The sequence below is a fragment of the Dasypus novemcinctus genome, chromosome 13 (genome assembly GCF_030445035.2).
Source record: "Dasypus novemcinctus isolate mDasNov1 chromosome 13, mDasNov1.1.hap2, whole genome shotgun sequence".
Classification (NCBI taxonomy): Eukaryota; Metazoa; Chordata; class Mammalia; order Cingulata; family Dasypodidae; genus Dasypus; species Dasypus novemcinctus.
This window is the reverse complement of record NC_080685.1, coordinates 40,843,160-40,915,248: the sequence shown is the minus strand read 5'-3', so window position 1 is coordinate 40,915,248 and position 72,089 is coordinate 40,843,160. Positions and strand designations below refer to the sequence as shown.

General features: G+C 36.8%; 1 protein-coding gene across 3 annotated transcripts; it reads right to left on the bottom strand.

Moving 5' to 3' along the window:
- Positions 1-33,971: 33,971 nt before the first annotated feature.
- NUF2 (NUF2 component of NDC80 kinetochore complex) lies at positions 33,972-68,865 on the bottom strand. Of its 3 annotated transcripts, none has more exons than XM_004451630.5 (14): positions 68,678-68,865; positions 65,702-65,844; positions 64,337-64,411; positions 62,669-62,745; positions 61,645-61,706; positions 52,384-52,481; positions 51,144-51,217; positions 49,137-49,233; positions 48,781-48,843; positions 46,168-46,305; positions 44,151-44,291; positions 43,011-43,186; positions 41,951-42,086; positions 33,972-36,332 (listed from the first exon to the last, which is right to left on the bottom strand). In XM_004451630.5, the coding sequence occupies exons 2-14, from the start codon at positions 65,822-65,824 to the stop codon at positions 36,198-36,200; spliced, it is 1,395 nt and encodes a 464-aa protein (XP_004451687.1). In that variant the 5' UTR covers positions 65,825-65,844; positions 68,678-68,865; the 3' UTR covers positions 33,972-36,197. The 3 variants fall into 3 exon arrangements, with proteins under 3 accessions (XP_004451687.1, XP_004451688.1, XP_004451689.1); XM_004451631.5 differs by having other exon boundaries at positions 68,674-68,824; XM_004451632.5 differs by having other exon boundaries at positions 65,702-65,801; positions 68,678-68,765.
- Positions 68,866-72,089: the final 3,224 nt, after the last annotated feature.

Here is a 72,089-nt window from a genome sequence, read left to right as displayed (position 1 = left end):
CCGTTTGAGAAATCCTGTGTGTATGATTCTAAGAAAGTGGACTCCTTCACTGTCAGCATGTTTCCCACAATCCCCCCACCAACCTTGTTTTTGAAACTGTTATTAAATATAATGAGCAGTTGATCCTAACAAAAAGTTCCCACCTTCTCTGTTCACTGACCTAGTTTTGAGTCCAGCATGTTGTTGCTCAGCTTTTAAAAAACTGGTGATTCTCTCTAGAGGGTTTTAAAATACTGTGCCAGGTGCTGTACATTCCTGCAAAGGCACGGCTCAGCATTTCCAGGCTATTTCAACACTCCCTAGGCTGAAGCTAGCAGTTCTGTCAGTCTGTCCCCAAGGTAGCTAGTGGTCCCACTAGGAAAGAAAAGTATCTTGCCTATTTAATTTTTACTTGCTTTAGAAAGCATATACACACAAATTTTAGTAAGTGCCTATGAAAACTCATTTGTTAACCTAGTAACTATTTCATTGTGCAAATATATATGGATATCATCTTCCCTGTTTTGAAGGAGTTATAACTGTACCCACAGAAAGATGCCATGAGGTTTAGAAAGGCTCCCTTTTAATGAATCTGATTGGAACTTTTTCTATTTTGGCCAAGGATTTTGAAAATCTTCCATAAAAAGAAAAGCTATAATCTGGCCTTCAGAAAAATCACACAGTTCAATACTTGACTAAGTTAGGATAAATTTAAAAGCAAGGAAATAACGCAGCATTTGTAAATTGGCACTGTAAAATGAAACACAAGTTGGGTGTATCATTATATCCACTTAATGTCCTCTTAACAAAAGTGCTTTGGATTCTTTTCAAAGAGGCTAATGTATAAGAAAGGCCATAAAAGTTGTATATGGGGTCTTGTCATCAGTAAATAGATTTAGCTTTTTTTCCAGAACTATTTTTCAAGGAACAGTTGGATTGAGAACCACCAATTTTTTTTGAGGAGAGGTAATAGGGACCACCAAAGTTCTTTGGCCAAATTCCTATTATATGGAGTAGGAATTGTAAATGGTGGAACCCATTGATCTTTGTTTTTTTGTTTTATTTTGTTTTAAAGATTTATTTTATTTATCCCCCCCCCCATTGTCTGCTCTGTGCTCTCTGTGTCCAGTCACTGTGTGTTCTTCTGCATCCACTTGCATGATCAGGTGGCACTGGGAATCCGTGTCTCTTTTGTGTTACATCATCTTGCTGCGTCAACTCTCTATATGTGCAGTGCCACTCCTGGGTGGGCTGCAGTTTTTTTCATGTGGGGTGGCTCTCCTTGCAGGGCGCACACCTTGCTTGTGGGGCACCTTTATGTGGGGGAGCCCCTGTGTGGCACAGCACTCCTTGCACACAGCAGCACTGTGTGTGGGCCAGCTTACCACACCAGTGGTATCGAACCCTGGACCCTCCATATGGTAGACAGACACTCTATCTGTTGAGCCACATCTGCTTCCCTGATATTTGTTTTTAGTCATACTTATGGACCATAGACCTGATGTAATTGGCTACCTGATGCTGGGTAAAATTAATTGACAAACTAAAATAATCTAACAAAAAAAAACTAATGTAAACATCATGGTTCTTTTATAACATCTGCTTGCTGGAGAAAGAAGCCTATATACATAACACACCATCAGATGAAAACTTTGCCTCTCAAAATATGGCACCAATGTGAGAGCAAAGAAATCAGTCTAGCAGACTTCCGGGGAAGATGGCAGTATAGGGAGGTCCAGGGCTCAGTCCTTCTACCAAAACAACTATTAAACTGTCTGAAAGAACTATTTTGATTACTCCAGAGGCCAGAAGAACACTGCGCAGCATCCGGGGAAGAGGAGGAGGAAGAGACTGATAAACCACAGTAAAGAACAGTAAATTGCTCTCTCTGTACAGTGGCTACTGGTGCCCTGGCCCCCACTCTCATGGCAGGCTACCTTGGGGTCCAGTCCCTGGCTAGCTTGCTGGTGACAGAAAGGAACTTAAAAATTCTCTTCCGCAAGAGCAGGGGTGGGCATGGTCAATCACTAATCACGGCTTTTGGTTAGCAAGTTTGGATCAACGGAGGCCTGGCTGTGAGGGTAGCCATTGTTTCACTCTGGCCTTCAGACAAAGGGAGGGAAGCAGCCATTATTTCAACCTTCCTCAGACAGGGTCAGAGATGATGGATATTGAAAGATGCAACATTTCCTCCAGACTGTAAGGAACAGTTAGTTGAAGGACTGCATTTGTGGGGCAGGCCAGGAGAAGTTCAGCTTTAGGGAACTGTTAGAGAAGCTTTTGACACCCTTCCTGGTCCCCTCCTCAGTACACTTTGGAGCTACCCTCTGCTTCTTTGTGGGTTCATGACCCTGTTTTGGTTGGGGAAAGACTGACTTGAGAAAATCCCCTCCAGGGTAACCCTTCTCCCAAAATTCGCTCTCCAATAAAAGCTGCTAGAGACAACCAAAGGGGTACAAAGAACTTTATAGGCAGACAGTGTGGGATAAAGACCTGCTGCCCTCAAACACCCATTAAAGGAGGTCTGTCTCCTGGGAAAGAGAGTAGATACCAAACTCCTATAAAGAGGGGAATAAAAATATATATATATATTCATGGATTGGAAGACTCAGAATTGTTAAGATGTCAATACTACCCAAAGCAATTCCTAGATTCAATGCAATCCCAATCAAAATTCTAACAACTTTCTTTGTAGAAATGGAAAAGTCAATCATTAAATTTATAATGAAGGCTAAGGAGCCCCAAATAGCTAAACCCATCTTAAAAAAATAAGAATGACATTTCTCAATCTTAAAACTTATTACAGAGCCTCAGTAATCAAAACTGCATGGAATAGATACAGCCCCAGGTAGAAGTAGATAAACACCATGTAGTGGTGCTCCTGAGGGCTACAGAGACACACAGGTCCTACAGTCATGGCAGGTGGCTCTGGAGTTCAGTGCCTTGCCAGTGGGCCCTAATTTGGAATTTGTGTTCCTGAGTGTGATGGAGTTGGACTCAGATGTGACCTCTCTACACATGCCTCTTCTGTCACTTTTACTGAACCTGTGGTTGGTGCTGGGGTTGATGTATGCTCAGGAGACTTGAATGTCTGGACTGTCCATGTGCCAGCTGGGCCCTGAGCCTCAGCAGAGTTGTAATACCCACTCTCCAGTTCATTGAACTTACCCAGGTCAGCTGACAGGGAGATGAGGATGGTAAACCACCACACCAGGGAGCTGAGAGAGTCTACAGCTCTAAGCTAGAGAATCCCATCCATCAGCCATATGGGATCTAAGCCCCCTCTCAATTTAGAGATGGGGTGGATATTGCCATTCCAGGGTTCTGAAGATGGAGGAATAAAATATGGATTAGAGTGGACTTACTGGTATTCTACTATAGAATTATTGTGATTCTAGCAATGGAAGAAACTGTATCATTGGTATAGAGACAGTGGCCACGGGAGTTGCTGAAGACAGGGAGAGGGAAGAAGAGGTGTGATATGGGGGCATTTTCGGGACTTGGAGTTATCCTGAACGATATTGCAGAGACAGATGCAGGACATTATATATCCTGCCATAACCCACTGAATGGACAGGGATAGAGTGTAAACTACAATGTAAACTATAATCCCTGCTGTGTAGCAGTTTTCCAAAATATACTCATCAAATGCAGTGAATGTACCACACTAATGATAGAAGTTGTTGATGTGAGAGGAGTGGGGTATATAGGAACATCTTTTATTTTTTAATGTTACATTTTGTATGATCTATGTATCTTTAAAAAAAGATAATAATAAAAAAAACAGCTTGGTACTGGTACGAGGACAAACATACAGACCAATGGAATAGAACTGATAGCCCAAATATCAACCCTCACACTTATGGCCAACAGATTTTTGACAAGGTGGCAAAGAACATTTGATTGGGAAAGAATAATCTAAAAAATGGTGCTTCAAAAACTGGATATCCATTTGAGAGAAAAAAAAAAAAAAGGAGGGAGGACACCTACCTCAGAATGGATCAAACTCAAAATGGATCAAAGACCTTAATATAAAAGCTAGAACTATCAAACTCCAGAAGAAAACATAGGGAAGTATCTTCAGTTACTTGTTAGGCAATGGTTTCTTATATTTTTACATCCAAAGCACAAGGAAAAAAAAAAAAAAAGAAAAAAAATAGATAAATGGAACCCTATCAAAATTAAAAGTTTTGTTTCTCAAGGGACTTAACCATGAAAATAAAATGACAACATACACAATGAGAGAACATATTTAGAAACCATGTATCTTGTAAAGGATTGTATCCAGGATATATAAAGAAATCCTCAACTTAGTAAAAAAAAGACAGACAACCCAGTTTAAAAAAATGGGTAAAAGACATGAGCAGACATCTCTCCAAAGAAGATAAACAAATGGTTGAAAGCACATGAAAAGATGCTCAACATCATTAGCCATTAGAAAAATGCAAATGAAAACCATAATGTGATACCATTTCACACCCATCAGAATGGCCGCTATTTAAAAAATAGAAAATAAGTGCTGGAGAGGATGCAGAGAAATAGGAACACTCATTCATTGTTGGTGGCAATGTAAAATGGTGCAGCTCCTGTGGAGGACAATTTGGCAGTTCCTCAGTAAGCTAAATATAGTTCTAACATATGACCTGGCAACTCAACTATCATGAATTGAAAGCAGGGGCTCTAATAGATATTTGCACATGGACGTTCATAGCAGCATTATTCACAATTACTAAAAGACAGAAGTAACCCAAGCATTCATCAACCAATGAATAGATAAATAAAATGGGGCATATATACACAATGGAATATTATTTAGCCATAAAAAGGAATGAAGGTCTCATACATGTGACAAGGTGGATGAAATTAGAAGACATAATGTTGATTGAAATAAGCCAAGCACTAAAGGACAAATAGTGTATGATTTCACTGATTTGATACAACGAGAATAAACAAACTCATATAGTGAGATACTAGAATATAGATTACTAAAGAATGAGAAGTTGAGGCTTAAAATACACAGGATTCCTTTTGGAATGATGGAAGTGTTTTGGTAATGGATGGTGGTGATGATAGCATAACAATTGTGAATGGAATTACCAGCACTAAAAATATATCTGAATATGATTAAAAGGGGAAATGTTAGCTTGTACATATGGTAACAAAATAAAAAATTTTAAAAATTCATGCAACTTCATTACAAAAACAGAAATCCTAAATTAAACCATGGACTTTAATAGTACAATTACAAAAATGTGCTATTATCAATTGTAACAAATGTACTATACCAATGCAAATTATTATTGATGGGCTGGTATATGGGAATCCTGTATTTTGTGCATGATTGTTCTGCAAATCCACAATTTCTCTAATAAAGAAATCAGTTTGACAAATATTTACAGAATGCATATTATGTGCTGGGAACCATGTTAAGTGCCAGAACTATAAGGATATTGTTTCAACCCTAAGATATTTACCATGTATTGGGAACAACAGATGAATTTGTAAAGGGATCATCTCTCTTCAGTGTGGTAACTGATAAGTTAGGACCAAAAAAAATTCTCACAAAAATTGTGATGGACAAAGTAAAATAGCAGAGAGGCAGACTCTGGAAACTGGGTCTCCTGTATATAATCTTGGGCAAGGGAATGAACTTCTCCAGGTCTCAGTTTCCCATCTGTAAAAAGGAGAATAACTTACTCTGAAAAATTTTCATGAGGATTGAGATGTGCTATTGTATGCAAGATGTTTGCCTCTTACTCGCCATTAAATACATAGTAACTATTGGTAGCATACATTATTGATATACATAAGGTATACAAATACAGCAACTAACAAAAAAGAAAAAGAAAATAGACAATGTACTTGAAGAGACTACTCACAAAAAAGTAAATACAAATGGCTAATAAAATACGAACATCAGTCCAACCTCACTTATAAAAAGTAAAAAAAATAGGACAAGATTCATTCTTTGATTAAGTTTACAATTTTTTAAAAAGTAATACTTAACAGTGGTGATATTGTGGTAAGAGATGTCACCTTGACCAGCTCCAGTGATGATGCAGATAGTTGTAATCTTTCTGGAAAATAATTTGTCGGTGTGTATCAAGGAACTTCAGAATTTTCATTCTTACCCTTTGGTTTGCTTCTAGCTTAAAGATGTCCATTATGCTATTTGCTATAATTACATAATTTAAATACAACCTAGATATAGAATATTAGAAAATGGTAAAATTTTATGCTACACATACATAGTACTATTATACATTGTTAAATGTAAAGTTTGGTAAGAATATTTTTAAAAATATGGTAATGGTTAGAATATTAAGGCAAAAGCAGGATAAAAATGTGTGATGATTGGGGAGTGGATGTGGCTCAAGCAATTGGGTACCCACCTCCCAATGAGAGATCCAAGGTTTGGTACCTGGTGCCTCATAAAGAAGACAAGCAGAATGTGAGCAAACAGATGAGGGCACCATCTTGGGGGGGTGGGGGTGGGGAAGAGGGACTAAAAATAAAAATAATTTTTAAAAAGACTTATAATAATCAGAGTGGGTGTAGCTCACTGGTTGAGTGCCTGCCTCACATGTATGAAGTCCAGGGTTCAATCCCTAGTACCTCCTAAAAATACAATACACTACAATACAATAAAATCTCATGATAATTGGTCTGATCTATACTATGTAAAAATATATAGTTATCAGCTATTGCTGCATAATATACCATTCTCAAAATTTAGTGGTCTTAAGCAACATTTATTTGGCTTATAATTCTGTAGACAATTTAGGTTGGACTCAGCTGAGCTGTTCTTCTCATGTAGGTTTATCTCAGCTGGGTTTGATTGGACATCTTTGATTATCTGGCAGGTCAGTTGGGACTGGCTGGTTTAGGATGTTCTCAGCTGGATGATCCATGTATTCTCCACGTGATCTTTTATCCTCCATCAGGCTAGTGTGAGGCTATTCTAATGATGTATCAGGGTTCCAAAAGAGGGAGTGGAAGTGTGCAAGGCTCAGGACTGGCACACCATAACTTCTGCCACATTCTGTTTTCCAAACCAATTCACAAGTTGTCTTAGTTTGCTAAAAGCTGCCAATACAAAAATACCAGAAATGGGTTAGCTTTTACTATGGGAATATGTTATGTTAACAGCTTAGAGTTCTGAGACTGTGAAAATATCCAAATCAAGGCATCATCAGAGATGCTTTCTCACCAAAGCTTAGCCATTGGCGACCCTGGTCTCTTGTCACGTGGCAAGGCATGATGGTGGCCAATCTCTTCCTTCCCCTCCAAGTTCACTCTCTCCCCAAACTCAGCTGTGGGCATTCAGGCCCATGGCAGGGCAGAATGGCGGCTCTGTCAGCCTCTGGAGCTCAACTGTGGGCAGTCGGGCATGGGGCTCATCTCTCCCCTCTCCTCCAAGCCTTTCTCTTCAGCTTCGAACTGCTGCATGGACCTAGCTTCTCATGAACCTCTTTCTATGCCTCTGTGTCCCACTAATTCCAGTCTCCAGCCTCCAGGACCTCCCCTTCTGTCTTTTAGGCTTTTTTTTTTTTTCCTGTGTATGGCTTTTAGTCCTCCATTTACAAAAGACTTCAGTAAGAGGATTAACACCCACCCTGAATGAGGTAAGTCACATCTTAAGTTAATATCCTACTTACAAAGGTCCACACCCATAGGAATGTTTAAGAACATACCTTTCTAGGGTCCATACAGCTCCAAACCATCACACAAGGTCAACCCAGATTCAAAGGAGAGAAATTAGACTTTACTTTTCGATCAAAAAAGCCTCAAAATCACATTACAAATCATTATAATACAGACAGGGCAGAGAATTGGGGCCATTTTTATAGTTAACCTATTAAACAATGTACATAGAAAAAGTTTAGAAGGTATTAAAACAAAATATTAACATTGTATTTCTGAAAAGTAGAACTACTAGTGATTTTTAGTTTTTTATACTTTGCCACTTTCCAGTTTTCTACAAACAAGCTTTACCTTTTTCAGCAGATAAAAATGAATATTTAAAAATGTATTTCTACTATATACACATCTAGTGATATAGACACATCAAATTGTTGTATAATCACAGAAGAATAGCACTTGGCACATTCTGGGTGGGAGACAAAGAACAGTTCTTACAGTGGGTAATGTGTGAACTGGGTATTGAGAGAAGTATGAGGAGGATTTGGCCAAGTTAAGGAAAACAAGGGCATGGGGTATATGGGAAACCACATGCTGTTTAGTAAAATCAGAGTGCTAAGATAATATCAAGGTAGGGACAACCCAGAGAGAAATGAGAGGATGCAGAATGGGTCACGGAGGAAAATCCAGTACAAATTTGGGGGAAGAATACAGAAAGGAGGTGAAGTGAGGGTAAGATAGGGAGTGGGCTTATATTTTACTGATAGAAAGTAAACTATGAAAGTTTAAACCCAATCCTTAAAAGTCAGAGCCTGATAGTTTTGCAAGGGTATCCTCTTTTAAGGTTAAAAGCATTAAACTATGACTGTGTGAACTCATACTGAAAAGGTGAGTTTGCTTTCAGCTCAGATCAAAATTTCTGGAGAACTGAGGAGCAAAAATAAAAGGCTGACAATCTATTTTCTTAGCAGCACCACTGCTCCCCTCCCCTCTTTTGAAGCACAGAGAATCTGAGCAACTACCTTGCCATGGATGATTTTTAGAGCAGTATTAATCAGCACCTGCTGATTAAACTTTGGGCTATAAAATTGCAGTATAGCTGTCAGTTCTAGTGACTGTAGTCTATGTTATGTGTTTTCCAATGAAGTGCTTAATTAAAATGAATGCTTAGATATTTAAATTCCAAGAACCAATCAATCAGCTGGTTGTTTATGACTTACCACAGAGCTCCTCTTGTTCCAAGTATGTTTTGGTGTGGAGTGTATACTAGGGCCCGTAACCTAAGGGAAGTGAACCTATCCTCCTGAGAACTGAGTTCACAGCCTCAGCAGCACCTGACTTTTACCAAACAAGATAAATGTAACAAAACACAACATACTGCTAAACTAATAAGACACATGGACAATGAAAGATCATGTGTGGAATTCCAATCACCAGCTTCTCAAATGCCTCCTCTTTCCATGGATACTTGTTTTTGTCTTCCTATGAAGCCAAAGAAACGTTAAGGTTATGTTGCCTGTGAAAGCCATTGGCACTCAGTAAGAGCTCAATGAATGTTCATTTACTTCCTTTTGCAAATTTCAGTGGCTTCCTGCAATTAAGGAAAGAGAGAACAACTGAGTAAATGGGTATTTTCTTTTAATGATGGACAAATTTTATTTAGTTTTGTTAGACGTAGCAAATAAAAATACAAGATGCCCAGTTAAATTTGAATTTCAGATAAACTACAAATATAAGTATGGGACATATACTTTAAAAAATGTGGTTTATTTGAAATTCAGAATTAACTGAGCATCCTATCATTTGCAACCCTTACTTTAACACTCTGCTAAAATGGGTAAGGCCTTTCTTCAGAGGCACTGCAGGACTAACACAGTAGAGAACACAGAGGTGAGGTGTCAGAATTGAGCGCAGTTATGCAAGACACAGGCAGAACCCCTGCTACCCAGGGTCCTAGCTGAATTCTCTTTCATCAGAACACCCTGGTATGCTTTGGTTCGGCAAGTCATTTGATGAATTTCATTATCTTCCAAATGCCTCCATGGAATTTTATGCAGCAGACCCAGAGAGGAATGAGCTTGTTTAAGCAAAATTACAAATTACCTAATTCGCTAATTAGAGAGCCAACGTTTTGACTGTTAAAGTCACGATAACAGCTACACAGTTCAAATGTACAACGGAAGCTTAGAAATGAAAATGTTCACTTTATGGAATATGATTAATTTAAGAAGAACTCCCTATACATCAAATTTGAGTGCCCATAAAATAGGATTTGGACACACCCTCAATTCCTTCCTCGTTAAGGAATTAAAAAATCATTTAGCCTAGTGTGGTCAAAAGAAAAAAAAATCTCTGTTCAAGTGACATCCAGATCTCTCTTCCTTTGGTTCTAATGTTGGAGATTCTACCAGGTAATCCACTCTGTTCTGGTCCCTTGCTGGTCTCTCTGGGATTGATGCTTCAACATATCAAGGCCCTTATTACTATATGAATATTTTTCTCAGTATCTGTCTGCACTTGCTCAATATTTGTTCTCAGCTTTAAGACCTGACTGCTTTCCAAGGGTACCCCTACGGATGTTTACTTCTTCCAGCGCACTCTGCCAAATGTGTGCTAATTACTTGCCACCCTAGGAATAGCTTCTCTATTTGTCTGCTTGGTGCTGCGGCTCAGCTCTCTAATCAGAGCTGCCTGTGCAATCACCATTCTGTCCCACTGGATTGTCAACATGTTGGGTGACAGGAGAGCGTTTATCCCCTCTCTTGGGAAGAAGCGCTATTTTCTGTTCAGGGTCTCATCTGAAAATAAATTCCCCACAGAGCAAAAAAAATGATTTTACTCATTCATCCATTCTTCCACAAATTATTACTGAGCACCTACTGAGGATGTGTAGGCCCTCTACTAGGCTCTGGAGGTCTAGCTGAACAAACAAATATGGCCCCTGTAGTCTAGTATAGAAAGCAGTTATGCAATAATTTCAATAAAGAGTGCTAAATGTTTTTGATAGGAAAAGTGTAAGATTTTAAGGGAGGATGCCATAGGGAGGCTTAACCTAGGTTAAGAAAGACTTCCTGCAGGAAGTGATATTTAAGCTCACTAGGAATTTACACGCTTAAAGAATGTGAAGGGTGGGTGGGAATAGGGTGAGACAGCATGTGCAAAGGCCCCTGAAGAGCGAGAGTATTATGTTCATGGAAATTAGCAGAACATAAAGTAGGCTTCAGGAGGCCTACTATATATGGCAGGCACTATTCTGGGACCTAGGGTACAACACTGAGGAACATGACAGACTATCACTGCCCTTGGGGAGCTTAAATCCTAGTGGCAGAAAACAGACAGCAAACAAGGAAACACTAATAAGGTAATTTCAGGTACTAAGTTCATTGAAGAAAAAAATAAGGTAATGAGGTAGAGATCGAGCAGGTTGGGGTAGGGCTGCTTCAGCCAAGGAGGTCAGGGAGCATTTCTTAGAAGATGATGTGACATTTTCACTAAAGCCTGCATGTTGAGAGGAAGCATCCATGTTAAGGTTTATGGAGTGCAAGAATATCACGAGACAAAGAAGATCTTCAAGAGCCTTGAAAGCCACGTTTAGGAGTTCAGGTGTATCCTAAGAGCAATGGGAAAACAATAGGGGCTTTTAAGCAGAAAAGTAACATTTTTAAAATAGTAAGTATTACTTTGGTTATGCTCTAGAATCTGGACTGGAGAGGGGCAAGATAGAATTGGCAAGTTGGTCTAAGGGATGGGGGAAAATTTATTGGATCCATGAAGCATTTAGAAAAAAAAATTGGTTGACTTGTTGATTGAGTTGTGGGAGTTGAGAGGAGAAAAAGAGGGGAGACTTTTTCTTTTCTTTTCTGTCTTATGCAACTGGGTGGTTGGTGGTACCATTTGCTATTAAGGGGAGATGAACGTGATGGGTCTTCTTTTGAATGTGCTGGTTTGAGTACTCTGTGGTAAATCCAGAAGGAGGTATGAATTCCAGATGGATCTGGAACTCAGAAGAAAAGTCTGGAGTGAACATGTGTAATTGGGAGTTAGCGGAAGAGCAGATAATCAAAGCCTAGGGAGAGTGTGGGGAGCATGAAAAGATGGCCTTGGACAGAGCCCTGAGGAATGCCAGACTGCAGCCGCTTGGCAGTATCATGGTTTTCCTTTGCTCAGTGTTACACACACTAGACATCCTTTAAACATATCTCCTGACAGTTGTTTCAAGACCTGCCACATTGCATGATTACTGTCATTCTGTAAAATTTTATTAAATAACTAATATGTAAAAGGCCCTGTTAGATATCATATAAGGCATTAAAAGTAACTTTTAGGAAGTAGATGTGGCTCAACTGATAAAGTGTCTGCCTACCATATAGGAGGTCCAGGGTTTGGTACCTAGGGCCTCCTGGCCCGTGTGGTGAGCTGGCCCACGCACAGTACTGCCATGCGCAACGAGTGCCATGCCATACAGGGGTGACCCCATGTAGGGGTGCCCCGTGTGCAAGGAGTCCACCCTTCAAAGAAAGCCGTCCCATGCAAAAAAAGCACAGCCTACCCAGGAGTGGTGCCACACACATGGAGAGCTGATGCAGCAAGATGATGCAACAAAAAGAGACACAGATTCCTGTGCTGCCTGACAAGAATGCAAGTGGACACAGAAGAACACACAGTGAATGGACACAGAGAGCAGACAACTGGAGGGAAGGGGAGAGAAATAAATAAAAATAAATCTTTAAAAAAAATAAAAAAAATAAAAGTATAAAAGTAACTGTTGATAAAGATTATAAATAGGATGTCAAGGGTGTGCCTGGGATGCCAAGGAGGGCAAGGATGGTTTTGCTTATTTTTTCTTTCTCTATTGGTTAATAATAATAATAAGCAGTACTTGAGTATCTATGTGCCAGGCACCGTGCAAGACTTAGGGAATCAAATAGTGAATGAGCATCTATTCCTGACAATAAGACACCACCACAGACAGTGGTGGAGCTATCCATATAAGGAAATAATAAAACACTATCATACACAGAGAGATAGGTGAAGGTTATTTTGAGGATGCAAAAGAGAGTACAATCAGTTTTGGCATGGGATGGGCCGTAGTGGTAATGGTCAGGAATACCCTGGAGAGAAGATGATGAACTTGATCCGAGGGCATAGGCCAATTTCCTCTGGGCCACTGACAGGTGGTAAGAAATAACGCACTAATATTGTCAGCTCTAAACCCTGTTTTAGTTTCCCGTGCAATAGTTTGACTTAAATAATGGGAATTTGGGTGTCCGGGGGACCCCTCTGCTGGAGGAAGCAGTGCAGGTCGAGAGCCACATCACCCGCTCTCTCCACTGCCGCCGCTCCCCTTCCTGACCCCTCTGGCCCAGCCCACCCCAGCCTGGTCCGCCCGGGCTCAGCGGCCGCTGGGCTGCAGTTCCCGATGAAAATCATATGACACCAATTATTTGGGTGACATCTATATGACAGATCTTCAGGAATTAAGACATAAAAGCTAATGCATTTGAGAAAGCGGTGAAGTCTGGGAGGAGGGGAAAGAAGCAACTGCTTTCTCCATCTGGAGCTCGGCTGGATGCTACGATGTCCGCAGACGTGAATAGCCAGGGATCTGACAGCAGTGAAGAGGATTATGACCCAAATTGTGAGGAGGAAGAGAAAGAAGAAGACGAGGACCCTGGGGCATAGAGGACTATTATATGGGAGTAGCCAGTGTTGTGGAGCAGCAGGGGGCTGATGCCTTTGATCCTGAGGAGGACCAGTCCACTTGCTTGACCTACAAGGAATCAGAGGGTGCCCTCAACGAGCACGTGACCAGCTTAGCCTCTGTGCTAAAGGTGAGCAGTATTGCCAGTTCCAAGTGCAATTCCCCCGGTGAAATCGAAGGATGAGCTGCTACTGACCAATGACTCCTCCACACTGACTAAATGGCCCTGTAGATAGAAACCAAATTAAAGTATATGTTGCATTAAAAATAAATAAATAAATAGATAGATAATGGGAATTTATTGGCTCATGTGACTGTGGGGATGGGCAAGTCCAAATTCCACAGGACAAGCCTCAAGATGGGAACTCTGATGAAGGTTTTCTGTGAATTCCCCAGGACAAGTTGGCTGGCTGAAATAGAGATGGAAATTCTTCCTTCTGACTGCTGAAATCATCAGTTTCCCTTTTAAAGCATTCTGTTGATTAGATGATTGAGACTTCTCTCATTGTTGAAGGCAATCTCCTCCGTTGATTGTAGATATAACCAGCCGTAGGCACAATAAGCTTACTAATTATTTAAGTCCATGAAATACCCTCACAGTAACAATCAGGCCACTGTTTACTTGACAAAACAACTTGACACATACCCTGGTCAACTTAGCCCATCACTGTCCCTAAAACCCTTTATGGCTCATCAAATCCTTGTGAGATATTGGGTATTTTGAATATACTTTCAAAAACTGCAATAAATAAAAGCTTTACAGTACTAAGGCAGAATGATTTTACTAAATATTAGCTCACTATGACCTGGTTTATATCAGGTAACTAAGAAGGATCTCACCTCTAAGATAGGAAATCCAGAGACTTCTATAAGGTACTGCTGATCACTTGTCCCTGGCACCTGAACTAAACATGTGGCATTACACTTCTCTGGCCCTAAGCTCCTTCTTCAAGAATCTAGGTTAACGGTGTATGACACCCTTCATATTATGAGGATGTTCAGATGATGTCCAGAATCAGCTTAGCCCTCAGTAGATGACCCAGGATATCCTGAGTATTCTTGTTATACCCAATAATAGACCATTAGATATATCTTCATGAAGTACATGGGACATCCTTAGGATACCTCTTGATTTATCTAATTGATTGACAACATTATCTGTACCATCTATCAATAAAGTTACTGAGTAGAAAATATGATCAAACTAGCATTATTGGTGTGGCAAGTCAGAATCCCCATTTGATTGATATGAGTAAAGAAAACCAGTGAGAAAAACAACATGCAAATGTAGGACACCCATTGCCTCCATTTGGGATTAATTAGCAGAGATTAGCCAGAGTCAGAGGACTCTGATAAGATTGGAACTATTCTGGGATAAAAAAAGTGTTTCTAATCCTAACAATGTAATGTTACTTAGAATTCTTAACCTGTCTGAAGCCATCATTTTATTACTGAATATACCCTTCATATTAATTATGCAATCCAGACTTTCCAAATAAATGTGGACATTTGAAGATTAATCTCAACATTAATTTTGAGTTATTGTTGTTTCATTAACAGCATGCTCAAATCAATGATCTTAGTCACAAAAGATTAAATGTAGAGGAAAATTAAGGACAGCATTGAGCACACTGAAAAGGTTAACAAGGGGCCAGCTAGTCACTCAGGAGTCAAGCAGAGATCTAAGAACAGAAGACTAGAATTGGGGGCAAGATGGCGGCTGAGTGAACATCCCTGTTAGGGTCTTCTGCAGGGAATCGGCTGGGCGGCGTTGGAGACTCTTTGGGACCGGATTGTTTCGGGATTTTTGCTGGTCCGGAGGTGTCTGGACATCGATTTGGAGGGAAGGTAACAGAGAGGATCCGTCTGTGAAATATACACGGAGATCCCAGCTACCTGTAGAGGATTCCCTCCTTGGGTAGGCGGAGACGAGGCATCTAGCCCCGCTCGGTGGGGCTGAGCCAGGTCGGGCCGCAGCGGCGGACGCCGGAGCCAGGCCGGGCTGCGCCGGCGGCAAGCGGAGCCGGGCGGGGTCGAGCCCGGCCAAGCTGGGCCGCGGCGGCGTGCGGAGCTGGGCGGGGCCGGTTCAGGCCGCGGTGGCAGGCGGCGGACGCCGGAGCTGGGCCGGGCCGCTGTAGCGAGCGGAGCCAGGTGGAGCCGGGTCAGGCCGCGGCGGCGTACGGAGCCGGGCGGGGCCGGTCCAGGCCGCAGTGGCATAAGGAGCCGGGCAGAGCCGGTCCAGGCCTCCGCGGCGGGCAGCGGCGGGCGGAGCCACGCCTGCGGAGGGGTTTCTGTTCTTTGTTTTTGTTTTTTTAATTTATTTTACTTAATTTTTTTTTTTTTTTTTTTTTTTTTTTTGAGCATCTGCAGTACTGGGGAGTTCGTGGGCCCTGGGCGGCCTATTGGGGGTTTGTGGGAAGGGAGGTGCTTGCAGACCCATTTGGGCAGACAGACGGGGGGTTTTAGGGCAAAGCGGGGGGAAGTTGTTGTTTTAGATAGTGTTGCAATTGTGACACGTGTATACCTGTATCTCTCTTCCCCCTATCCGTTCCCCACCGTTTGCCCATCCTCTTTTTCTTTCTTCCTTTCTTCTTGTCTTTCTTTTTTTCTTTATTATAATTAGTTTTTTTTCGGTTTTCTCTTTCCCTCTTGTCCCTCATCTTCCACTTATTTTATTTTAATTCAAGTATACAATAGGTGCTACAGGGAACACCTCACATTTGCTGGGTTTTCCCATCCTCCACTGCCTCATTTCTGTGTGAACTGATTTAGGCTACCTACACTATCCCCCTTCCCCTGCATCTTGATATCCACTATCATCTACTGTCTCTCCTATATTCCACCCCCCACCTCCCGTTCTTTGATCCACAAAGTGTCTAACTCTTAATTTCTAATACCTTTGTTCTGTTTTCTGTCTGTTATCCACTCTTGAAACTATTACCTTTCTTTTCTTTTTCCCTCTCTCATGAAAACAATAGCTGTGTAGTTCATACCATATTCCTCCCATATTCAGTCATCTACTTCATAAAAGGTACTCTACCTACAGCTATAACTCTATACAATCTACATGAATCTAACCTCCATCCTCCCAGATCTCATATTCTTGCTTTGTTAACATACATCACCAATACTACTTTACACTTTTCCCTTGCTTACACAATTGCCTTTCCCCAACACTAATACTTTCCTCCAAAGTGAACTTAACCAACAACAAGTAACTAGAATAAGAAGAAAAAAGTGACAAAGAGAAGATATAACACCTATGCAAAAATAACAACTAATTAACCTCCAAGAGCAGACAAAGAAGCTAAGGAACTGATTAAATTCGTCAAAATAAAGAGATGACCAGAAAGCAACAAAAATCTACAAACCAAACCAATAATCAGGAAAACATGGCTGAATCCAATCAACAAACCAATAATCACGAAGGGGAGCAAAACTTGGCACAAGCAATGAAAGATCTCAGAACATTTATCACCGACAAATTTGATGCAGTAATGAAAGAGGTTAACAACATGAAGACATCACTTGGAGGGGAAATTGCAGACATACGCAAAAACATAACAGATATGATGGGAATGAACACCACAGTTCAAGAAATCAAAAATACACTTGCAGCAAATATCAGCAGACTAGAAGAGACAGAGCAGAGAATTAGTGATGTGGAAGACAGTACATCAGAAATCAAACAGATAGTAGAAGGGGTCAATAAGAAGATAGAAAAAATCCAATTAGGATTTAGGGACCTGAATGACAATGCAAAACGCTCAAACATACGTATTATAGGCATTCCAGAAGGTGAAGAGAAGGGAAAGGGGTCAGAAGGAGTGTTGCAGGAAATAATGGCTGAAAACTTCCCAAATCTACTGAAAGAGACAGATGTACATATCCAAGAAGCACAGCGCACTCCACAAGTCATAAACCCCAACAGGCCCACCCCAAGACATATACTTGTCAAATTATCCAATGCTCAAGACAAAGAGAAAATCCTAAAAGCAGCAAGAGAAAAGAAAACCATCACATACAAGGGAAGCTCAATTAGATTAAGTGCTGATTTCTCTTCTGAAACCATGGAGGCAAGAAGACAGTGGTATGATATAGTCAAGGTACTAAAGGAAAAAAATTTCCAACCAAGAATACTCTATCCAGCTAAACTAGCATTCAAACATGATGGAGAGTTCAAAATATTCGCAGACAAACAGAAACTGAAAGAGTATACTTACAAGAAACCTCCCCTTCAAGAAATTCTAAAGGGAGTTCTGCAGGAAGAAAGGAAAAAAACAGGAAAGGCAAAGTTGGAGGAGAGTATAAGACCAACAACAACCAAAAAAAAGACAAAAAAAAATATACAAACAAACTATGACAAACACAAATCCAATCAAAATATGGCTAACACAAATAATTCCTTGATAGTAATAACACTGAATGTCAACGGATTAAACTCACCTATCAAAAGATTCAGACTGGGACACTGGATAAGGAAATATGACCCATCCATATGCTGTCTACAAGAGACACATCTTAGACCCAGAGACGCATGGAGATTGAAAGTGAATGGCTGGAAAACAATCATACAAGCTAACAATAACCATATTAATAGCTATATTAATATCAGACAAAATAGACTTTAAATGTGAAACAATTGTGAGAGACAAAGAAGGATACTACATTTTAGTGAAAGGGAAAATCTGTCAAGAAGATCGAACAATCATAAATATTTATGCTCCTAACAAGGGCGCCTCTAAATATGTGAGGCAAACGCTGGAAAATCTAAGTGAAAGAATAGATGCATCTACAATTATAGTGGGGGATTTTAATACACCACTATCAACTCCGGACAGAACATCTCAAAAGAGAATCACCAAAGAAACAAAACATCTGAATAGTATATTAGAGGAGCTTGATCTAATAGACATATATAGATCGCTACACCCAAACACAGCAGGATATACATTTTTCTCAAGTGCACATGGATCATTCTCCAAGATAGATCATATGCTAGGCCACAAAGAAAGGCTGAACGAATTCAGAAAGATTGAAATCATACAAAACATTATCTCTGACCACAGTGGAGTCAAGCTGGAGATTTGCAAGGGACAGAAGCCCAGATTTCACACCACGATTTGGAAATTAAACAGCACACTCTTAGAAAAACAGTGGGTCAAAGTGGAAATCTCAAAAGAAATCAATGACTACCTTGAAACAAATGATAATGATAACACAACATACCAAAATTTATGGGATGCCGCAAAAGCAGTACTGAGAGGGAAGTTTATAGCCATAAATTCATATATCAAAAAAGAAGAAAGAGCAAAAATTGAAGAACTAACTGCACATTTGAAGGAATTAGAAAAACAACAACAAAGTAACCCAACAGGAAGAAGAAGGAAGGAAATAACAAAGATAAGAGCAGAACTAAATGAAATAGAAAATAAGAAAGCACTTGAACAGATAAACAAGACCAAGAGCTGGTTTTTTGAGAAGATTAACAAAATTGACAAACCTTTAGCAACACTAACAAAGAAAAAAAGAGAGAAGATGCAAATACACAAAATAAGAAATGAGAAAGGCGATATCACCACTGACCCCACAGAAATAAAGACTATCATAAGAGGATATTTTGAAAAACTATATTCCAACAAAAATGACAATCTAGAGGAAATGGACAAATTCCTAGAAACACATAAGCAGCCCATATTGACAAAAGAAGAAATTGATGATCTTAACAAACCAATCACAAGCAGAGAGATAGAATCAGTTATTAAAAATCTCCCAACTAAGAAGAGCCCAGGGCCAGATGGCTTCACAGGTGAATTCTACAAAACATTCCGGAAAGAACTGACACCAATCCTGCTGAAACTATTCCAAAACATTGAAACAGAAAGAACATTACCCAACTCCTTCTATGATGCCAACATTACCCTAGTACCGAAGCCAAACAAAGACATCACAAGAAAGGAAAATTACAGACCAATTTCTCTAATGAACCTAGACGCAAAAATACTTAACAAAATACTTGCTAATCGTATTCAACAACACATTAAACGTATTATACACCACGACCAAGTGGGATTCATCCCAGGTATGCAAGGATGGTTCAACATAAGAAAATCAATCAACGTAATACACCATATAAACAGATTGAAGGAAAAAAATCACATGATTATATCTATTGATGCAGAAAAAGCATTTGACAAAATACAGCACCCTTTCTTGATAAAAACACTCCAAAAGATTGGAATACAAGGGAATTTTTTGAACATGATAAAGAGTATATGTGAAAAACCTAAAGCCAATATTGTTTACAATGGAGAAATCCTAGACTCCTTCCCTCTAAACTCAGGAACAAGACAAGGATGCCCACTATCTCCGCTCCTATTTAACATTGTCTTAGAAGTACTTGCTCGAGCACTGAGGCAAGAACCAGAAATAAAAGGCATTCAAATTGGAAAGGAAGAAGTCAAAATTTCATTATTTGCAGATGACATGATCCTATACATAGAAAACCCTGAGAGATCTACAACGAAGATTCTAGAACTCATAAATGAGTTTAGTAAAGTCGCAGGTTATAAGATCAATGCGCAAAAATCAGTAGCATTTCTGTACATCAATAATGAGCAAGATCAGGAGGAAATCAAGAAACAAATACCATTCACAATAGTAAATAAAAAAATCAAATACTTAGGAATAAATTTAACTAAAGAGGTAAAGAACTTATACACTGAGAACTATACAAGATTGTTCAAGGAAATCAAAGAAGACCTAAATAAATGGAAGACTATTCCTTGTTCATGGATAGGAAGACTGAACATTATTAAGATGTCTATCCTACCAAAACTGATCTACACATTCAATGCAATCCCAATAAAAATCAACGCAGCCTTCTTTAAGGAACTAGAAAAACTAACTATGAAATTTATTTGGAAAGGAAAGAGACCCCGAATAGCCAAAGACATACTGAAAAAGAAAAACGAAATTGGAGGAATCACACTACCTGACTTCAAAACATACTATAAAGCTACGGTGGTGAAAACAGCATGGTATTGGCATAAGGAGAGACACATAGACCAATGGAATCAAATTGAAAGCTCTGATATAGAACCTCACATATACAACCACATAATATTCGATAAAGCCACCAAACCCTCTCAACTGGGAGAGAGTGGCCTATTCAACAAATGGTGTCTGGAGAACTGGATAGCCATATGTAGAAGAATGAAAGAGGATTACCATCTCACACCTTATACAAAGATCAACTCAAGATGGATCAAAGACCTAAATATAAGAGCCAAGACCATAAAAACCTTAGAAAGCAGTGTAGGGAAACATCTACAGGACCTTGTAATAGGAAATGGATTTATGAATATCTCACCAAAAGCACGAGCAGCAAAAGAACTAATAGATAAATGGGACTTCCTCAAAATTAAAGCCTTCTGCACCTCAAAGGAGTTTGTCAAGAAAGTAAAAAGGGAGCCCACACAGTGGGAGAAAATATTTGGCAATCATATATCTGATAAGAAACTTATAACTTGCATATATAAAGAACTCCTATATCTTGAAAATAAAAAGATAAACAACCCATTTAAAAAATGGAAAAAAGACTTAAACAGACACTTCTCCGAAGAAGAAATACAAATGGCAAGAAAGCACATGAAAAAATGTTCCAAATCTCTAGCTATCAGGGAAATGCAAATCAAAACTACAATGAGACACCATCTTACACCCATAAGATGGGCAGCTATGAAAAAAACAGAAGAATACAAGTGCTGGAGAGGATGTGAAGGAAGGGGAACACTCATCCACTGCTGGTGGGAATGCAGAAGGATCCAACCATTCTGGAGGACAGTATGGCGGTTTCTCAAAAAACTAGCCATAGATTTGCCATATGACCCAGAAATACCACTGCTGGGTATATACCCAGCAGAACTGAAAACAAGGACACAAACTGATATATGTACACCAATGTTCATAGCAGCATTGTTCACTATTGCCAAAAGTTGGAATCAACCCAAATGCCCATCAACAGATGAGTGGATCAATAAAATGTGGTATATACACACAATGGAATACTACTCGGCTGTAAGAACAAACACACTACAAACACATGTGATAACATGGATGAATCTTGAGAACCTTATGTTGAGTGAAGCAACCCAGACATTGAAGGACAAATACTACATGACCTCAATGATATGAAATAAACAAGCTGCCCTAGATAGCAAGAGACTGAACGATAGGCTTACAGGAAATCGGAGAGTGGAGGAAGGATATGAGCCGATGTCTGCAGGGGTGGAATTTAAGACGAGATGGTGGTAAGTATGAACACAAAGAAGAGATAAAAGGGGGGCAAGGGGTTGCCTTTGGTTGGGGCTTTGCAGGTTTGAGGGTGGGTGGGGAGGGACGGATGGGTAACGTTGCCCAAAAGTGGGGGGAGGGAGGGGTAGCATACGAACACAGGAGAGGGTCAGGTGTTGGTGGAGAGTAAAATGCCGAGAAAATCATATCAAAATATAATAAAGAGGGTTACCGGTTTAGAATGCTCGGAGGGGAGGGTCTGATGCAGGACGGGCTCCTGGGGAATGTCTAAATGCTCATTCTGCCAGAGTGGGTGACACCATGGGGTAGAAACCCAAGTAGTGAGAGTGGGGGTGGACCCACATCCTGGGGAGGACTAATGCCATCAAATAGAGGGAACTGTATCCCTCGAGAGAAAGGGTGGCTCCCAGGGCATTGGGGCAGTTGAGCAAGTTAGGCCCTGAACACTATTCCATCTATCTCTGGAAGTGGCTCCTCAGGAAACGGAGGTTGGCTGTCACTGTGGGCACCAAGGTGGAAGGGAAAGTGGACGTTAAATGTGTGGAACCAAAGTAAATGGGGGGTAAGAGAGGAGTTTCTTGAGAGTACACAAGGATGGATATAAAACATGTAATATTACACCATAACATATAGGAGATGACAGACTGATAATGTAAACCATAATGTAAAACATAGGATAACTAAAAATGTAAAGAACTGTGTATCCTAAAGTATGCACCATAATGTAAGCACAGATGTCACCTTGTTAGAAAGCTAATGTCTCAGACTCTGTACATCACTTTAAGTAAATATGATATGAATAGGGCGTAAGAGTATCACTGTGGAAGGGAAAAAGTTTTCTGGTGGATGTGTGGGAGTGCTGTATATTATATATATACATTGTTGTGGTCTAGGACTCCTGTGAAGAAAAGCTGAATAATTAGGGGGGGAAAAAAAAAAAAAAGAAAAGAAAAAGATAGGATGTGGAATTTTTTCAAGTCAACATTCTTTATCTAAGTTCTTTATCTAACTTTATCCAAGTTCTTTATCTATCCTTTAAACCCATTGCTATATGCCATTCCCTAGTAAGGGACCATGACATTATATTGGGCTTCAAATTTCGGGGAGTTCTGGATCACAGAGTGTTTCAACAATGGCAATGGAGGGATACTGGTATGGGATACCAATGACAGGTGATATATGGCTGACAGGGAGCTGTACAGAACATATGTCCAGGGTGCATGGTAATGTTTGGATATACTCATAGTGGCAACAATTAAAAACCACAGTAGGGGGGGTACTGGGTTCCTGGCCAGTGGTGCTCTGTCGTGGTCCCTAGGGGAGGAGCGACAGTCTCCCAGGTACAGTGGCGGGGACCGGGAGGGAGTGAGGGTTCAACAGTGAGCCCCTGATGCTAATGACTATGCTTCTGAGCTGACAAACCTAAAATAAGAACAAGGCCTAGAGCAACATTGTGCCTGGGAATTTCCTCCTGTCAGCCTTCATGTTACTCAAATGTGGCCAGTCTCGAAGCCAAACTCAGCATGTAAATGCAATGCCTTCCCCCCAGCGTGGGACATGACACCCGGGGATGAGCCCCCCTGGCAACGAGGGACCACTATCAACTACCAACTGATGATGCAACTGGAAAATGACCTTATACGGAAGGTTCAATGCGGATCAGCAGAATATCCATGTCTACATAAAATACCATGACTTTAAAATGCTGTTTGACCTAAAGTAAGGGGGAAATGGAAAGGAGAAATGAGTTTATATGGCTATGAGTTTCTAAAAAAGAGTCTGGAGGCTGGCAGAAGGATTGCCCTCATGCACAACTGAGCAGAGTCAGAGAGACAGATAAAGCAGATACAACCCCCAGATATTGGTTCCTTTGAGGGCTAAAGAGACCCATGGGAGTTATGGTCATGGCCGATGGGGTTAACTACCAGGGCAGATGGCCCCTCTTTGGAAATGGTGTTTATGTGTGATGAATCTGGACTCAGATGGGATCTCCCTTCATAAGACTTTCATGCTAATGTGCTGGAGGTGCAGTTAATGTTGGGGTTTAAGATATATTTAGGGGATTTGAATCTCTGGACTGACAATGTGATAGCCAGATCCTGAGCCTCAACAGACTCCAGCACCTACAATCTGATCTATTGGACTTACCACACTCAGCTAAGATGGAGTTGAAGAAGGACAACCACCACACCATGGAGCCTAGAGTGATTACAACTGAAAATGGGAGGATTGCATCCAGCATCCATGTGGAATCTGAGCCTCCTCTTGACATAGAGGTGCAATGGACACAACCAATCCAATGTCCACATAGAAGAGGTGGCATTGGATTGGGAAAAGTGGACATGGTGGACGATGGGTATGGGGAAAGTCAGGAAGAGATGAGAGGTGGAGGCGTCTTTGGGACATGGAGCTGCCCTGGATGGTGCTTCAGAGGTAATCACCGGACATTGTAAATCCTCACAGGGCCCACTGGATGGAATGGAGGAGAGTATGGGCCATGATGTGAACCATTGTCTATGAGGTGCAGAGGTGCCCAAAGATGTACTTACCAAATCCAATGGATGTGTCATGATGATGGGAATGAGTGTTGTTTGGGGGGGGGAGAGGGGGGGCGGGGGGGTGGGGTTGAATGGGACCTCACATATATATTTTTAATGTAATATTATTACAAAGTCAATTAAAAAAAAAAAAAAAAGAACAGAAGACTGACAGTCGTGGCAGTAGGTGAAATGTCTATATGGTATTTGGAATTGCACAGCTGGACCCTGCTCCAGCAGTACCCACCTAGAAGATGCCCATAGCAGCTATTGCTCCAGGAGAAGACTGAAATCTGCTGACTTTTAAAGCAAAGAAATCTCAGTTCCACCTGTTCTGTCCTATGGAATGAGTTTGGACACACTATCCAAATTAAAGAGTGTATGGATAGTCTTCTTCACTGTCCACCACCTTTGGTAGGAGGGCTTCACTGAGCAGAAGAAATTGTGTAGGGGAGACCTAATTTATCCTGGGTCATGCATAGGCTAATTTTCTCGCCTGGCTTTCTTCTCCATGAGCTCACTTCCATGAGCCACGGAAATGCTGATAAACATGTCCTGGTTACATGTCAATACATGTAAACCTCCAATAGGAAAATCAAACATTTTATATAGCACAAAATGTTTAAAGACATGTTACAATCATGTCCAAGAAATGGGAAGAGAGTCTCTGGCCTCCCTGAGGCTCGGATGGGGGCTGCCCCGGCATAGGGCATGGTTTCTCCTGAGCCTGGACCCACTGAAGGCTGGTGGGGTCCCTCTCATTTCTTTACACATCCCTGTTGCCAAGTGATGACAATGAACTTCAAATATCTGGAGCAAGCAAGGGTAGTTTAGTACATTTTTAAAAATTTAAATTCTTTACCATGAACTGTCACAGCTCTCAGTTCTCTCTGGCATTCAACTGACTGATCAGCAGGCCTATGCTTTATAGTAGGAGACTTTTTGCACTTCTCTTTGATCTGATTTTTCCCCTATTTAATAGACAATTATAGGCTCTTTAAATCCCAAAGTTTCAGAGACAGCAAATAATTACCGGTAGCAATTTTAGAATAAAGCCAATCTAAATGAATTCAGTTAAATTATGCAATACTAAGTAGTGGCGTTTTTTATTTTAAACAAGGACAGCTAACTAAAACCCTAAATAATCGTTATACTGTCTCAAATTTCCTCCTGACAGCTGCCTGTTAAACTTCTGACCTGTTTGTAAAAATCTGCACACCATTTACCAAAGGGATACACACATGATTGCAAACTTCTGTTCTAAGGACATTAAATAAACTATTTCCTTAAGATCATATGGCAGATCTATAATTAATTAAACCCACCATGATATTACAGCAAAATTATTTAGCTTTTCTAAAAAGGTAAATGTAATTTGCCGATCTAGTATTTGGAAGACTGCTTTGCCCAAAATCAATTCCTTTAGTTTCTAGAGAATAGAAACTAGAGGCAATCTCATTTTAATTATATCTCTTTATTGCTAACAAAGGAATGATTTATGCAATTAAATTAACTGGCTAGAAAATTATTCTCAGCTGGGCTGTCCTAATTCTTTGCTTTCTGAATTGCAGGCTCTTACAGTTTCCTATGTAGATTAATTTTTCTGATATGCAAACAATGCCTCTTGTGTTCCTCTTTTCCATTTTTTTTTAATTCAAAAGTCCCCTTTTCTTCTTGCCAGCGACATGAGTAATATTTGTTGAACTGCTGGGCTTTGACTATTTTTTTTTTTTATGTTAAAAAGATGAAAAAGATCTTTTCTTTCCAATCTCATTATTCCAGAACAGAGCAAGGTTTAAGGGCTTCTTATCTCTAGTACTGGAATAGCAGCAAGAACATGGAAAAATTGCAAAAATGTCAAAGGCTGCAAAATTTGAAAGTGGTTACAGAAACCCTGCACATTGTAAATTAGTGAATGCTTTTATGGCCATCTTACCTCATCCTATACTTCTATCCCAGTAGTTCTTAACCAGGGGTCCATGGTTCGTGGAAAGATTTCAGGGGGTCCATGAGCTTGAATTGAAAAAACATCAACTTATCATCTTTATTTTCTCTGTTGAGTGTCATGAAACTATCTGCTGCTACATTCTGAGAAGGGGTCTGTGGTTTTTACTTGACTTGCAAAGGGGTCCACAGAACAAAAAAATGTTAAGAACCCCTGCTCTATCCCTTTGCCTCCTCCACACACCCCACGCTCCTAGATCTTCTCTATCTGCCCCAATTATTAATAGTTCCTACAAAGTGCAACCAGGTAACTAATACACTATAATGCCAGGTATAAGTCAATGTTTATGGAGTAACCTCAAAGAGCAAGACGCTGAATGGAGGTGCTGGGGGAGGAAGAAGTTTGGGAAATTACAGAGGAATTCAAAGATGCTTCCCTATCCTTAAGTAGCTGATGATTCAGTAAGCATTTTTGGGTAGAAATTCTTGTGAAATAAGATCCATTTCTCTCTGGATAAATTAAAGATCATATGATGACTTTGTTTGGAGCCTGATAGCATTATTTGGGACCCAAATTAATTCAGAATACATGTGACGTATTATGGCATTCAGTCTTTTAAGATAGGTGAGGAATTACAAAATAATAGGTTGTTAAATATTGTGGCAGAAAAGAGATGATTTGCACTTTTTTTCTATTAAAGCCTTAAATATGTGATAATAGCATACTTCCCAGTGTATTCACCTTTATCTACTAGACCAGGGGTTGGCAACCTTCCTCTATAAAGGATAATAAGTATTTTTAGATTTTTGGGCCATATGGTCTCTGTTACAACTATTCAACTCTGTGGTTGTAACCTGAAAGTTTTCATAGACAATGCATAAGTAAATGAACATGGCTGTATTCCAATAAAACTTTACTTACAAAAGCAGGTAGTGGGTTGGATGTGTCCCATGGACCATAGTTTTCTAACCCTGCACTATCCCCTACCAACTGCTTTTTTCTTGTCTGAAGGGAAAATACTCTATCCACTCCAAAATCAAAAAGTGTTTACTGGGCTCTCCTAAGTACAAGGCACAGCGCTAGCCCCTTAATCGTCAATGAACTTGTGGCTTCAAGGACCTCCCAATCTAGAGGATTAAAGTAAAAATTATAATTCACTGGGACAATGGAAGTTTTTAAAAAGTACTGCAGGGAGAAAAAGACATTTTCAAAATATATAGCTGACAAAGGATAGTATACAGAATTATTTTTTTAAATACCCTTGAAAGCTATAAGAAAACAAATACTCAAACAGAAAATGACCAAAAAAGAATATGAACAGGTAATTCACCAAAAAGGAAACTTGAATGACCAATAAATATATGAAAAAATGCTTATCCTCACTACAAACAGAAAAATAAAAATGAAAGCCACAGTGAAATATAATTTCACATCCATTGTACTGGCAAACATTAAGAAATCTGTCATTACCAACTAATGATGAAGATATGAAATAACTGAAACACGCAAATGTCACTGGTGGTAATGTAAAATCGTAAAGCTAATTTGAAGACCCCACAATTCTACTCCTTGGTGTATATCACAGAGAAATTTCACCACACAAGTGTAAGAAATATATAAACATATTTACGCAGTGCACAGCATATTCACAATGGGCGGGTGGGGGAGGGAGAAAGTGACCTATAGCCCACAACAGGAGTAGGTAGCTTTGCCATGAAATAGAATACTATAAAAAAGTGAAAATGAGACAAGAAGATCTACATAAATAAATATAAAGATAGTTTAGAAATATAATGCTTATTCAAGAGATATTTATTGAGTGCAACCTGTGTGTCAAATACTCTTCTAGATGCTACGGTAACAGCAGTAAATGAAAAAAATCCTCAGTGTTAAACAATATCCATGGAGTGAAAAAAGTTTCAGAAGAATATATAAAGTAAACCAACCCATTTAAAACATGCAAATGATGTTATATATTGTTAGGGATGATTCATACAGGCAGCAAAAGTATAAAGAAATTCATGGGAATAATAAACTCTAATTTCAGGATAGTGGTTGCTCCTGAGAGCAGTGCAGGGGACTGTAATTGTAGAGATTAGAGAGGGCTTCAATCATATTGTTAATGCTTTATGTTCTAAGTCAGATGATGATACATGAATGTTCACATATGAACATCCATAAAAGCCTTGTATTTTTCCGAAATATAACACCTTACTTTAAGGAAAACAGAAATGCCTTCATGTTCAATCACTATGTTACAACCACATTTTTAAAAATCAGCTAAAGTATCTGCTTGACATTCTGAATATTCTCTTCTGTAACAGAAGGATTCAATGAGACAATGACATTAGGTGCATTACAGGGTTTTTATTAGGTTAAATATAATGGCGATTACTGTAATTTGGTGAAGTATCAATTAAAGCCTAGCCTTCATTTATGTGTGCCAGTGTTTCTGGGTCAGAACCCCATATCAAGTGTTTATAATTCCTTAACAGAAGCTCATTTTTAACAAAAAAAAATTTTTTTTCTAAGGGAAAACAGAAAGTGAGGGAAAATTTTAGATGAGAGAGTTAGAAATAGCTTCACAATGGACACTTACTAGTCTGGAACCCAATTCCTAGCTATCTTCCACTCTTGCAAGAGGACTGATTCCTCACATAATTATCTATTTAAAAGACTTGGAGAGGTTGATGGGAGCAGGAATTCCTTGGAGCTTATTTTACTCAGAAACTAGCTTTAGGAGGAAAGTCAACTATTTTGGCCATGGTCTTTAGTTTTCAAATCATTGGGGCTACTGGAGGATAGGTTGGTCTTGAGTCAAATAAAAATTGCTGTGAACCAAGCATATCCCAGGCAGGGAGGTTAGTGGGAATCCCAGACTTCCACAAAAGAAATGAGAATGGAATAATATTCTGGTTTGTATTTCTTATATGGAGGCCCAATTAAGGAGTCAAACAGTTCCCTGAACTTTTCAGATCTAAATCTCTGAACTTGTACTTGACTTGTAGAGTTCAGGTTATGGGTTCTTAATCCCAAAAACATGGTTAGTTTTTATTAAAATTTGGAGGAAGTTCAGATCCTATTTGGAAGCAACTGGCAATATTGCCTTAATATATGTTGGACAACAGTGAGGAAACTATCTGATTAAAGATAACATAGGTCCAGTTTAAAGAGGGTTTGAATGCCAACTAAGTAGTTCGGACTTTCCATAATTAGCACATTGGGCCATTCTTTTAGGTTTGGGGGCAAGCAAATCAACAAGTTGTCACTTCGAACCTCTTTGAAACAAAGTTCTCTATTGTTTCACAGGGGATAATGCTTGCCCCATATACTGAGTTGTACTTTGATCAGATGAGTCAAGTATAAAGTTCTAAACAAGAAAAAGTTACGCTGTGAGAGATTTATTCAACAATGTGAACAGGACAATCAAAGGAACAATCTTACATGCTGGTTGTAAGGCTATAAACAAGTCTGGACCCCTGAGGCAGGGATTGAGGATTATGGTAATCAGCCCCCAAGATGGCTCCCAAGGATCCCTGCCTCTCAGTGTTCACTCTTGTGTGGTTCCCTCCCACACTGTACCAGGGTTGATCTGTGTGACCAATAGAATATGGTATAAATGATGGCATGTCACTCCCAAGATGAGGTTATTAAAGATACTGTGGTTTCCATCTTGGTTGAGCTTTCTCTCTGCAGTCAATCACTTTGCGGGAAGCCAGCTGCCATGCCAAACAGCCCTGCAGAGAAACCCATCTAGTGAGGAACTGAGGTTTCCTGACAATAGCCAGCCTCTTAACGCCAGTCATTTGAGTGAGCCATCTTAGAAGCAGACCCTCCAGCCCCATTCAAGCTTTTACATGACTTCAGATTGAAGCCCCAGTTTGACTGCAAACTCATGGGAGGTCCTAAGCTGGGACCACCCAGCTAGCCTCCTCCTGGATTCCTTGACTTTCAGGAATTGCGTGAGATCATAAATGCTTTTTTATTTTAAGTTGCTAAGATTTGGGGTAATTTGCTATGCAGCAATGGATAACTAGCAGGGATTTTGGCAAAAAGGGAGACTGAAAAGAACTGGATGGAGAGTCCTCCAAGAGCTGACAATGTCCCCGGGTACTACTTGAGAGCAGGAATTATCTTTTTTCACCTTGTCTTCCTCCTCTAATACACTCAGAACTCTTAATAAATGCCTGTTGAGTTGTTGAATGAAGAAGAGGGGTCCTAATTGTGTGAAATAAAGAAAGTCCAACAATGGGGTATAAAAGCAGGAAGGCAGATAAGAACTACAAATATAATACAAAAATCGTGGGAGAACAACCATCCTAGTTTGGCCAGGATGAGTTTATTAGTGCTAAAACCAGAACAGTGATAGAACTAAAGGAACTTTTCTAAGAAAAAACAGGAAATTAATGATAAAAACTAATGTGTGATAACCTATTATATAATTGATCACCAAATATCTACTTTGTTTCTATTATGTGCTAAGTTCCATAGGTAAAAAAATTAATTATGGGCTCTGGCTTGAAAAACCCTGATTATGTAAGGACAAATGTGGCCTTTCTGATGAAATGTAATTTTGCAGAATTTTTGAAAACAGGTTGTTTCTGTAACTCCCCCCACCCCTGAAAAAATCTAGTCTTCTAAGTGATTTTCAGCATTTCAGTATTTTCTGAGTGCTTCTCCTTTGCCTGGTTGGTGATACACCTGATAGCAATAAATGAATATTTATTGTGTAGTGGGTAGGTCATAATCACGGGTGCAGTATTTTCTTCTGGTCATATTCTATTTCTTTCAAACAGTAAAAACTCACTTAACTCCTGCTGTAGTGATTTCTGTCACCTCTATTTCTTGGGTTCTATTAGTGTAATAGTCACTTACAAAGAGTGCTAAGTGGTTTACATTTCATACTGTAACCTGTGAATTAAGGACTGCAGTAGTCCCAATTAACATATGAGGACATTCTATAGCAGGGATTAACCTTTTTTGTTCCACCGACCCCTTTGCCAGTCAGGTGAAAACCACGGACCCCTTACTAAGGCCACACTATACTGTGTATTATTTAATATATCACACCAGCACCAACATGTCCCCACAAGAATAATGTATTTTTTAATTTCAATTCAAGCTCACAGACCCCTTGTTTAGAAACCCTGTTGTACAGCATGCACCAATTCATACAGATGGTGAATTCTAAGCATAGAATTCAAAGGTCTTTCCAAAACCCACATCTTATCCACTGCACTAAATGCTTCAACACAATAACAGACAACACATGCAGCATGTGCTATGCCAAGCACTTTCCATACATCTCTACCCTGACTTGCTTGGGCAAAGAACTTGGTAAAAGATCAATGATGAGATGCAGGGAAGACTATCCATCTACCTTTGCCATTTCAAAGTGTAGTCTGTGGCCCAGCAGCATCCGTACCACATAGCCTTTTAGAAATGTCTAATCTTATGTCTCACCCAGACCTACTGAATCAGAATCTGCATTTTAACAAGATTACTAGGTGATTGATAGGCACACTAAAGTTTGAGAAGGACTGCTATAGAAAATCTGCGATAAAACCTAAGCAGCTGTGGCTGGATTTCTTTAATGCAGTGGTTTCCTAAATATGACCCCAGCTTATCCTGGGAACTGGACTGAAATGCAAATTTTGAGCCCCACCCCAGGTTTCCTGAGTCATAAATTCTGGATCAGTACTCTTTGACTTCCAGGTGATTCTGATTCACCCTAAGGTTTGAGAACTGGCTCCAGTGTGGAGCAATCCTTAAACCTAAGCTCAACCTGGAAAGGAGTCAGCAGTGACCCCCTGTGGAGCCAAGGAAAGCTCGCACTCTTTCATTTCAATCAGTGTAACTGCTTTTTTCCACGGTTAAGATAGAACCTTCATCTTTATGCTGTGTCCTGAAAATATAAAACTGACTTCTTTCCTTAACACTCTTTTCTTTAGGGTTCTGTGCTCATTTTGGTCAATCAGATTAAGTTCTTTGATTCAGCAAACATTTATTCATTCATTACCTAGGAAGTTTAAAGGATTTCAATAGGGGTGCTACAGAAGATAAAGCTTATCAAATTGGTCCTGGGAGCAACCTACTAATAGTGTTATAACAGTATCAGCTACCACTTGAGTATTTCCTGTGTGCCATAAACTGTGCTAATTATTTTCCAACATCTCACTCAATCCTTATCAGCTTGAGATGTATTTATTCCCATTTTATAAGGAAATAATGTGAGATCTGATTCTAAAGTTTATGCTCTTAATCACACAGCAGCGCTTCTTAAAGTGATCCCAACAGATCATTGTCATTAGAACTACTTAATGAGCTTATGAGTAGATTCCCAGACACCAAGTCAAAATCTCTGGAGGTGTTCAACTTATACTGTGTGACTTAAATCACACTAAAATTTAAGAACTACCGTACTATACTATATATTGCCTCATCATTGTCCTTCAAAGTAGTATGGATTTTACCCTAAAATGGGTTACCATTAATTTTCAAAGCAATGGGGAGAGATAATCAAGTTTGTATTTTAGGGAGATCTTTGTAGTGGCAGTAAAATGGATCAGAGGGTGACTTTACACCTTTTCAGTGAAATGTCACAGAGATATCAGTGCTAGGTGGTGACTTATTCAATATATGGGTATTTCCAATTTTTATCTCAGGAAGATTCAGTTTTGAGAGTTGCACAGAATCTGAGTTAAAAACCCTGAACAAAGTACTAGGAGAATAACTTAGGAAAAATAATCTAAAAAAAGAGCACAGGGTCAAGAATTGGACTTGGAATTAATCATCCTTTTACCAAATTGAAATAATTTTAAGATAACTTCTAGGACCTATTTAGACTTTAAACAAACTTTTTTGCTTTCTTTTTCGAGTTGGTACTCTTCAAAATTTTCAGCTTCAAACCTTAAAATTGATAGCTATTCTAGCACTGGTTATGAAAGTAGTGTTATGCCCCCTGGTGGCATATGACTAGGAAGATGAGAAGCATATTTCAAAGGGAGAGAGCCAACTTAATTGAAATAAGTGGCAGACCCTGAATTTGAAAATGGAATTTCATATAAAATTTTTCTGGTCTTACTAAAAATAGGAAACATCCCGTTAAACTAAAGTCAGATGTATTAACTTCTGACTGCAAAGTGCATATTTCAATTTCCCTTCTTTGTCATAAAATGGATTAGCTCCTTGAAATATGTCAGTTGAACTTGAAATTAAATATTTGCTCTACATATGGCCGAGTAGCTGGACTCAAAAGATAACTAGAGTCTATCTACACAGCATTTCCTTTAGATCAGGCCTCAGCCCATACCACATACACGTGATGCTAGTTCCTTTCTCGGAGTATGAATTTCTCCTAAAATAATAAAATTTAAAAGGCTACATGGCTTAGTCATTTTCAAGCAGGCCCCAGAAAAAAAATTCTAAATTTTATAATTTGTTCTTCAATCAGAACAGCCAATTATAGGTTTTAATATTTAGATTATAGCAAGGACTCTTGAATAAGGCTTTTTTACTTGTTAGGGGGCAAAAATAGATGAGAAAGGTATCAAACTACTAGAACATAGTATATTCTATGTTGTTTGGTATGATATTCAAATAGCAAAAGACAAGGGAAAAGATGAGACAGTCTAGATCATGAGGGGTCTTGAAATCCACAAACACTTACTTTATTCTGTAAGTGAGAGGTCCTAAGACTTGCTCAGTTCATGGAGCCCCTTTAGTGTTTCAGATATTCTTCCAGTGTGCCCTTTGGCCAAAAGAAATACTTAACAGCTCTGTTTATTATGTAGCTAATTCAAAGAACTTAAGCATTTATGTCCTAACAAAGTGTGTTTAAAAAAAAATCACACAAATTGAAAGAATTTTTATTTCATTCTTAACAAACAAATACTAATTAAATGTGTGCCTGTTGGGCACTGTGCAACTTCTCAAATCTTGGAATCAGATTGAACATCACGTCACACATTTCCCATTCCATCGTGTTTTCATGTGAAACTTGCTTTTTATTACAGCAAATATGAAGAACCTAACTTCACAAGGATACACAATTCCTAGGAGTATTGTGTTATCTAACAATGAAATTATGCTAATAGTTTGCAGTGATGATCAACAGATATCAAGTAACTGTTTTCTTTGAAAATTTAAAATATTCCATGGTTCCCCTGTGAGTTCACTATGGCACACTGGCAGCACAGTTTGGAAGTCAAAAAATCTCAGCATACTGGCATAATCTAATTTAAATGTTACATTACTCTAATGCCTTTGTAGAGGTTGGTTAGATTGAGAGATCAGTAAAGAGATTATTTTAAGTATAACAGATGAGAAATGATAAGGATACAGATTCTAACATGGGCAAAGGAGATGTGACTGGGAGGGTTGGGTAGGTGTATTAATCCAGAATTACTGTTAAGTAGATAAATATAAGAAAGTGATGTAGAGTAGCGTAAGAAAGAAAGTGGGATAATTTGATGTGGAGTAGCATTAAGAGAGAAAGTCAATGACTTCTATTGCGGTTTCCCTCATAATCCTGTATTTTATTCATTCACAAAAAACATTATTCTGTAAAGAGTTCATTAGGATTTTCCAGAATGCCAAAAAGTTTAAAAACACTCATTGGCCACTGGATACACAAGTCTAAAATTCAGGAGAAATATGATAAATACAATAAAATGTACACACATGCTATAAAAGTTACATGAATGCTTAATTCACAATTAAAGCCCTGGCGCATATAAAAGTTTTCAAGGAGAGCAGAGCAAAAGCTGAGAGAACACAAACATTAATAGGTGAACAGAAAATGAGGCCCTCAGGAAAAAACATTACAAAGGAACAGAGAATGAAGAGAACCAAGAGAGCAGTGTTACTGAACCCAAAGGAAAAGTATTTGACAGGTAGAATTTAAGGAAAATAAAGACTAAAAAGTGCTCATGGAATTTTGGTAACTAGGGATTTTTTGATGACCCTATAAGTTCAGAGGGCTAGTATGGGTAGAAGTAACAATGCCATGATGGACAGGCAATGAAGTTTTCTAAAAATTTGATTATGAAAAACAGAGGTGTAGCAAGAGGTGGACATAAGGTTAAACCCCAGGGATATTAAAATATTTTTAAATATGAGACACTTGGTCATATTTATACCTGTTACCTAGTTTTATAGGCAGACCTTTCTACTGATTAAAATTTGTGACTATTTAAAAAGAAGTAAAGAAGGCAAACTCAATTTTGTACCCTGATCTATTTCTCTCTGGACACCTAGTTTTTGCCACTCTTCCCATTCTAGGGCTTTTCCTTTCACTGAAAGCCTGGTTTCTACCTACATTATTATTTTATTATCTCTGACAAAGGGAAAAGCCCCTGGATCTCCTATGACTCTGAATCTAAAAGATAATATGTATTGAGTATCTTCCAGTGCCAGGTAGATGCACTATCTAAGTACCCTGTGTTTTAACTCATCTTCCTCCTCACAATGCCAATGGCATCAATGAAGAACTAGACTACCACACTCCAATTTCTCTTTCAAATTATCCAACTGGAAAATGTAGCATAGTAGAACCATTATGGACTTTGGTATCATACAGACCATAGTTCAAATTATGGCTCAGTCCTTTACCTAATCTTTTATAATTTCTTCACCTATAAAATAGTAACAAAAATATCTAACTAGAGTTGCCTGAGTGATAATCAAATGAATCCCAACCACAATGCTTAGCACATAACCTGGGTTCAATACATGTTCGACCTCTGTTATGTCAACAAACAAAGCAGTAATAGCCATGATAATAACAGAAAAGCTATATATTTCAAATGCAACTATTTTTTTGCTTTAGCCCAATACTACTTGTAACAAGGGAGAGAAGGGATATGAATAGCTACACAAACTATTTTAATTATAAGTTAATAAAAGTTTGCATGAAATACATACCTTATAAAACCCCTATCAGAGTATATAAAAACTGATTGAGCCAACATTATTGGGTGATTCTGATACTTTCATTAGCTTTGACTTAACTATCATTTTCTGAACAGAAAATGAAAAGATGGTAAACCATCCACAAAGAGAGATATAATTTTGTTAATCAGGCTGAAATTCTGAACATCTTCTTTTTCAGTTCAGTTGTTTTTTCATCTATCTTAGCGTAACAGTCCTCTGTTGCCTTTTCAATGCCTTCATGGTATTTCTCCAAAGCAGTTTTCAAGCTTAGAAATATTTCCTAGATGGAAAATGGAATAGAATAAGAGAATTATTCTATGCAATAAACTAAATACGAGTTATGTGAATTCCAATAGCTTCATTCATATTTATTAATATTTTAAAAGCTAAATTATTTTACACACACAGACACACCCTACATGCAAAAATACACACACAAAGTGCCTTCTCTGATTAAAAATTCATTCTGCAAGCTATAAAGGCACATCAAAAAAGTGTGCTATTTAGAAAAAACAAAGCAGAGATGTGGTAATGCCTAGGATTCCAAGACATTAACAAGAAATGCTTTAATAATTATCAAGGAAAAATATTTTCTTTGGAGCTTTCAATGATTACCAGGAAAATACCTAGATTATGGTAGATAACTATATCCTCTGCATTTAAATCTGATCGTCATTTAAAAGATAGGTAAACAGAATTAATAAGTAATCTATAGGACTGATAAATAAACTAGTACCTTTTACAGTTGCTTTAATAAATGATCACATAGTTCTACTATCAATGATAGAGACTTTTTATATAAACCCATAGTGGATGTACTAGGAATTAAGAAAAAATGGGAGCAAAACAATTTTAATAGATTGGATAAAATAACAAAAGAAACAGCCTGTATACCTTTTCTTCTATCTCATGCTTATTAATGAAAATTTTATCCCCTTTCTTTACTCATTTTATAAGAAATGTGATACAAGAAACAGGAGTATTCTGCAAAGTTACAGGTGTTGCACCACTGAAATAAAACAGTTCCAAAGGGAGGAACAGTCAATGGACATAATGTTCTCAATTTTAAGTATCTGACCCATTATTTTTTTCTTAAAGGTACGATTTTGGCTACTAACTTACCTTAGTTTAAATTCTAGTGCAAGTACTATCTGATTTTGAATAAATTATAAAGATTACCATTTAAAGTAGTATGAAGCCAGTATTCCACGAAAGAGCAATGTAATTTCCAGCAACTTTGCCACCCAAACAAGTTTGAGAACTATTCCTCTAGATAAAGCAAATATAAATATATGCCTAAGTCTAAGCACTCTCGAAAATCCAAACAGAGAGCTATTAACTCTTAATATAAAAATAAAGAAAAGAGTGTGTTTAGATTTTCAAAATCAAAGTAGGTATCAAATTACTACAACTATGATAGAATATAAAACATTAGGAAAATAAATAAAACATTTTTGAAGGCTTTATTTCTTAAATATGGTATAGAAAATAAAGTGAACTAGTTAGCTTGTGTGAACTCAACTTTTTAAAAAATTAGCACATTCAATAGTTATATATCAATTTAACCTCCCAGTTCTCTAAGAGTATATATTTGTTCTTACTTAAAAAAAAATGGCTGAATAAACTTGGTACAAAGATTACTTACAAGAAACTATTAAAATGAAGTCTGGCTAAAAATAAAGATACACAATCTGCAAATATCTGAACTAACCATTTCAACACCCCAAAGGAATGAATAAACTATTAAAGCACAATTCCAGTGGCACATACACAGAAGCAAAGCAAGCATTTGTAATCCTAAGCCAATCATCACAGTGTGTTTAATGGTAGTAGACCATAACCCTCACAATTGCTATAAATTTTAGAATTTCCAATTGAATTCTATATACAAGTGGAACCTTATAATATTAGTTCACATAATAGTGGCCTTACTGATGTTAAATATTTTTAAACTAAGAGTCTAGTTCCATGCTGTCTAATATGAAAACCACAGAATGCATCTATTTAATTTAAATAAAATTCAAAATTCAGTTCCTCAATTTCACTAGTTATATTTCTAGTGCTCAATAGCCACATGTGCCTCGTGTCTGCTGTATTGGCTGGTACATTATTATATTAATAATTTGCATTATTGTAGAAAGTTCTATTGGGCAGTGTTGGTTTAGGTAACTATCTCACTTTTCAAATTAGGGAAGTTGAAGATATCACAACTTAGCAGATGGACCAGCATACCAAGCTTTGCTCAATAGTTCTATGTCACTCTGAAGAAAGAAATCCAAAGTAGCAAAGGGCTCAATTCTAGTTAGCATTTTACCTTGGTGTGATGGTTAATTTTAGGTATCAACTTGGATGGTTATGGTGTCTAGTTTCTTTGGCTAATCACTAGCCTGGATGTTACTGTGAAGGTATTTCATAGATGGGATTAGCATCTACAGTCAATTGACTTTAAGTAAAGATTCTCCTTAATAGTGTAAGTAGCCTCTTCAAATCAGTTGGTGACCTAAACAACAATGAGAAGGTTCCAGAGATAAGAAAGAACTCTGCCTCAAGACTATATCCTCCACTCCTTCCTGAGTTTCCAGCCTAAGGAATTCTGACTGGAGAACTCAATATCACTCTCACTGGAATTTCCAGCCTCAAGTCTGGCCTCAAAATTTGAACTTGGCCAGCCCCTATAATCATTTCTTAAAATATATCTCTTAACACATACATACAAACACATCTTATTGGTTCTGTTTTTCTGGAGAACCCTGACTAACAAGAAGTTTGGTACTGGGAGACACGTTGATCTAATTTGCAGGTAACAATAAGCAAGGAAAGATGGTTAATGTACATGATAGGATGATAAATTTAAACTGACTTTGAGATATTTTAGACATCTGTGTTAAAACAAATAAAATGAAAACCTAAAAGAAATAATAGTAAAATCCTGGATTAAAAGCTTAAAGAACTAGGTGCATTAAAATGGGGTGAGAAAATTTTAACCAGGCAGACTGTCTCTGAGAAAGATAGGTAGGGATCCTTTAATTGAGGACAAGTTTAATATGAGCCAAGGGCAAGATGCTGTTGCTAAAAATCCTACCCAATATCATGCTTCATTAACAGAAGCATTGTGCTGTAGGGCTGGCCACACCACTATTTCGAAGTTTGTGTTTATAGTGAGTTCAACATTTTAAATGGAATAATGTCAAGGAGGAAATATAGAGTAGACAGTAAACAGGATAGTAATGAATCTGAAGATTAAGCTATATAAAGAATGGCTGGAAAACTGGGGCTAATTAACCTGAATAAGAGAAGGCTGAAAGCATCTATGATCACTCTCTTCAATGTCCAAAGCGTTATTAAGTAAAAAAGGATATAGATTTGTTGGAGAGAGAAGAACTTAGCTCACGACAGCAGAGAAAGGAATATTTTAAACCCAAATAAGAAATAACATTTTAACAAATAAAGCTGTCCTACTATAATGGCTTGTGTGGTAATGAGCTCTATACTTTTGAGAACAATTAAGCAGAACCTATCAGTGGACCTCAAAAGCCATATTAAAAATACAGGTTCATAGTGCCTACTGCTATAGATTCTTATTCAGCTGTGCTAGATGACCTTTTGAATTTAAAAATATGTATGGAAAACATACTATATATAAGGCAGTTTTAGGCATGGTTGGACAGGACATAATAATGTAAAAGACATTATTTCTACTGTCAAGAAACTTAAAATATTAGTGGTGAGACATGCATACACAATACTAACAGTGAAATAAGGTAGGTATAGGCATCTTCTATGACTGATAGACAAAGGGTGTGTACACTAGCAACTGGTTGTTAACTATACTTAGACCCTGTCATGACAAACATTTGTTGATGTGATTTCGTTAAGAAGTAGGATCAAATATCTTCTGAGTTCTTTGTAACCCCCATTCCAGAGATAAACAGTGCCAAAGACTGCTTTTTGGTGAATATCCAGTTTAGGGGCAGGACAAGAAAAGTAGCTAGAATACAGGAAGAAAAGGAAGAATAGAAAAGACCAGAGAGGCAGGATAGTGTATTGGGTTTCTTCTTTCCTTTCTTTTAAATAGACTTGAGATAACTCTTAGTTATATATATATATATATATATATATATATATATATATAGTACTTGCACGTATAAATGTATATATACACATTATATATACTATATATACTAATGATCTAATCTTTCAAGGAAAAGTTTCCTTAACAGGTGAGGGGATTGTCTACTATGGCTCTTTTAGTATTAGAAATCCTTGCAAATTAGGTGTGGATGGTAGAAATGAGTGATAGTTTAAGTGTTGAAATATTTGTTGGGTATCAGGGGTTCAGAAACCTGGATCTAAGGTGTCTATGTAGGGAAGGTAAGAAACAAAAAGAGGCCAAGGGATTTTACATACTATGAGGCCATTACTAGTGACCTCCAGTAGAGCAATTTAGGACAGTCTTGAAGTTATAAGCTAAACTTTAAAAGTTAAGGAGATTCTACTTGAACCTATAGTTAGTACTAGGTTTGATAGGTGTATGCTCAAGAGACTTAGATTTTGGGGCTGTCCATGTGCCACCTGGGCCCTGAATCTCAACAGAGTTGCAACACCTACTCTCCAGTTCACTGGACTCATCCAGGACAACTAACAAGGCGATGGTGATGGACAACAACCATCCCAAGAAACAGAGGGAGTCTGCAACTCCAAGCAAGACAGTCCTATCCATCTGTCCCATGGGATCTAAGCCCCATCTCAGAGGTGGAGTGGTATCACCATCCCAGAATCCTCAGGATTGGAGAATGAACGATGGACTGGAGTAGTCTTACTGGTATTCTACTATAAACTTGTGATTCTAGCAATGGAGGAACTTTTATCATTGATGGGGAGGCAATGGTCACTGGAAGTTCTGAGGGGAGGGAGAGGGAAAAACAGGTGTATTATGGGGGCATTTTCAACACATGGGAATTGTCCTGAATGACACTACAATGACAGGTATAGGCCATTATATATCTTGCCATACCTTACAAAACTGTGGAGAGAGTGTAAACTACAATGTAAACTATAATTCAAGCTTAATGGCAATGCTCCAAAATGTGTTCATCAACTTTAACAAATGTACCACACTAACGAAGGGTGTTGTTAATGTGGGAAAATGTGGAAGGGGTAAGGAGCAGAGTATATGAGAATCCCCTACATTTTTAATGTAATATTTAGGTAATCTAAGTATCTTTTTTAAAAAAATTAATATTTAAAAAAAAGTTAAGGAGAAAATGGAGATGTAATAAATGCATTAGGAATAGATGATTTGTTTGAGACAGTGGCAATTAAGAAAAAAAAAAACAGTACACATTTTATGTTTACTACTGAACTGGCATTTTGAGAGACAAAAATGTAGAAGATGGGATACCCATCCTCATTAAACTTAAGTATGTTTCTGAAACATTAAAATACATACACTCAAAACAAGCAAAGAATAAAGAAATCATTAAAAGTCTCATAGCACACAGGGACAAATCTAAGCTGTTTCAGGTAACAATTCAAACACTTTGAACACTGACGCCAAGAAATACTTTTGGTATCTTTTTATCAGGGAAAAATTGAAATGCAGAAAGTTTATTTAACAAATAAGTTCAGAACCTTTATGGAGCACTTACTCTTACTGTAGGCACAGTGTTCTGCTACATGCTGTCAGAGGGAAAAGATTTAAAAAAGGTGTGGGGGAGATAGACATACAAACTATTTAAGGATAATAGAAAAGGTGCTATAAGTGGAAATAAAAGCAAAGGATCTGTGGGGTCAATTTCTACTCCAGAGAATTGACAAAATCTTAATAATAAGATTCATAATTTACCTTTTAAACTTATGAGATTATCTGAAATTATTTTCTTATGAACACATACTCACTTGGGATTTCAGTTTCTCCCTTTCAGTGGCATCTTTCAGCTGTTGAATTCCAACTTTAATTTTTTGGATTTCTTGATTAATTGTGGTTACTCGTTCATAGACAGCACCTCTTTTTTCTTGCACTTTATTGCAATCTCTAAAAGAGAAGGAGACATTTAAATTATAATTTCTCTTTACCATCTAAAAAGGCAAACATTTAACTCTAATTTTGATTCCAAAGTGATGATGTGTATTTGCTTGAAAAACCTAAAACTCTTCTCAAGCTATTTTAAAAGCAAAGTGTGGTGCTATAATCATTTATGGCATATACTGAAACCTTTCACCCAAAAGTTGTTATGTAAAATGGAGATTACAAGTGTTAACTTGTACACACTGGGAATGAGAAACGGTACAACTTTTCTGGAAGGCAGTTTGGCAACAAATACCAAAATCCTTAGGGTCTCCCCTTTTCTTTATCTGTGTGAGTAAAAGTAAAGGAAATACTCCTAAGATCCCTTATGAACCTTTTAAAGGTTGAAGTAATGGCATTATATAGACATAACTAAGGATCTCATTAAAAAAAAAATTTTAAAAATACAACACTTTTTGTAACTGATGGGAAAACGACCCTACCAATGAAACACCCCACATACTGGCTTAAAAAAAAAAAAGCTTAATGAAGTATTAATTCTTAATAGAAGAATAAGACTTTTTCTCAAAACACAGATGCTCTAATACTATAAACCAGCTAGACTACAAGATGGACCAGTTGATTCATTCTAATGCAATGCTAGATGACTGTCTCTAAAATGCACTGAAATAATAAGTAGTACTAGAGCCCTTTTGAAGAATTATGCAAAGAAGCTGGAATTGTATTATCTGGAAAAGGGGAAAAAAAAACCCTAATAGCTAAAACATCTTTAAATCTGGACAAAGCATTATGTTTTATAATTAACTCATTTATTTCCACCTAAAGGTGGAATGCCTTGTTGAAAACAGAGTTGTTTTGGAATCCTGGGGAAAAATGTATTTGCTTTTCCTAATTACTTTCTAATACATTAGATTGAAAATAATGTCATACTCAATAACTGTGCGTTTATACTGCTTGACATCTTCATGCTTCTTATTTATTTTGAATTGTGTTGTGGCAAGTTTTTCCTTCTTCACAACCATCAGTCTTCTGAATGAATTTTCTTCAGTCTTCAATTTCTTCAGTTCTGACTCATCACTCTCAATTTGGTCCTCTAAGTTCAGGCTCTATGTTTTATGAGAAGTATTTAAAGTCAATGCAACCAATTAGAATTTAAAAACAAAATGAAAGGGTATTTTCTAGGATGAGCTATTAATATAATAAAATACAATTTTAAAATGAAGCCAGGCAGAAGAATCAGACCAAAGAAAGGTGAAAACAGGAAGGCACTGGATGTTGAGAAAGAACATGACTACAGTAATGTTTTTATCATGTTACTCTGTCAGCAAAGATTGGAAAAGAGGGACATATTAGGAAGATCACCTAACAGGCTAGAGTTGAGGGGGTTGATATCTGGACTAAATAAGGTAGCAAGAAGAAAGAGACAAGGGATGGCCCTAAAAACAATTAAAAGCAGTAATCTCAATCTTTTTTCAGTAACTCTGGATGGCAGATAACTTCAGGCACTCTCAGCTTTCAAATACTACTTCCTCTAACAACATAACATTTCTACAACTGCAATGTTAGTGATCCTGGGGACAGTCTGGATTAGGCTGATAAAGTTAAGAAGTAAAAAATGACTGAATTTTTTTTGCCCTGCAGACTAGAATAATGTTGGCATGAGCTCTTGTTCTTCAAGGCTGAGACTATGTCCTAAATTTTAAATCTCTCTATATGGGCTAGGTACACTGTTGGGCACAAAGTTGGGACTTCATATTTACTGATTATAAGATTATTTCCAATTGTTAAAAAAAAGTTTAAAATTCATTATTTTCCAAAATATACATGGCAACAACTGTGCTATGTTAATTTATTATTCATTCATTTAAAGGCTAAAATGAGACTACTGCTATGCTTAAAAAGAAAAGTCCTTTACTGCATTAATACATATACTACATTGCTATATGTATTATGCTATAGAATGATACTGTTTTTCTTCTGGAAAATAGTAACAAAAAGTAAAAGCAAATCCAAGGAACAATAGTAAACTACTACATAATAAAGACATAAATTTTCCACACAATTACAAACCTCCTTTAAGATACTGGTTAGTTTTTCCCTATTATCTGCAAGGTCTTGTATTTTCTTTTGGTATAACTGCACCTCCAACTGACATGAAGGCAGGCAGTCAACCGAGTCTCGATAAATTTCGTACTTTTCCATCACTTCTTGCTTAAAAAGAAAAACAAACAGAAACCACAGTTTGATATTCTCTTTTATGTAACTGCAGTAATGTCAATTTTGTTTCCTCCTAAGTAATTTCTGTACTTAACAGTAAAAGCTTAAGAGAAGGGAAAATTAAGTTTCTAGGTCAGTATGAGGCACTATTACTGACATCTGTCTAAGCAAATATAATCATACCTCTTAATTGTCAAATATCCGTGTACAAAGGAAAACTGCCATAATTTTTCTAAATCACTCATTGAAGTACCTTACCAAGATTATTCGTGATAATATTAAAAGATTTCAAGATTTCATCTTGGTTAATATTCACACTACTCCTGATTACTCCTGGGCAATTTATCACCCATTTATAATCTATCTATTTGTATATTATAATAACTAATATTTATAGCCAATTCTCTTAAAAATATTAATTCCTCTTCTAAAATTACAAAATGAAGATATGTTTACCATTATCACTGTAATACAAAGGTATATACTTAAAATTTAACTTCCCTCCAAACTCCTTCCTTCTCAGTAGTCTACCTCTCCCTCACCATGTATATTAGCCTGTTGGATTTCATTTCCAGTGAAATACCTAATCATATTATTCCCTATATTACAGTTGTCTTTTTTCTCACTAATTTGTAAACACTCTACCTAATCATATTATTCCCTATATTTCAGTTGTCTTTTTCTCACTAATTTGTAAACACTCTTACATCTTTGAGTATCATGGAAATAATGCTTGGACATACGCATTGCAAATATGTTCTAAGAGGTGTCTTTTTTTCAATAGCTTCTAGATTTCCAAACTTGATTTAAAAAATCTCCCAGTTTAAGATTATAAAAATACTCTAAAATTCCCAAAATTGCTAAATTTTTAAATTAAAATTTTTAACCCAAATGGAATTTTATTAAATGCTGCAATGTGCAGGTCCAACTTCCTTTTCTAATAGATGGACCACACTTTTTCCCTGAATACTCAGATCTATTTTCTAAGTTCTCACTTCTGTTCAACTGATTGCTGACTATTCCCTTGTGATAATTCTTAATTATTAGGAATGACTTGGATAACAAATCAGAGATCAACCAAAAACTAGGAGTTTTAAAAAATTAATGACTCATAAATTGTCTACCCACAACCATTTCTACCCTGTCTTGCCTCACTCCATTTCCCACAGTGACCCATAATCTTTTTAAACATGTCATATCCCTATATTTCCTTCTAAAACTAGTCAGTAGTGTATCTCTTAAGATAATAATCAGCAACTTGCATATTCTGCCTGTTGCCTATTTCTCCATCATCACCTCATGCCACCTTCCTCCTATTTATCATGCTTTGTTCCTTGAACATACCTTACTTCCTACCTCACAGAACTCATGAATGCTGTTCCCTCTGCTCAGATGTACTTCCATGTACAATTTAATTGGATAATCTCTATTCATCTATCAGATGTTAACATAATTCTCCATTTCCTTCCCCTCTCAACCTGATTCCCTCTATTCTTAATTAGGCTTCCTCTGTTACATATTCCAAAGCAGTCTATAATTTTGCATAGCACATACTGTAATTTGTAAGTACATAATTGACTGTAAATTTGTTTAATACCTTTCTCCCTTCATGAAAGTAAGCCTCATAAGGACAGAGCATGTAACTGTTTTGATCACCCTGTGCAAAGTCTCAAAAAAATTTATTGCATAATGGATAACTTGAAATATATTGTTTTTCCCCACATCCACTTTAAAGGGTCACAAATTAGAGACAAGGTTGAAAAGTTTAAAAGGAAGAGAGGTATATAAATAATCCAGAAATCAGAAAACTAACATTTGTTTAAATAAGTATTTATTAACAAAAAAGCATTAAAATAAAAAGGAAACTCACCCTGGAATTTTTAAGCTTCTGTACGGTATCTTTCATTTTTTCTTTGTAATTCTTTAGCTTTTCTGGGGAATCTACAATTTTTGCTTTCAAACTCTCTTCTACTTCTTTCAAAGAAACCATTGACAGTTTTAGTTCATTCTGTCGAGAAAACATTTTTATATATTAGATATAACACTAAAATTGTTGATTTACCATTACAGTGATGGAAAAAAAACAAAGAACAAAGAAATCAGGCCCATATTTGCTATAAAGGTGGTAAAATTAAAATCTGACCACATCACTCTCTTGTTTAATTCCTCAAATTTGATTACAGGCCAAAGATTGTGCTCCTTTGCATGATATTCAAAGTCTTTCATTATTTAGTTCTTACTTTCCTTTCCAGTCTAATCTCCCCACAATCTGATAATAGTCTTAAGTATGGACAATTAAAAATGCTCTCTTTGATCACTTATTCTCTTAGAATATTATCATTCCACTCCTGTCTGTATGGCAAATTTCTATCCTTGAAAATCTCTGCTCCCAGTTCTACTCCATTCCTTATATAAACAATATGATTATTATAAATGCAACATTTAGTATTATTGTATATTTAATGTCTTTCCTAATTGACTGAGCAAGTTGGGGCTGGAAACAGTTAACTTTGTTCTCTCAGTACAAGGTAATAACACTGAGAAGTGTTCATGTAGAATCAAAACAAATTCCCTTCTCAGTTTCAAAAGTGAAAGTAACCATTTGGGAAATTCTCTTAAAACTTTACTGCAATTATGTCAAAAGAAAATTCATATGAACCTCCTTCCCAAATAGCTGTTGGTAAATCATGTTTACATCGCACTGGGACACTCTACAACTCTATGTACTGACATGGAAAGATTAAACGAGAAAAGCATTTTATAGATCAATACAAAACACAAGCTCATTTCTATAAAAACAAAACAACAAAATAACTACACATACCATATGAATCTTTATATGTACATGGAATGTCATGGAAAAAGGATTGAAAGGATGTTGCCCCTAAGTGGGGAAGTGGGCTGAGAGAAGAGGGCCTTTCTATTATTTGAGATTTTATAACTGGAATTGTGCCTGTAATTTGTATGGATTTTTTTAACCAACCGCCCGCCCCCCCCGCTCCAAAAGTGTCTTAACTTTTGATAAGCTAACTCAGAGGTCAAAATTGAATGCCTGAAACAATGTATTTATTTTATTCTTGGAATTTATCAAATCACCACACTAACTACTCATGTCCTATAAAACTAGAGATAATTTCCTTGACTTTATCACTTTTCTTTACTTTCATAAAACCCTAAACTTGATATTACAATTAAAAAGTGATTTTGTTTTAACCTAGATTTAAATGGAACAGAAAAAACAGAGTAATAGTATCGAACTATAGTCAATACTACTCTGATCGACACATTTGTCATTTAAAAAGGGTAGCAGGAAATTAAAGAGATACATTATACCAAAGTAAAGTCCAGATGGAGTTACAGCATAAGTGTTAAAATAGGGAAACCATGAAAGTGCAATGAGAAAATATGGGATTAAAAATAAGCTGAGGAATAGGGACAGGCCTTTCTGTACAAAATTTAAAGCCAAAAATCACAAAGGCCATACTTATAAATTTTATTACTTAAAAATGCAAACCTTCTGATGGGAAAAAAAAATTACAAATTTGAAAGACAAATAGATAGCTAATATCCCTAACTTACAAAGTTCCTTATAAAATAAAAAATAAAATAAAATAAGCAAAGTACAAAAACAGGTAGTTTACAAAATAAGAAATACCAATAGCCATTGAATAAGAGAGTCAAAGTCAATGAAATAAAAGAAATGAACATTAAAATGAGGTCCCTTTATTTCTGATAAGAGTGAAAAATATTTTTTTTAAAAGTCAATTTTATCAAGGGTTCAAAGGAAAGGAACACTATCATATTCTACTGGTATAAATGTAAACTGGTATCTTTCTGGAAGTTAATCTGGCAATGTGGGTCAATTTTAATTGTGTATAGCACTGGACTCAAAAAATTCTATATTTAGGAACTTATCCCAAGATGAAAAGCAGCCAGGTACACAAATATATATATGTACATGAGTATCTGTGTAGCAAAAATACATGCATATTTACTTTTGAAAACAAAAAAATTAGTATCAATGCGATTGCCCAACATTAGGGGATTAGAAGGCTCCCAGCATGGTACTTATAATGCCCAACCATAAGCAACAATTAAAATAATGAGGATCTACATCACCATCATAGCTATTCAAAGCATATTGCTTAGTTAAAGAAAAAAAGGAGGTTTGAAAACATATAAACTGTATTATCATATATATAAAATTACATATATATGTGTATTTTCATAGAAAAATGTAATCTATGATATACATTAGGTTACGTGGTGAGATTTCAGGTGATTTTTAGTTTCTTCCTATATTTCTGTGTTTGCATATTTTTAAAATAGTAGTCAAATAATATATTTAAATGGAAAAATTGTTATTTTCATTTTGAGGGAAAAAAGATAAAAGAAATGTACTTGACTATAACAATGTACACATTTAAATTACTCCACACAATAACTACAGACCTTAAGGCCAGTTAAGTGAAAAGATACTTACCAAGCGCTTGGTTTTCTCTGAAATATCTGACTTCTTTTGAGAATTTCCTTCTTGAAGCACTATCTTAGGGAAAAAGTAAGCAACTGATTCATAATGATTCAAAAAACATTTAATCACTCAATGCTTTCTAAGAAAATAAAGGTAAGAAATAAGAGTTAAATGGATTCGAACAGAAATTATCAAACTTATGTTCATAATGCCTATAGGCCAAAAGAAATATCTGATGGTTTCTTTATTAAGTAGTAAGTCCAAATAACTGCATAAGTAGTTTATGTCCTAACAACTTATTAGTCCTTTGAAAACTTACACAGTTTTGAAAAAAAAAAAGTTTAAGGTTTCTAACAATAGATTCTTACTGTTTTTTGACGAAACTCCTGATTCAGTGATTGCTGCAGCTCCTGAATATCATCCGAAAGCTGCTTGAATTCTGCTTGCTCTTCAACTGGAACAGAACTAAACACAGCAAATAGATAAAATATTTCATCTGCTTATAAATATACCCTTTCTGCCTGTGTCTTCCCTTCTCCAGTTTAATGCTAATTACTCCATCTCTGTTCTGGCTCTCATCTCTTTACATCTCTTCCATTCTACTATTAATAGTTCTTCTAATCAGCATTTAAATACGTTCAAGTCTCTTCCATATGCATGTTCTCAACTTTAGTTTTTGCCTATCAGATACAGGAAATTTGGTATAGAATTATTTTAATTTTCCTTTCCCTGATTGCTAGTGAATTTAACGATCTTTTCGTATTTTTAACTATTCATTTGCATTTATTCGTCTATAAATTCTTTGTTTATATCTTTGCCCATTTTTCTACCAAGTTATCTTAACAGGAACTCTTAGCATACTAGGAATATTACATGGGCTTTGTTATTAAAGATATTAATGTTTTGCTGCATATGTTGCAAATATTCTCTCCCAATTTGCCACTTTTCTTTTGACTTCTAATATCTCCCTCCTATCCCCAGTCTTCATCTTACTGCTGCCTATGAAGTCAATTTTTACCAGAGGCATGTTAGAAAAGCTCCTATCAGAAATAGATAAACTCAAATATATCAACAAATTAGAGGGGATAAAAAAGAAATCCTTCTGTTCAAAATCAATAAATATAAGGCCAAGAAATCACAATTCTTGAGTGTTTCTTTCTTCTAGTTTACCTATGAATCAAAAACAAAAAAACCCAAAAAATCCCACAACTCTGTAGTGGTTTGAAGCTGTGTGTACCACAGAGAAACACATTTCTACATTTAATCCATTCCTATGGATGTGAAACCCATCATAAGTTGAACTTTTTGATGAGGTTACTTCAGTTGCCCAAACAGGATGGGTCTTAATCCTAACACTGGAGTCTTATGAGCCGAATGAATTCAGACATGAGAGAGAGAAAGCTATAGGAAGCAAGAAGCTAAAATAGAAACCAGAAGAGAAGGAAGAGACCAGGAAGCACCACCACGTGCCTTGTCATGTGACAGAGGAACCAAGGATCACTAGCAGCTAGCCCCAGAACACCAGTCTATGGGAAGAAAGCACTGCCTTGATGATGCCTTGATTTGAACTGTTTCCCAGCCTCAAATTGTGAGTGAATAAACTCCCATTTTCAATCCATCTCATTTCATGGTACTTGTTTAAGCAGCCTGGGAAACTGCTTTGATGGATGGAAAAAAATCCATAAAGTTATTACTCATCTACTTAAGACTAATACTACCAGATATAATTTTGGAGAGTAACTTAATGGCTTTAAACAAATCAGGCGTTCACACTAAGAAAGAAGTGTAAAAGAATATTATATAAAGAGTATTAGGATTGAATCATGTCCCCTACAAAAGGCATGTTTAGCTCCCAACCCCTGGTCCTGTGGGTGTGAGCCCATTTGTAAATAGGACCTTGGAAGATGTTATTAGTTGAGGTGTGCCCAAGCTGAATGAGTGTGGGCCTTCATCCAATATGGCTGAGGTCCTTAGAAGTAAAGGAAAATGGACATGGGGAAGAAGCCACAGAGAGCAGCCAGAAGTTAACAGAACCCAGAGAAAAAAGAAGACATAACCATGTACATTGCCATGCAACAGGAAAGTCAGGAACTCAAAGATACTGACCCCAGGAGGAAGCAAGCCTTCTAGCCTCTAAAATTGTGAGCCAATCAACTCCTGCTGTTAAGCCAACCCATCATATGGTGTTTGTTTTAGCAGCTAAGAAACTAATACAGAGATTTAAGAGAAAAACTAGTTTTTCTTTTTTAGATAAGAAACATTCTGCTATTTGGTAAGGAAGGAAAAAAAGGCTCAAGGTAGACTGACAGGTTGTAAAATATTACAATACATATTGCATTTTGATAGTGAATATTATTTGTAAACCTCCCACTTACTCAAGTCTCTCCAATTTCATTAATGCCTCTTGGTATGCGGTGTTTAACTGCTGCATTTTGTCCACAGAGGATTTCTATTAAAGCAAATTTAATAATCTCATATTAGTGTTTTTCAACATAATCAGTTAAAAAAAAATCTGCAAGCACAGACTGAAAATGATTGTTCACTCTACAGTTTTCAATATCAGAAATAAGAAATTTAGATTCTCATTAACATCCATGAAGTGCCTAAGTGAATTAGGAATTTGTTTACTTAACAAAAATATTGAGTTCTTACTATAATTAGGTACTTTGCTAGGTTCTGGGAACTCCCAAAAAGATTAATTTATAGTTCCTCCACTTAAGTAGTTCATTCTCCTTAAAGAGACAGATACATGCATGAGGAGCTACAATGCAAACTATTACAATATAACAGGAACCAAGAAAATTGACATCCAAACCAACGTGGGTATAGGCTGGGGAGGAGGAGCATAGAAGACTTCCTAGGCATGATGGTAGATGTCTGAGCTGTAGCTTCAAAAGTGAGGAAATATTAGTGAAACAGAATAGCATGTGAAGGTGTGTGTGTGTGTGTGTGTATTAGTAGTACATGCATATGTAAGCTTTGGTGAGTGTGTTTAGTGGATATTTATCTACATGGCTTAGCATAGTTGGAGATTAAGGTTTAATTGTTTGGTGTTATTCTGGTAATTTTCTAAAAGTAGATACACCAAAACTGAGAACTAATGTGAACAAATCACACAGATGACACAAAATCATTCCAAATTCTCTAACTGTTGAGGGATGGAAAATGAATTTCTATCTGTTAAAGAGCCTTGGACTGAATCTTATATTATTAATAAATTTACATTATTATTTAAAAGGCAAATAATTATACTTTTAATATAATTATTTTAAATAATTATTCAAATACACTATACTATGCATGCAAACTCCAAAGGGAAAAAAATGTGGATTCTATCAATATTCTCTTTCCTTACACTTTGTAACATATACAAAGGAGCCCCAGCTGTAAAATTAAAACAAACAGAAACCAAAACACAGCCTCTCTCTAATGTTACCAAATACAAAATAAAATCTCATTCTGAGACATGCTATTAACATTAAGTAAAACCTGCAACTTCTTAAGTTTTCTAAAGGCCATACAATTTGACACCTGTGACCAACATTTTGAAACAGATTTATAGTTCAATAATGTTACTAATCTGATATGTAACCCCAAAATGTGTTTAAATCTTACATATTGCCAAAGAAACTCCATATATGTCTCACGGCATGCTTCTCTGAAGTGAATAAAGTTGATAATGCCACTTAAAAATCGACTTGTCCGTTTTGTTTCTAAAGCAGAAAGTAAGACTCTTAAAATAATTCTCTTGAAACAACAAAATATAAAAGTGAAAATCCTCTCCTATTCATTGTATATAGGATAAAACTGTGTATATGCCATAATTAACCAAAATTCAGAACACATTTTCTAACTTGAAGATCAGTATTATCTTTTCATTAACAACCTGAAACAAAAGGTGAACTAGGACTTCCATTTCTGGCTTTGAGGTAACAACTGGGACCTCATTTACCCTCCTCCCTCAAGTAAGCAGAATGCCAAACAAAATGTATGAAACAACAGACTTTAGACCCTGGATAACAGGCAATTCAAGAGACATGGAACAAATGACATAAAAACCTTTGATGTACCAGCTCCCTAATGGACGGTTTTCAGGCTGTACCACAGGGAGGGGGAACACAAACAGAACTTGGGGGCTGTCTGAGTCAAGTAGAGCTTAGAGTTTAGAGAGTCCAAGGCAGCTAGAACTTGTGGGACTGAGTAATGGGAAGGTGGGAACTGCAAAGAAAAAGAATTCTGGATATCTGCAGAGGTGTCTCCTCAATTTTTCAGCTGTATACTAATCGGTGCATGAATGTGAAGAAACCACTACAACCAGGAAAAGAATCAAAAACATTTTAAAAAATATAGAAAAATCCAGTACCCAACAATGTAAAATCTACAACATCTGACATCCAATAGAAATGACCAAGCATGCAAAGAAACAGGAAAATATGATCCATAACAAGGAGAAAAATCAATCAATTGAAACATATCCGGAAAACAGAAATAGTGTACATAAGGATGTGTTAAAAATACATCCCATTTGTTCAAGAAGGTAAAGAAAAGCATGAACATGATGAGGAGATTAAAGGAAGATTAAAAGGATAGTGAAGTTGAAGACACAGCAATAGAAACTATCTAAAATGGAGCCCAGAGAGAAAACAGAGGGAAAAAAATGAATAGAGAATCTGTGAGCTATGGGACAATATCAAGTAGCATAGCAAATGTGTAATTGAAATCCCACAAAAAGGAGGGGCAGAAAAAACTTTTATGGAATAGCTGAATATTTTTCAAATTTGACAAAAACTATTAACATAGTTAAAGAGGTGAACAAACCCTCAGCAGAGAAGGGAGGGGAGGGAAGCTCATTATAATCAAATTGCAGAAAACCAGAAATAAACAGAAAATCTTAAAAGCAGCCAGAGGGGAAAAATTGATATATTATGTGTGGGGAAATAAAGATAAGAAGGATAGCAGACTCTCATCAGAAACAATGCAAGCCAGAAGACAACAACACAGTATCTTCAAAGCACCAAAAGAAGTTGTCAATTTAGAGTTCTCTACTCAACATTTCATTTTCAAAACTGTAGGTGAAATACACACTTTTTAAATCAGCACTGTAAGAAATGTTAAATGAAATTCTTCAGGCATAAGGAAAATCATGCCAGATAGGAACATAAATCTACTTAAAAGAATGTAAACATAAAACACCATTTTTCCTCATTCAAAAAATCTCTTTAAAAGATAACTGAAGCAAATCTAAAAAGAGTGTATCAAGCAGTTTATTATGTAATATCTATAGAAGTAAAATTAATGACAACAGCACAAAGGCCAGGAGTGGGGAAAATAAGGCATAATATTATTTGAAATTAAAACATAATGTTTTATATATACATACACATTAAGCCCTGGAGCATTTAGTAAAAGATTTTTAAAAAATAAAAATAGGTTTACCATGATGATGGTAGCACAACATTGTGAATGTAATTAATAGCACTGAATTATATATTTAAACATGGTTAAAAGAGGAAATTTTAGCTTGTATATATGATACTGGAATAAAATTTTTAAAAAACTAGCATAGGACTATACAATACAAACAGGGAACCCATTACAAATAATGGACTATAGTTAATAGTAAAATTATAACATTTTTTTAATGAATTATAAACATACCACACTAATGCAAAGCTTTAATAGGGTGTTAAATGGGAACTCTGTAATTTATGTGAGATTTTTCTGTAAGCTTAAACTTCTCTAATTAAAAAAAAAAAAAAAAGATACAGGGCAAGATGGCGTTGGAGTTGGCAGGCAGGGTTCAACTCTCTCTAAAAACAATGGAGAAAGAGCCAAAAGCAGTCTAGGGAACCTACTTTGGGGATCAGAAGATCAGAACAGTGCTTCACAACTCCCAGGAGGGTGAAAGACAGAGAGACAAAGAACCCAAAACAAACATGAATTACCAAACCCCTAGGGTGGCCAGGAAGGGCTCCACAAGATATTAAGCTGGAGAACACCAAAAGCTCGCTGCAGCTGACTAAGAGGGGGAGGGACGTCTTACTCTCTGCCAGCTGATACAAGGGAAATGGGAGGGCAAGTAAGGGGGTTTTTCTTCAGTGAATTCAGCCAGCCAGCAGAGCCTTCTTTGACTCTCCCCTCTGGCCAGACCAAAACACAGGAAAATGGAGACTGAAACACCTCAGTGGAATGGTGCGCTGTTGAGGACAATCTGCTGGCCAGTTTGGAAATTGCATGGACAAAAACTGCTGTGGTTCTTTCTGTACCCCAACTCCTGGGAGAAAATCTGCAACCCATTAGTGAGTCCCTGGCTCAATTTTGATAACTTAAGCTGGGCCATTTTAAAGATTTAAAATAAACTGAACCAAATATCAAATAAGAGCTGTACAAAAACAAGAAAACAATAGACAAGAGAGAGAAATTGGCCATCAGAGTAAATTCACCAATATATTCAAATGCCTAGACATCAGCAAAAAATTACAAGCCATACTACAAAGTAGGAAGTGATGGGCCAGTCAAAGGAACAAACAAAAATCCTAAAGCTAAAGAGATAAAGGATATTAAAAAAGACACTGGGTGAGCATAAAGAAGAATTTGAAAGCCTGCAAAGAAAAGTAACAGACCTTATAGGAATTAAAAACACAATGGAAAAGATTAAAAGACAGGAAAACAAAAGAGAAGAGATAACCTCAGAGAATGAAAGCAGAAGAGAGGTTCCAGGGGTGGGGGTGGAGCAATGTGGAGTTATGGTTGAATGGCTATGAATATCTGTTTAGGATAGTGGAAATGTTCTGGGAGTAGATGGTTGTAAAGGATACACAAGATTGTCAATGTACTTAATGTCACAGAATTGTGCACTTCAGATGTAGTTAAAATGATTTTTATGTGATGCCTAGTTGACCGCAATAAAAAAAGTGAAAAGAAAAAAAGTAAATGTGACAGACTAAGAAATCTTTAGTTAACAGAGTTTGAAAACAGTATCTATAAAGATAAATGTAAAATCATTTTTTCTGCACTGAATTTACAGAGTTTTAGTAATTAAACTTTACTTAAGTAAGTTTACTAAACTTAATTTTAGTAGCCATCTGCCTTGGGTCAGATTTACCATCCCTGAGCTGAGCCTGAGCTGAGCACTTGGGTCAAAGTTACCATCCTGGGGGTAGAGCTCCCCTCTCAAGGCATTCCTTAGGAGGCCCCAGTCAGATTCAGGACACAGGAACTGTGAGAGCTGTATTTCAGAGCTACAAGGAAGTTTTAGGATAATGGAAGCTTCTAATGAATTACTCTTCAGGTAACTTCTTCAATGAAAACATTAATTGTTAGTGGCATAATTTTGTGAATATAATCAATATTACTGAATTGTACACTTAAGTGTTTAAAATGGGAGATGTATGTGTTGTATATATGTTACAGTAATTTAAAAAACAAACAAATACATTAATTGTAACTTTTGGATACATCAAAGGTAACACCCTACCTACACAGGATGGTGTGACCTTTGGTGCCTTGTGACAGTGCAGCTACTGAGAAATAAAGTCTAAGCCTATGAAGGTGCTGCAGGGAAAAGGATTTGGAAAATACCAAATACCAAATACCATTTTAACCATTTTCAAAAAAATAAAAAATAAAATAAAATAAAAATGACCCAGAACTGACACAGATGTTAGAATTTAAAAAGATATAGCTGATGAGCTGGTAATGAACATAAATGGAATACATCTTCTATATACTTGTTATTATGTAAAATAAAATATATTCCAATAAACCAAAAGAATGCAGGAAGAGGGAAAAGAATAGGGCAAATAAAAAAAACAAAAAAGCATAATGGTGGCTTTAAACTGAGACATAAATAATTACATTAAATATATAAGTGGTCTAAATGCTCCAATAAAAAAGGCAGAAATAGTGAAACTGGATTAAATAAACAAGATCCAACTATAAGCGCTCTATAAGAAATCTAATTTTAATATAAAGACACAGATAGGTTAAAAATAAAAGGATAAAATGTCCTAGTGACATGAATAGAAAAAGTTAGAATGGTTATGTTAATATCAAACAAAGTAGTTTTAGGATAAAGAATGTGTCATCAAAAGGAGATAACAGAAGAGCAGGTATAGGTCAGTGGTTGACTGCCTGCTTTGCATGTACAAGGTCCCAGATTCAATCCCTGCTACCTCCTAAAAAAACAAAGGACATAATTCTAAATGCGTATGCCTCTAATAATAGAGCTTCAAGATAACATGAAGCCAAAACTGAAAGAAACAATCTCAACTGAAGATTTCCACCTTTCTATCAATAGTTCATAGAACCATGAGCAGATAAACGGTCAGGATACAGAAGACTTGAACAACACTATTAAATATGTGGATCAAATTAAAATGTAAAGAACAATCCACCCAATAACAGAATACATATTCTTTTCAAGTACACACAGAATATTAACCAAGACAGATCATGAAGTAGGCTGAATAACAATTTCTGAAGCTAGGAGTCCTAATTCCTAGAACCTGTGCATGTTACTTTATATGGCAAAGTGGCTTTGCAAATGTAATTACGTGAAGGATTTTGGAATGGCAAGATTATTCTGGATTATTAGGGTGGGCCCTAAAGGCAATCACAAATGTCCTTATTAGAATGGAGGGAGATTTGACAACAGACAAAAGGCAGAAATCAATGAGGCAATGGAAGCAGAAAGAGTTTTAAAGATGTTCCACTTCTCGCTTTGATGATGGAGAACAGGCCAGGAGTCAAAGAATCCAAGGAATATAGCTTTACAAGCTGGAAAAGGCAAGGAAATGCATTCTCTCCTAGAGCAATCTAAGGGAGTGCAATACTGGTGATTCCTTGGCTTTTTGGCTCAATGAAATATATTTCAAAATTCTGACCTCCAGAGTTGAAAGAGAATAAATGTATGTTGTGGTAATTTATTATAGCAGCCATAGGAAACTATATTCTGGGCCATAAACTAAATTAGAAAAAATTTAAATGGATTTAAGTATATAAACATATAAAGTATGTTCTTTAAGCACAAAGGTATTAAATTACAAATCATTAACAAAGAGCTAGAAAATTGCTAAATGCTTGCAAATTAGATATCACACATAAATAACCCATGGATAAAAGAAGAAATGAAAAGGAAAATTAGAAAATATTTTGTACTGAATAAAAATAAAAACACAACATATCAAAGTTGGTGAGATACAACTGCAGCAGGGTTTAGGGAAGTAGCATTAGCACCAAACTCCTAGATTAGCGAAGAACAAAGGTCTGAAATTAATGCTCTCAGTTTCCACCTTAAATAAAACTCGAAGAAAAAAAAAAAGGCAAAATTAGCATGAGGAAAGAAATCAATAAAATAGCAGATATAGAACAGAAAAATCAATGAAACCAAAAGTTGGTTCTTTGAAAAGACTGACAAAATTGATAAACCTCTAGCCAGACTGGTCAGGGCAAAAAAAAAAAGAAGACACAAATTACTAATGTAAGGAATGAGAGAGAGGAGGGACATCACTATTGACCCCACAGATATTTAAATGGTAAGGGAATATTACAAACAACTTTGTTAAATAAAGAGGCCAACTTAAATAAAATGAATAAATTCCCTGCAAAAGAGAAACTACCAAAGTTCATCCAGGAGCTTTAGAAATAAACAACCAGATTATCCCCTCATCTATAAAAAATTAAATTAATAATTTAATACCTTCCCACACAGAAAAACTCCAGGATCAGATCACTTGTAAATTTGAGCAAACATTTATAGAAGAAATTACACAAGTTTTACAAAACTATTAGTGAAAACGGAAAACAGAAACTGCCTAAATTCATTCTAAAAGGCCAGCATTACTTTAATACTCAGATCATTCATTGCAATGATATTATAAGAAAACTACAGATGAATGTATCTCATAAACATACACAAAAAAAAATCTACCAAAAAAATTGGCAAATCAAATCGAGCAGGATATTACAAATATAATATATTATAACCAAATGGGGTTCATCCAGAATGCAAGGTTGGTTTAACATTTAGAAAAATCAAACAATGTAATTCACTAGCCTAAAAAAGGGGAAACTACATGGTTATATTACTATGCAGAAAAACATTTGGTAAAATTCAGTAACTATTCATGAGAAAAACTCTTAGCAAACTAGGACTGGAAAAGATGTTCACCTTGATGAAGGGTATCTAAAAAAATCCTATAATTAACAATATATTTAATGATGAAAGACAGAATGCTTTCCCCCTAAGATCAGGAACAAGATAATGATATCTACTCTCAGCTACTTCAACTCAATATAAATATAGAAGTTGAAGACAATGCAGAAGGCAAGAAAAAGAAATAATAGGCATCTCTATTGAAAAGAAGTAAAATTGACTTTGTTATCAACCAACATAAATGTAGAAAATCCTAAGAAATCTACCAAAAAAAAAAAAAGCTACTAGAAATAGTAAGTGAATTTTTAGCAAGATCACAGGATACAAGGTCAATATATAAAATCTATTTCTCAATACAAGGAATAATCAGAAATTTGAATTAAAAAATTATAATTTTTTAAAAATTTGAGTGCTTTTGAATAAATTTAACAAAATGTGTACAAGACCTGTGCTCTGAAATTTATAAATTATTGTTGTGAGAAATGAAAGACCACCTAAATAAATGGAGAGATATAATACGCTCAAGGATCAGAAGATCCATTATTAAGTTGTTCATTATTCCCAAAATGAACTATACATTTAGTGTAATCTCAAGTAAGATCCCAATAGGATTTTTTGGAGGGTAGAAAGTGACAAGCTGATTCTAAAATTTCTACGGAAATGCAAAGGACCCACAGTAACCATAGAAATTTTGAAAAGGATTAAATTGGAGAACTTACACTGCCTGATTTCAAAACTTAATATAAAGCTAAAATAATTAAAGTAATATGATTGGTGTAAAGGTAGATATACAGCTCAATGGAGCATAAAAGCAAGCCCAGCAAGTGGTGGAATATTTTGATATTCATATGCAAAAAGAAAAAACAAAAACAAAAACACCTAACCTTTACTGCACACCATGTACAAAAATTCAAACATTAAACAATAAAAGCTAAAACTATAATACTTTAAAAACAAAATGTAGAAGTAAATCTTAGTGGCCTTGGATTAGGCCAAGATTTCTTAATTGGACACACACAAAATAAATAGTTTTATGAGCCACAAAAGAAAAAAATTGATAAATTACACTCTTCAAATTTTAAAATTATATTGCTCTTCAAGAGATACTGTTAAGAAAATGAAAAATCAAGTAACAGACTGGGGAGAAAATATTGCATAACATATATTTGATAAACATTTTTTTTCTGAAATACCTGAAGAAGCCTTACAACTTAATAAGACAAGCAATTGCATTTTTTTAAAATGCACAAATGACTTTTAACAGACACTTCACCAAAGAAGATATATGGATAGCAAATAAGCAGATGAAGATATGTTCTTCATTATTAGTCATGAGGGAAGTACAAATTAAAATGGGTTCTACCACACACCCTCTTGAATGGCTAAAATTAAAAAATGAAAATATGAAGTGGAGGATGTGGAGTAACTGAAAAGTTCATACAGCACTACTGTTGGTAATGCAAAATGATATAGCCACTTTAAAAAGTTGGGCAATTTTCTTAAAAAATTAAGAATATACTTACTACATGAACCAGCAATTCCACTCCTAGGTATTTCCCAAGAGAAATGAAACCACATGCCAACACTAATTGTATGCTAATGTTTACAATAGCTTGTTCCTAACAGTGAGAAAATGGAAACAATTAAGTGGTATATACCCACAATAGAATACTAGTTCAAAGTTAAAAAGAAAGTACTAATAAGGGTAATAACATGGATGAATCGCAAAACCATTATGCTAACTTAAAAAGCCAGACACTAAACACTATGGATTGTATGATTTTGTTTACATGAAATTCTAAAAACGCAAAACTATAGTAATAGAAAGCAGATGAGTGGTTGCCAGGGGCCAGGGGTGGCCAAAGGAGACTAAATGCCAAGGGATCTGAGGGAATTTTGGAAAGTCATTGGAAACGGTCTGTACATGATTACAGTGGTAGTTACATGACTGTATACATTAACTCTCATCCAATTATAGACATAAAATGGGCAAATTTTATCATATGTAAATTATACATCAATAAAACAAAAAAAAGCAGAGCTGAAAAAAAAACAAATTTTAAAAATAACACACAAGTCTCATAACTCAAAATAATGTGATATATAATATCGGAGTCAAATAATTTAAGAACATTTAAATAAATCTAGAATTTTACATTCTGATACAATAACTGACTACTTTTATCATAGTGCTAAAAGATAACTCTTGATGGCAGAAAGGAATGGTTACATTTAATAAAATTAGTATGAAGAATGTACTCTGCAACATCACACTTTGCACATTATTCATATTTTCAAATTAACAGAACATTCTTTAAATGTTAGGTGTTAAGAAAAATTATCAGAAAAACAGCTTTTATGTAGATATAAAAGGAAAAAAAATTCCAATGATAAATATTTTTAAAAAATCATTCTTAAGTGACAAACTAGTCTAAAAGCCAATTATGAACATTAACTTTAACCTAGAAAATAATTCTAAAATACAATATAAAAATCCTATGCCAGAAACCAAGAAAGCATTCATTTTAAAGCTCTACCTTGCTTCCATCTACTGAGCATCTTCAATGTACTAGTTGTAGATATAATCATTTAGAGAAAATAAATGCTATAAATATGAACTTCTACATCGTAATTTCCTTTACATTTTTATATTTATCAGTGAAAGGATGAAATATTAGATTAAAGCCAGATATTAAAAACTGTTCTAAATTTTAACTTACTTGGATATAAAATATCAGCAATCTCAAAGTCATTGACCCGACAGATGGGCAGAAATGAGTCCCTTGAAGACAAAATGGAGAAAGAATACTGAGGAGTATGTTGCAAATTATAAACTAAGTCATAATATACAAATATATATTTTCAGAAAGAGATTTATGAATACATTTCTCAATGTAAAAAAACTAAGTCAGAGTCTACTACAATACATAATCTTATAGCACTGAAATCTACTTTATCTAAATATTATGCAAGTATTTCTGCAATATCAAGATACAGCTATCAATTCTAATGAACAACATACATTCTAAGAAGCAATAAGCCTCTTAAAAAGCTCAAAACATTTCACAAAAATAGCAAACAATCTTAGATTTACAACATCTCTGAACTTCAGTTGAAAGCATCCTAAGAAACTACTGGCAGTTGAGGCAGTAAAGTATGTTAGGTAGAAATTTACACTTTTAAATATACATAAACGGAATGGATAGGGAGATGGTAGAAATTCCTTCACAAAGAAAATCATGTCGTTAAGAAAGTTTAATGTAATGTAAGTATTTATATAGACTAAGAAAATAAACTGGGAAGTGGTTGTGACTCAATGGGAAACAGCTGTGGCTCAAATGATGGCGCGTCCACCTACCATATCCAGGGTTCGGTACCCAGGGCCTCCTGACCCAAGTGGTGAGCTGGCCCACATGCAGTGCTGCCTTGTGCAAGGAGTGCTGTGCCACACAGGGGTGTCCCCCATGTAGAGGTGCCCCACACGAAAGGAGTGCGCCCCGTAAGGAGAGCCGCCCAGTGCGAAAAAAGCACAATCTGCCCAGTAGTGGCCAACATGTGGAGAACTGACATGGCAAGATGATGCAACAAAAAAAGTGACATGGTTTCCCAGTGCCACATAACAAGAATGCAGGCGGACACAGAGGAGCACACAGCAAATGGACACAGAAAGCAGACAACAGGGGGTAAGGGGAGAGAAATAAATAAAATAAATCTTTAAAAAAAAATAAACCACTCTTTACTCACAGATGAATAAATAAATTGCTGACTGGTAAAAAACCTTCCATTATATGTGGATACATGACTTCAGAGTTCACTGGCATCTAAATGTAATAAATCACAAATCTAAGTTACACACTGAGACAAAAAGAAAAAATTTCAACCTCAAGAAATTGTAATTATATATTAAAATGAAAATATATTACATTACCATTAAACTAAAAAAGTAATGAAGACCTTAGAACAAAACTAGAGTTGTCATTAATATTAATAAGGCTAGGCTCAGAGTGGGTGATCAAGTTTTTTCCAATGAATGAAAAAAATAAAAGTGATGGTTCGCATTTATTGAATATCAGACCATGCCAAATATTTTACATATTTACAACAACTCCATGAGACAGTGATCAGACAAAGAAGCTAAGCATTAACAAGTTTCAAAGCTAGTAAGTGGAAAGTCTTTGATCTTAACATGTAATCCTACTGTTAAGATCCCAAAGGCATTATATTTTTTAGTGCATCTTCATATGATGCTTTGATGATTTAACAACAGATTACAAATAATGATCTTCCTTGATGGATATACCCAATCTCATAAAAGTATAGTTGCCTCATTACAACTGTTTTCAGTTTTACTGCCTATCTTCTACTCTAATTTGTGAGTCCTTCCTTAGAAGAGAACAATATCTGTGAAGGTTTTGCTGCTGTTTATTAAAGTCTCTGAAGACAAGCCTGTAAATCTGTAAATAATTGTATAGCATGAATAATTTGTAAGTATCACATAGGTCTTTTACAATAGTTTTTATCTTAGCTTAAAAATAAACTAAACCTATAGATTCAGGGAAACCATTATTATGCCTAAAATTCCTTTGCCAGTTGATGTTGATTTTATACAAGCCTTTGAATTCATTAAAAATAGAATCATGTTGTAATGTAATTGTAGCAGTTTGATACGGTTATGAATTCCAAAAATAGATACTGGATTATGTTTGTAATCTGGTCTGTACCTGGGTATGATTAAAGTATGATTAAATTATGATTAGGGTTTTGCTTGGGCCACGTCAGTAGGGTGTTGAGTCTCCACTCCTTGGTGGGTGGGGACTCACAGATAAAAGGCATGGCAAAGGACAGAGTTGGAGAGTTTTTAATGTTGGAGTTTGGTGCTGAAGTCTTAAACTGAAGGTCTGGGAGGTAAGCACACATAGGAAAGTGAAGCAAGCCCCAGGAAGAGAGGAATCCTGAGCTCAGGAAAAAGCAAGCCCTGGGAAGAAAGGAACCCTGAACCCAGAGAGAAGCAAGACTCTGGAAGAGAGGAACCCAGGAAGCCTGAACCCTCGCAGACGTTGGCAACCATCTTGCTCTAACATGTGAAAATAGACTTTGGTGAGGGAAGTAACTTATGCTTCATAGCCTGGTATCTGTAAGCTCCTATCCCACATAAATACCCTTTATAAAAACCAACCAATTTCTGGTATTTTGTATCAGCACCCCTTTGGCTGACTAATACAGTAATTAATACTCTTGACTTGTATCTTAAGAATTGTTAAAATGGAAGATTTTGTTATGTATATATGTTACCACGAAAAAATTTTTAATTTGAAAAATAACATCAGAAACTCCTTATCCTGCAAACCAGGTATGCATCATGAACAGGAGAAATGCAGCAAAAAGACATCATTTTGCCTCATCTTAACCCACCATGTAAAAATGCTCCAGTCGAATTCCATACACTATTTGTAAGGCTCTCATGTAGATCATATGCAAGACTTCAGGCTACAAGAGAAAACAACTTTCAATATGCTGTTGCATGCCTCTGAAGATCACTCTCCTCATTACCATCCAATATTGAGCAAATATACCTAAAGTTGATCCAAGCAACCTGACCACGTTTGGGAATTGAGAAAGTAGGGTAAGTCTTTCAAAATAGGCTGTCAGGCAGCCAGGCAGGTGGTAACAATAATGACATACAGAAGACATATTTTCAAAAATAAGAACTTGCTTGAGGCCTCCAATGTTAACGTTAAGTTGAACACTTTGAACTAAAGGGTATAATTTTAATAGGGTTAAAACGGTAATTTTTAGTTTTATCCTCTAAATCAGTGGTTCTCAAATACTGGCCTATGAGCCTTTTCTATTGGGTGAATAGTAAAGGGAAAACTTCGGAAAAATAAGGTAATTTTTTGTAAAGTTAAATTTATTCAGTTTAAAGGCCTGTCATTTACTCTGAGATTACGCCTTCTATTTTAAAGAATTAAAGGATACCAAGAGTCCTATATCATGAAACCAGATTTTACTACATTATGACTTCACCTGGAGTTTTCTGTGACAAATAAATAGTTTACTTTTGCATTTAATAACTAAAGATATACAGAACAATACCTGGCAAAACCAGTTAATTTACCCCTAAGACATAATCTAAGAACATTAATCTGTAAATTTCCAAAGAAGATTGTTATGAAGCACTTTTTTTGTAGTTGGAAACCACTTGGAATAAGTTCCTTCAAGCTCTACCAATAAATGTTACCTTCAGATCACCTCTTCATTAACAATAATAATAAAATTTAATATAGTTTAATAGGTCTATGGTTTAGAGGCTATTTTTTAAGGAAACAAACATATTAAAGAATTGAATTCTTGATAGGAATAAAGAAGTATCACCAATATAAACTTAATGTTATATTTAAATTATACTGGGTGAGATATTTTCTGGATTAAAACAACAGGTCTATATCAAAGAGAAGGAGGGTACATGCTCTTCTGGCCCCACTCTAGACCTAGTAGCTTACTTTGTTCATAACTACCATCATACCACAAATAACCACAACCACATTTTTTGTTTGTTTGTTTGAGGTACCAGGGCCGGGGACTGAACCCAGGACATTGTATGTGGGAAGCCAGCACTCAACTACTGAATCACACTGATTCCTCTGAGATGGCTTCTTCATTTGCTTTGCTTGTTATTTTTTTAGGAGGCCCGGGGAACTGAACCCAGGACCTCCCATGTGGGAAGCAGGTGCTCAACCATTTGAGCCACATCAGCTCCCCAACATAACCACATTTTACCTTTGGGTTTGGATGAAGATCATTCTTGGAGAGGTTTTTACCATCGGCTCCTGTTAAGATCTTATTGCGAATATGAGTCACAATGTCAGCTACATTATATCTGGGGAAAGACAAAGTTTCCATCTTGGGAGTCTCCTGATAGTCTGAAGTTGTGGAATAAACATAAGCGAAACATGACAGAGTTTTCGTTATCAGAAGCTGATAAATTAAAGGATAAAATTAGTAAGCCAAATTTAACCAGTTCAGCCAAGAAGTAAGGTTTCTATTACCTACAGCTCTCTCTACTTTCCAGGGAAACAACATGATCCCAGAGTTCCACTGTGAATATATTCAGTTTTGCAAACAAATTGAAATGACCCACAATTCTGAAAATCTATTTCTTTAGGCTGCTAATGTTTCTTAGAATACTGGAATTCAAAAGAAGCTTTAGCAACCTGTCTAACCTCTAACAAATGTAGGAATCCATACTAACAATGACTTACAAAAGACTTCTCAGTTCTGCTTGAACTGAGAAGGCAATTTTTCCATTTCAGTATGGCTCTAGTAATTAGATAACTCTTCCTCAGAGAAAACCTGCTTTGTTGTAACTTTTATCTACTTGTCCTATTTCTTATCATTGCAACTATATAGCATATATGAAATTCCTTGTTTCTATAATACCACTTTCCAAAATGTGAAGATATCCTGCCTCTACTCAGCCCTCTCTTCTCATGCTTAAGTATAATTTCTTTAAGTATAGTCACTCATATAGCATTGTTTTTGAAACTTTGCCAACCCACTCACTATTACATTAAACACACTCTTTTTTTTTTTTTATTGACTTTGTAATAATATTACATTAAAAATATATATGTGAGGTCCCATTCAACCCCACCCCCGCACCCCCCCTCTCCCCCCCCCAACAACACTCGTTCCCATCATCATGACACATCCATTGGATTTGGTAAGTACATCTTTGGGCACCTCTGCACCTCATAGACAATGGTCCACATCATGGCCCATACTCTGCTCCATTCCATCCAGTGGGCCCTGTGAGGATCCACGATGTCCGGTGATCACCCCCGAGGCGCCATCCAGGGCAGCTCCACGTCCCAAATATGCCCCCACCTCTCATCTCTTCCTGCCCTTCCCCATACCCATCGTCCACCATGTCCTTAAAACACTATTTTGTCAATGTCTTCTTAAAATGAAATGCCCACACTTAAGGCAAAATTCCAAATACGGTCTGCCTACGGCAGAATATTAATACAATAGGAAATGACCTTCCTTGATCTAGTCTACAACTGTAGCAATTACTGAGAAATATATCTGTATGATCAGTTTAAACCCCCAGAACTTCTTTGTTACCCACTTATATCAAGCCAGAACTTCCACATCTTCTTCTTACTAATTTATTATTCAAATCTTTAGCAAGGATTTGCATTTTTGACTCGTAAAATAATTTCATTATATTCATTTTAATTAACAGAATAACAATTTATTTTATTTAATAGAAAAATTCACAACTTATTCTAAAGTCAGAATGTTTATGAATCTAGATTCTGCTGCCATCACCACACTAAATGTACCTTTTAGCATAAATATGCATTCTATATTTCCATCTACATCATAAATTAAAAATTGTAAAAAAAAAAAAAAAAAAAAAAAAAAGACTGGGCCAAAGAAAGACTGCAGGAAAAAATCACTTTTCTGAAACAGACTAAATCTGGACTAGAGATTATCACAGTCGTGAGGAAAAGTAGAGGTAAAATATCTTCAAAATTAATAATATCACACATTCCTCTCTTCTCAATAATGTCTTGCACAATGCTATCACATTACGCCTTATAAGACACCGAATGCATCATCTGAACAAAAGATTTCAACTACTTACCTTACCCACCACATCAAACTCAAATTTTTCTGCTTGGCTTCTAAAACCTTTTATAATTTAATAATCTAGTGCACTTTCAGCTCCAAGTTGGTTTCCTCCGACTCTTTTCCCAAATTTTCAATGCTTCTTTTGGGATCTCTTCCCAAATCCAACTTTTATCTCTATTTCATAGTAAAATTTCAGTTCCAATTAATTCATTTTTGTGTGTAGAGAAAAGGAGACGGAAGGAGGACGAGAAAGAAAAGAGAGGACGAGGAGAAAAAGAAAACTCCCAACTACAGTTTTAGCTAATTGGTGGGATAAAGTTTATAAATTATTAAATTTTATATAAATAGTATATAAATGATTAAAGTGATCCTCAGACTGCCTTTAAGTAGCAGAGATTAACTGCTCATTATCCTCCTGTTTCTCACTTCATTTGCAACACCAGAATGATAAACAGTGTAGATACTGAAAGAATACCTAAGTTTTTACACACTGTTTTACTAAAACAAATTGGTTTGTAGAAATCACAATTCCAAGAGGGAGAGATTTAGTAAAATGAAACCAGAAATGACTCCCAGTCTCAACGAATTTAGTATAAAGTTTGAACTCATTCACTCAGGGAAAATGATTGTGTGAGGCATACACAACTCCATGCATACATAGCTTTCTTCCGTTAACTTTTGGATTAAGTTTATTTTTCCTTTTGATTTCCTGGTTTTTGAGTTGTTGAAGGAATGTCTGAGCAACGGAGATCTAGTGGGAAGCATCTGCAACCGAATAAAGCCCCCGTACTACCATCCTTCCAAATAAATGTTTTAAAAACCGTAAATACAAGCTTAAATCGACCAGTCTCAGGTCAAGTATCGATGCTGCACCAGACAACATCCATTACTTTCGTAGGGACTGAGCTCAAGTTGTTTCTATAGCTAAAGTCAAATAAAAAGGAACTCTGAGCTCGCCGCCCGCCTCCCAGAGGCTGGATTCTCCAGTCTCCAGCTCAGTGCAGCGCTGAACGAAAACACGCCAGGCCAAGAGTCCTCACTCTTGCCCACGTCTCCAGGGAGAGAGGAGGCCCTCATTCTCCCTCTGTTCTCCCGCGCCGATTCGCGCTCACCTACCGCACCAGTGATCCACAGGAAGGCTGCGAGTTCGGGGAAGGGAGGAGGCGATGTTAAAAAACAAATATGGACCGTTGTTACTTTTCAAACCTGCCGCCTCCAAATAGAAACCCCGCCCCGGTCCTGCAAGCTTACTTCCGCCCCACTGAGCCGGAAGCCTATTAGGCTCAATAGACTAGAGACGGGGTGGGGCTTGCTTTAACGGAGAGCTCTCGGCCCAAGGCGGAACGGATTATCGCGGAGGTGGTATCTAGTCGGAACGTGGGTTCAGCCGGAAATGGGCGCTCAGCGAGTTGCTCCGGTGTTCTTTCAGACCCGTAGGGTATGAGGTGAAGAGTAAAAGCGAATGAAGGGTTTTGGGATACTTGGGCAAAGCTCAGGGTGACAAGGGAAAGAGGACGTGGGGCTCTGAACGGGTCAGGGGTAAGTCATAGAGTCCCAGTACAATAATAATATCAGTATTTGTTAATTATTTATTATAAGCCCGGTTCTGTGTTAAATGCTTTATAAGCATATTTCTTTGGCCTTTCGTTAAAGATGGGGTGCAGAGGTTGCAGATAGGTACAATCATTATAACCGTTTTACAAACGAGGCATCGAACTCACAGGAAGATTATGTAACAAATACCACAAATACCACAGCCAGGACTTGGAATAAAGTCCACTGATTCTGCGTTCGTAAACACGACATCGAAAGGGGGAAGGAACTTAACAGCTTATCTGATCAAATCTCATTTTTACAAGCCAGAAAACTGGGCCTCAGAGGGAAGGGATCTGTTGCCAGTTATGCAATAAGTGGCACTGTTTCGGGGTAGAGCACAGGTCGGCTAATCCGAGTTTTTCCCTGCCTCTCTTCATCCCTCCGGGGGCGCAGGCACTTCAGGTGCTTACCACCACCGAGTTGTTTCCCAAACTTGCCTGTCCCCGAGTGAGTTATACTCTTAGAATAATAGGCCCGCAAATATATGTGTATATGATTTATATGAATTTTCAGGCAACAATAAAAACTGCATTTCATACATCACAGATCATGGTCTTGCAAACCGTGACAGCCCTGGTTGTCAGGAATGAAAATCCATTAAGTTTTATTGGGGTTTGCCGCACCAGAGGACACAATAGGACTTGCATATGGCTACAGGGTAGAACATTATCTGGTGAGGGTTGTGTGTTGGATGCAGAGTCTGGACTCAGTGAAGTGAAAGTTTATATTAGAAAGGTTTCTTGAAATACAGATACAGATTCTGGTACTTTGTTGTGTGGGTTGAAGGACTATACAAATTTCCCTTTCTATAACCATTTACTGATGCAAGTCTCAAAGCCAGAGTCAGTAAAACTCAAAAGTAGATCAAGAAAATAGACAGAAAAAATATTAGAATCCATGAGGAAAGGAGGAAAAAAAAGAGACCTTTCTCATTGGCACTTGCTAAATCTAACTGATATTACTTATGCAGGCACAACCCAGTAGACCATATCTCCTTAGAGGCAGGAAAAGGGTGGGAAAGAGGGTGTAACATTGAGTTAAAATCACAGCTCTGGAGTCTGAAAGAACTCAATTTAAATCCTTGATTACACCACTAACCACCTTTATAGCCTTAGACAAGTTGTTAGTTTCTGCATCTGTAAAATAGCGATAATGGTCCTACCTGCTTTTGGGTGTCCTGAGGTTTAAACGAATTAATTCATGTGAAGTGCTTAGTAAAGGGCCCGGCAGAATTGTGAGCACTTGCCAAATATTAGCTGTTATTTTTATTATAATTATTTGTACATGGTCCCTAATAAAATAATTTGCAAGTGGTAAATGCCCAACAAATTTCTGCACTGTCCTTGAGAATCAAAACAATAAAAGAGTGACCTATATGTAAGCCAAGAATAGAGGAGACCATAGGGAGAGAGATACATGAGGCAAAGGAAGAAAAGATCTGGACAACTATATCTACAATAAAATAATTGTTTACTTGGGTATAATTTTACAATAGATTTCGCAAATTGGTAATTATATTAGAATTGAGATTATGAAAACATTAATGGGTATTTATATTATCTAAAATGAAAGGATAAATCTAGTGTTTTCAAAATGTGGTTACCTAGTATTGATCAGTGTCAGATGGAGGGTGGACCAAAAGGATTCTCACTCTAGACTTTCTAGAGATTTTTCATCACCTGTAAAGACACTAACTGTAACAGAAAATTAACTTCCAATATTCTTTCTGACAGTGGCATCTTATTTTTTAACTCCTTCTATTTTGTTTCCCTTTTCAGCCCTCCCTGGCTTTACTTCCCTTCCCAGCCTCGTCTGTGTGGTTCATCAGCCCCCAAACTCCCTTATGTCTGATACCTGTGACCCAGATGTGTGTAAAAACATTAGCCCTAAATCTATCCCTTAATCCCCGAGCTGGGTACTCTGGAGAAAATTACACAAAGTGACATACCACAAAGTCTGTCTTTCCAACTTTAGCTGCGGGCTCTGATGCTTGATAATCCTTTAACTTTTCCTTGGTCAGTTCCCTGTCCTATAACTGTCAGTGATTTCTTACAAATTTATCACTTTCCTCAATCCCCCTCCCAACCTTAATTTCTCTCTTTATTAGAAAGTGAGCAAAGTAGCCTGGAAGCTATTTTTCAAGCACCTAACACATACATGCATCTGTGTGTGTTTTTTTTTTGTTTTTTTTTTTTAAAGATTTATTTATTTATTTAATTTCCCCCCTCCCCTGGTTGTCTGTTCTCGGTGTCTATTTGCTGCATCTTGTTTCTTTGTCCGCTTCTGTTGTCGTCAGCGGCTGGGGAAGTGTGGGCGGCGCCATTCCTGGGCAGGCTGCTCTTTCTTTTCACGCTGGGCAGCTCTCCTCACGGGCGCACTCCTTGCGCGTGGGGCTCCCCCACGCGGGGGACACCCTTGCGTGGCACGGCACTCCTTGCGCGCATCGGCACTGCGCATGGCCAGCTCCACACGGGTCAAGGAGGCCCGGGGCTTGAACCGCGGACCTCCCATATGGTAGACGGACGCCCTAACCACTGGGCCAAAGTCCGTTTCCCATGTGTGTTTTTTTATGTCTGTTTTCTTTCTAACTTTATTTCTCTGTTCCTTTTCTAGACTGTACTTTAAAGTCTGGATGACAGACCTATTAGGATAGAGTGGACCCTTGAATAACCAGATAGGGATGCTCAGTGAGACCATGGCAGCCTGCAGCAAGGACTATGTCTTTAAAGTGGACGGTGTTCCTGTGGTAACAATACTTTTGGTTAAAACAAATAGCTTTTAGGAGACAAGGCTTCTGAATTATTATTTTTCCTTTGTTTTTAGCAGATCAATGAGGATGAAAAGTTTATTCACTTGGTTTAGTATGGTAGGAATAGGTCACATACTATGACTGTTCCTAATCCCAAATTACCATCAGAACCCATTCATTTCC

Bases quoted from the DNA above. Each gene is read 5' to 3' on its own strand.
- NUF2 (XM_004451630.5), bottom strand. From the start codon at position 65,824: ATGGAAACTTTGTCTTTCCCCAGATATAATGTAGCTGACATTGTGACT. The intron at 64,412-65,701 runs GTAAAATGTGGT...TTTCTCTTGTAG, and splicing joins ATCTTCATCCAAACCCAAAG to CCTGAAGTCTTGCATATGAT. The intron at 61,707-62,668 runs GTGAGTAAAGAG...TTTGTCTTCAAG, and splicing joins AGCAATTTATTTATTCATCT to GGACTCATTTCTGCCCATCT.